The 69,985-nt window shown below is 52.9% G+C and overlaps 2 protein-coding genes across 8 annotated transcripts; both read right to left on the minus strand.

Annotated features, from left to right (window-relative positions):
• Positions 1-4,522: 4,522 nt before the first annotated feature.
• LOC100088936 (all-trans-retinol 13,14-reductase-like) lies at positions 4,523-15,520 on the minus strand. 3 transcript variants are annotated; one of them, XM_029076288.2, is made up of 11 exons: positions 15,189-15,520; positions 14,054-14,236; positions 12,652-12,881; positions 11,562-11,757; positions 11,241-11,438; positions 10,555-10,677; positions 9,715-9,853; positions 8,615-8,697; positions 8,142-8,308; positions 5,675-5,834; positions 4,523-4,869 (listed from the first exon to the last, which is right to left on the minus strand). In XM_029076288.2, exons 1-11 carry the CDS (start codon positions 15,508-15,510, stop codon positions 4,727-4,729), a joined length of 1,944 nt encoding a protein of 647 aa, XP_028932121.1. In that variant the 5' UTR covers positions 15,511-15,520; the 3' UTR covers positions 4,523-4,726. The 3 variants fall into 3 exon arrangements, with proteins under 3 accessions (XP_028932121.1, XP_028932120.1, XP_028932122.1); XM_029076287.2 differs by having other exon boundaries at positions 8,615-8,724; XM_029076289.2 differs by lacking the exon at positions 10,555-10,677 and having other exon boundaries at positions 8,615-8,724.
• A 2,502-nt stretch (positions 15,521-18,022) lies between these two features.
• On the minus strand, positions 18,023-44,033 carry MPP2 (membrane palmitoylated protein 2). 5 transcript variants are annotated; one of them, XM_029075836.1, is made up of 13 exons: positions 43,412-44,033; positions 38,188-38,254; positions 30,781-30,881; positions 30,285-30,344; positions 29,813-29,962; positions 27,631-27,858; positions 26,148-26,279; positions 25,856-25,961; positions 25,701-25,769; positions 24,759-24,920; positions 22,638-22,840; positions 21,518-21,646; positions 18,023-21,059 (listed from the first exon to the last, which is right to left on the minus strand). In XM_029075836.1, exons 2-13 carry the CDS (start codon positions 38,216-38,218, stop codon positions 20,883-20,885), a joined length of 1,548 nt encoding a protein of 515 aa, XP_028931669.1. In that variant the 5' UTR covers positions 38,219-38,254; positions 43,412-44,033; the 3' UTR covers positions 18,023-20,882. The 5 variants fall into 5 exon arrangements, with proteins under 5 accessions (XP_028931669.1, XP_028931667.1, XP_028931668.1 ...); XM_029075834.1 differs by having other exon boundaries at positions 30,192-30,344; XM_029075835.1 differs by having other exon boundaries at positions 30,763-30,881.
• Between the last annotated feature and the right edge of the window lie 25,952 nt (positions 44,034-69,985).

Raw genomic sequence — 69,985 nt, forward strand, 5'->3', positions numbered from 1 at the left:
ACGGACAGACAAGAACAATGGCACTAAACAGCGTCAAGGGGAAGAACATCTCGTAAAAACCGATGGCAACTAAATAGAATCAAGGCGATGTAGAATTCATTAACAAAATAAATAGGGTAACGAAAATATATACAGTTGAGCGGACGGGTACAGTGCTGTGGGGATGGGAAGGGAGAGGTGGAGGAGCAGAGGGAAAAGGGGAAAATGAGGCTTTAGCTGCGGAGAGGTAAAGGGGGGATGGCAGAGGGAGTAGAGGGGGAAGAGGAGCTCAGTCTGGGAAGGCCTCTTGGAGGAGGTGATTTTAAAGTAAGGTTTTGAAGAGGGAAAGAGAATCGGTTTGGCGGAGGTGAGGAGGGAGGGCGTTCCGGGACCGCGGGAGGACGTGACCCGGGGGTCGACGGCGGGATGGGCGAGACCGAGGGACGGCGAGGAGGTGGGCGGCAGAGGAGCGGAGCGTGCGGGGTGGGCGGTAGAAAGAGAGAAGGGAGGAGAGGTAGGAAGGGGCAAGGTGATGGAGAGCCTCGAAGCCTAGAGTGAGGAGTTTTTGTTTGGAGCGGAGGTCGATAGGCAACCACTGGAGTTGTTTAAGAAGGGGAGTGACATGCCCAGATCGTTTCTGCGGGAAGATGAGCCGGGCAGCGGAGTGAAGAATAGACCGGAGCGGGGCGAGAGAGGAGGAAGGGAGGTCAGAGAGAAGGCTGACACAGTAGTCTAGCCGGGATATAACGAGAGCCCGTAATAGTAAGGTAGCCGTTTGGGTGGAGAGGAAAGGGCGGATCTTGGCGATATCGTAGAGGTGAAACCGGCAGGTCTCGGTAACGGATAGGATGTGTGGGGTGAACGAGAGGGACGAGTCAAGGATGACACCGAGATTGCGGGCCTGCGGGACGGGAAGGATGGTCGTGCCATCCACGGTGATGGAGAAGTCTGGGAGCGGACCGGGCTTGGGGTCTATTTAACCGTACTCCTCTCCCATTACACCCCAGCTCACACTCTTCATTCCTCTCAAGCCAACCTACTCTCTGTATCGCATTCTCATCACTCCCACCCCATACCTCTTCTCTCATCCTTCCCTCCTGCCTGGAACTCCCTCCCTTTCACATCAGTGATCTCCCCATCATCTGATTGCACATCTCCTCCAGGAGGCCTTCCTTCCTTAATCTCTCCTCACCCTCCTCTCTAACTGCCACTTCAGCATTCCATGTCATCTGAACACTTTTCCCTACTGCGGTTGTACTTTCCAAACGCTTAGTACAATGCTCTGCACCCCGTAAGTGCTCAATAAATACGATTGAATGAAGTATAAATCTTTGCACTCTATCTTTTTATGAAATGTATTTCAGTGTCTGTCTCCCCCACTAGATTTATGCCCCCTGAGGGCAGGGATTGTCTCAACTAATTCTATTGAATGCCTTCCAGTGCTTAGTACAGTGTTCTGGACCCAGTAGGTGCTCAATAAATAGCACTGATTGATTGATGTTGTCAGGTGCTTTGAGATCATCAGAGGGCAGGGGAGATGAAGCAGTTATTGGAGGGAGGCTGGGACGGCTAGGACTCCCAGGTCTGAATTACTGTCCCAGGTTTGGGGTTGGGGCAAGCTAAATGCCTGAATCCAGGTAGAGACTCCGAGTAAGCAGGGGCCTCCCATCCCCCACACCACACACACAGCTTTGCTCCACCCACTCACCTTTTCATCTCAGCTTTAAGTCCTTCCTATCCCCCGCCTGACCTCTGAATCTTTTTATTCCAGGTTGCTGCTAATTACCCCTTCTGGAGGTATGGCACCTTGTGGGTTCTTGGGGAGGAGAGGGTATTGAGAGCTTGATGGGTCATCCTGGTCATTCCTCTGCCTCTGAGCTGGATGGCCCCTATCCCATCTCAGTCAATCCAGAAGCTTTGCTGCCTAGTGGATAGAGAACAGGCATAGGTGTCAAAAGGACCTGGTCTTAATCCCAGTTTCTCTACTTGACTGTTGTTTGTCCTTGGGAAAGTCACTTAACTTCTCTGTGCCTCAGTTACCTCATCTGTAAAATGGGGATTAAGGCTTTAAGCCTCATATGGGATATGGACTGTGTCCATCTTGATTACCTTGCATCTACCCCACCACTTAGAACAGTGCCCGGCACATAGTAAGCGCTTAACAAATACCGTAAAAAACAATCCATGAGTAGGATTTATTGAGTGCCTGCTAGACAGGATGCCTACCCTCAAGGAGTCTAGAAGAAGAGGCAAACACTGTAATAAATTGCAAAAAAGAGGAATTTCAATCACATTGACTCTACCACTGTAGGGAAGACCTAATCTCCCTCGGTCATCAGTAAAGAAGCAGTGTGGTTTAGTGGATAGAGCACGGGTCTGGGAGTCAGCAGGACCTGGGTTCTAATCCAGGCTCCACCACATGTCTGCTGTGTGACCTTAGGCAAGTCATTTAACTTCTCTGGGTCTCAGTTACTTCATCTGTAAAATGGGAATTAGGAGTGTGACTCCCCCTCCCATTTAGGACAGGACTATGTCCAACCTGATTAACTTGTATCTACCCCAGTGCTTAGAACAGTGCTTGACACATAGTAAGTGCTTAAATAGTACAATAATAAAAATTATTATTAAAGCCAGGGGATCTTTCCTGTGGTCTAGCCTCAATCCTTTCCATGTTGTACAATACAACTCGCAGCTCCTCCCCTTGCTCCTCATCACCGGCTGCCACCTGGGAGAATCAGTGGGCAACTCCTGTTCTTCCGAGGAGCCTAGGAAGAGGGGCAGGGCTCACTGTCCAAATCTCTCCCCAGAGCCTGCCCACCTGGATATGAAATCTGTGGCTACAACTGCTGTAAAGAAAAAGAATATAACCTCAACATGACAGTGTGAGCCGGGCACGTGGGTCTTGGGGGTGTGGGAAGGGGCCAGGTTGGGTGGGAGAGGCAGAGAAGGGTCTGTGGGTCAACCAGTGGGCTTAGCAACCCCTGAGAGCAGGGGAGGAAGAGAAGGAGGAGGAGGTGGAGGAGGAAGAAGAGGAGGTGGAGAAGGAGGAAGAGGAGGTGGGGGATGAGGAGGAGGAAGAGGAGATGGGGGAGGAGGAGGAGGGCTGTCACAGGGGTGCCAGGTTGACATTGAGGTTGGCAAGGATTCCCGGGGACAACCTTGACCACCACTTCCCTCCAGGATCTTCATCGCTGCCCTTGCAGGGGCCGTGCCCCTCCTGTGCATCTGCTTCAAGCTGCTGTGCGGCAAGTGTGAGAGGGATCAAGAGATCCAGGAGGAGCTGGAGGTGCCCATTCCCACCATGCCCTCCATGCCCACCACCGCCATGTACTCCATGCCTCCTGTATCCCCCCAGGCTGAGCAGCAACCACACTGGCCTGACCTCCCACCCCCCTACAGCGAAGTAAGTGTCTCTCCTGCTGCCCTCGGGACTAATCCTCCCTCCCCCCGCCAGCTAGTGTCAGTCCATCATTCGGCCCCTGGGCCTTCCGCAAGTGGTCTCACCATTTGTAGGAAGTTGGGATGGTCTCCCTCCCGAGAAAGCTGGGCGGGCGGCACAGCCAGGGAGGCTGGGCAGCACCCACAGCAGTGTTTCTTCCCTCCACAGGCGATCCAGAAGCCCAGTGTGTACACAATTCCCATGGAACAGCCACCTGCCTACACCCACGTGTGGGCAGAATCGACAGGCATCCAACATGGAATCGTGAACCCATCCTTCCATGCTGGAAGCCTCGGGCCCCCACCCCTCTCCCGTGTTCCCTAACGGTGGGCAGTGGCTACATTCCGGCACAGAGCTCTAAGGATGCCAACCCTGCAGGCATCCTGTCTATCCCCATCTCTGCTCCAAACTCCTCCAATTTCCAGCCCAAACCCCACCCCAACCTCCACCAATCTCCCTCCAATTTCTACCCCAGTCATCAACCCGACCTCTGCCAATCTCCACCTCGATCTCTTCCCACCTCCACTCCAATCTCTGTTCCAAACTCCACCAATTTCCACCCCCGTCACTTCTCTATTCTATGTCAATCTCTGCCCCCAATCTCTCCCCATCCCCTCTTCAACTTCTGCCTCGCTGTGCCCGATGCCAAAAGAGGTATGACCGGAAAGAGGGCAAAAGTATAGGGAGTTGGACGGATACAGGTTGGGGGAGAGAAGGAGGAAGGAAGACTGAGGAGAGGGGCAGCTAGAACAGGGTTGGGGGGGATGGTAAGAGGCCTTATCCCTAGCACGCTGGCATACTGTGGGCCGTGGCTGCCCTGCCAGGAACGAGTCCTGGGTCATTGACCCAGAGAGACTCCTGGCCCCACCCTCTCTGGGCTGGGCCGAGCAGGCCCGGCCTGGTACAGTGACCTGGACCTATGTTTTCTCTCTCCGGGTACAGTGACCCGGGTCCGCCCTCGTCCCCCTCTCCCAGTTCATTGACCTGTGTCAACCCGGGCCTTCCGCCACGTAGAACTCTGGGGAGGGGCATCGAGGGACTCCTCACAGGCCTGAGGAGTTAACCCTTTCGGGGAACCGTGAGGGGACAGTGAGGGACAACAGGTCCCGGTGGGCAGCCCTCTGCTTTATTACCCACCAGCTTGCTGGCCACGTTGCCCTGGGCTTTGGCAGAGGGGGCACGCTCAGACCGGGCTCAGGGAGGCATCTGCCCCTGGGGGGGCACTGGGGAAGGTGGGCAGAGCTGGGCGGAGAGCTGGGCCTGTCCTGGGGCCTCTCTCGGGGGCAGGGCAGCTGTGGAGGTCGGAGGTCACACCCTCGCCCTCTGCCCCCTCTTGATCTTCTTCTTGAGGAGCAGCAGGTCCAGGTGGAGCAGGCGTCGGAGCACTGTGGAGGAGCAGAGCAGCGCTCCCTGCAGGGCCCCTGCCAGCCCGCTGCTGAACACGTCCTGCCCTACCAACGGCAGCGTACATTCGGCCTCACCATAGGTGCCCTCCCCGCCCGGCCCCCCACCTTCCCACCTGACCCTCCCTCCCTCTCCCGATGTCACGCCCCCAACTCCTCTCCCCACCCTGGCCCACCCTCCCTAACCCAAATTCAGATAATAATAATAAGGTTGGTATTTGTTAAGCGCTTACTATGTGCAGAGCACTCTTCTAAGCGCTGGGGTAGATACAGGGTCATCAGCTTGTCCCACGTGAGGCTCACGGTCTTAATCCCCATTTTACAGATGAGGTAACTGAGGCACCGAGAAGTTAAGTGACTTGCCCACAGTCACACAGCTGACAAGTGGCAGAGCCGGGATTCGAACTCATGACCTCTGACTCCCAAGCCCGGGGTCTTTCCACTCAGCCACGCTGCTTCTCCGATGCCCCGGTCCTCCTTCCCTCATAATAATAACAATAATACTGGCATTAGTTAAGCGCTTGCTGTGTCCCAAGAACTGTTCTAAATGGGTAGAGACAAGGTAATCAGGTTGGATGCAATCCTTGTCTTACTTGGGGCTCACAGTCTTAATCCCCATTTGACAGATGAGGGAACTGAGGCCCAGAGAAGTGAAGGGATTTGCCCAAGGTCACGCAACAGACAAGTAGCGGGGTCGGGATTAGAACCCATGACCTTCTGACTCCCAGGCCCGTGCGCTATCCACTGCCCTGCCCCAAGCCCTCCCCGCCAAGGTCCCCGAGGTTGTCCGCCCCAACACCTGTTCCGAGAGGTAAAGAGAAGAGAGAGACACTGGCAGAGGTCCCCAACTTGCCGGTGAGGAAGAGTCCGGGCACGGGGGTCTCCGCCCTCAGGGCGGCCATGGCTGGGAGGTCGAAGCGGGCCAGGTTGTGCTCCGCCCCATACATCGCCCCGCGATAGGCGGCCAGGTAGTGCCGGTTGGTCAGCGGGGTGGCCGCCTCCACCATCTCCACCTGTCCAGCCGCAGAAGGGGGTCGGTCACGGGACCCTCCCGAATATTCCCTCCTTCCCCACCTCCCCCATAACCCCAGCCGGAAAAGCCCTCCTTTCTTCTTCTCCCACTCCCTTCTGCACCCTTTATTCACCCCCACCCTCAGCCCCTCACAGGTTTATGTACATATTTGGAATTTATTTATTTATATTAACGTCTGTCTACCCCTCTAGACTGTAAGCTCGCAATGGGCAGGGAATGTGTCTGTTTATTGTTATATTGTACTCTCCCGAGCGCTATTTGCAATACTCTGTACATAGTAAATGCTCATTAAATACTACTGATTGCTTCCAGTTGTTTAACTGTCGTTCCTCCCGCTGCAAATTAAGCCCATTTCCTTTTCTTGTCCTCAGGGGTGATAGGGCTCAGCGGGCCTCCCCCGCCCCTCACAACAATCTCTCCGACACCTAAGAGAAACAGCCTGATCTAAAAGATAGAGCACAGGTCCGGGAATCCGCAGGACCTGAATCCTAATCCCTACTCTTGTCTGCTGTATGACCTGGGACAACTCACGACTTTTCTGTGCCTCAGTTATCTCGTCTGAAAAATAGGGATTAAAACTAAGCCCTTTGTGAGACAGGGACTGTGTACAACCTGATTAACTTGTATCTACTCCAGCACTTAGTACAGTGCCTGGCTCTTAAACGAATACCACTAAAAACAAAGCAGCGTTCCCTAGTGGATAGAGCACGGGCCTGGGAGTCAGAAGGGCCTGGGTTCTAATCCCGGCTCCCCCACGTGTCTTCTGTATGACCTTGGACAAGACATTTAACTCCTCTGGCCCTCGGTTACCTCATCTGTAAAATGGGGATAAAGAGTGTCCCGTGTAGGACAGGGACTATGTCCAGCCTAATTAAGTTGTATCTACCTCAATACTTAGAACAGTGCTTGACACAGAGTAAGGACCCCTCGGGAGCATTTCGCCTGCGTGGCTGGAAGGGTTACAGCAGTGCAACCAGAATCCTCCAACTGCCGGGGACGTTCGGCCGGGGGTTGCTCGACCGACGGGAAGATCCTTCCTCCCTCCTACCTGGCCCTGGCTTCTTGACTGCAGCGGAGGGCTCCCATGGAGGGTGGGGAGGAGAAGTGGACAAGTACGCTTCCCTGCCCGCTGGTTGCGGGGGTCGGGGACGGGCACTAATAATAATAATGATAATAATGGTATTTGTTAAGCGCTTACTATGTGCCAAGCACTGTTCTAAGCGCAGGGGTAGATTCGAGGTAATCAGGTCGTCCCACGTGGGGCTCACAGTCTTAATCCCCATTTTAGAGATGGGGTAACTGAGGCATAAAGAAGTGAAGTGGCTTGCCCAAAGTCATACAGCTGATAAGTGGAGGAGTCGGAATTAGAATCCACGACCTCTGACTCCCAAGCCCTGGCTCTTTCCGCTAAGCCATAATTTGCAGCCCCTGATACTGAGGGTGATGGGGTGGAGTGATGTGCGTCCAGTTAGGACAACCTGAATGCCTTGTATCTACCTCTGCGTTTAGAACAGTGCTTGGCATTTAGTGAGAATTTAATAAGTACCATTATTATCATTATTATTAAGAGGCCAGAGGAAACGGCTGACGGAGGTCCAACCGGACCCGATTTAACGACTGTGTGTCAGAGCTTAATCAACACGTGCGGCGGCACAGAGGGATCTTGCAAACGGGAAGTTTACAACTGCTACATCTCTCTCCTCCTCTTCCCCTCCCCGGTTAAAAAACAAAAATAAAAACGGGTTTGATAATCCCGGGTTCTTCCCTTTCACGGCACTATCTGGGGAATTATAACCTTCCACTCTTGACAACTGGTTTGCACGTTAGCCCGAGTGTGGGTATTGCTTGTTAGACCTTGATTGCAACCTTCTTTCTGGAGAAATCTAGACTGTGCACTCGCTGTGTGCAAGGAATGTGTTTGATGTTATATTGTACACTCCCAAGCGCTTAGTGCAGTGCTTTACACACGGTAAGTGCTCGATAAATACGATTAATAATAACAGGAACCGTGATTATTATCATAAATTAATTGCCCCTGGCCTTCCCTTCGCTAGCCCAGTCATCCCTTGGTTCGGTCACCCAGCCCGAAGCCCTCCCTCTTTCCCCGATTCCCTATTCCCTTTAATGGGTGGTGGTCAGATCAGAGGTGTGAGCTCTCCCTCCCCTGGATTGGGTCCTAAATCCTCTAGCAGTGACCTGGGACAAGCATGGGCAGGGGAAAAGAGGGTCTCCTCTGATGCCTGGATCGTCTTCAAGTGGGTCTTCCCCACAGCCTCCTAAGCCTCACCTGGTCCCGGAGCTGGGGAAACTTCTCCAGGGCCAGGTCCAGCAGGCGCTGAGCGATGCCCATCTTGAGGCTCTGGTAGTCGGGGCCACGGTGCCCAGGGCGGGCTTCAGCCCAGTCCTCAAACCACTCGTAGCGGGCCATGGTCAGTAGTGTCATGCAGGAACGGCCTAGTTGGGGCGGAGGGCTGGCCATTGATACCCTGCCCTGGGCTCTGCCAGTCTCCCCAGGTGCCAGGCATGGAAGCACCAGCCGTCGTGTCAGCCACGGTGACCTGCCTCAGTCCCCTGGCCCTCTAGCCACCGGTGCCTTCCATGACCACGGGTGTGACTGGGCCTGCCAATCTCTTTCTTCCCTCCCTTCTTGTTCTCAGAGGGAGCCCAGAGCCACCCCCTCCCAACCCCCAACCTGGGGTCCTCACCCGCCATCCCCCACCCAGGAAAATCCACCCTTCCCTCACCTCCAGGGGTCCTCACCCGGGTGCGTAAGATGGTAGGTGGGGTCTTTGGCAGAAGGGAAGGTGATGAACATCATGGGGATATTGGCTGCCACTTTATCCCTGCTCAGAGAGGTGAAACGCTGCATCCTGAGAGGCCGAGAGCGGTTGGTCTGAGGAAGGTCTCGCCCTCCTCCCGGTCCTCCCTCCAGTCTTGTTCTGACAGATCCTTTCCTCTGTCACAAGTCAGTAGCCCCTTACCCAGTTCTCCAACTACACGAGAAGCAATAGGGCTTAGTGGATAGAGCTTGGGTCTGTGGGTCAGAAAGGCCTGGGTTCTAATTCCTAATCCATCACTTGTCTGCTACCTTGGGCAAGTCACTTTACTTCTTTGTGCCTCAGTTATCTCTTTTGTAAAGTAGGGATTGTGAGACGGTGAGCCCCACGTGGGACAGAGACTGTGTCCAACCCGATTTACCTGTACCCACCCCAGTGCTTAGTACAGTGGCTGAAACATAGTAAGCCCTTGACTAATACCATTATTATTATTATTACTATTACAGTGCCTAGCATATAGTAAGCACTCAAAAAATACCACAATTAAAATAACACAATTAGTCATCTACTCCAGATCCACCTTCAACACAGAAACAGGGTCTTCCCCCCTCGCCCATCTCTGCTCCTCCTAAGGGCCTGTCCACAGTGGGCTCAGTCCAACAGTCAAGCAGGTGTCAACCTCTTCTGGTACAACCCAGAGTTATAATAATAATAATGGTTTTTGATAAGCACTTACTGTGTGCCAAACACTGTACTAAGCCCTGAGGTTGAATACAAAGTATTCTGGCTCCCACAAGGGGCTTGTAGTCTAATTAGGAGGGAGAAAAAATACTGAACCCCCATTTTGCAGGTGAGGGAACTGAGGGACAGAGAAGTTCAGAGACTTGCCCAAGGTCACACAGCAGACAAATCACAGAGCAGAATTAGAATCCAGGTCCTCTGACTCTCAGGCCTGTACTCTTTTCACTAGGCCATGCTGCTTCTTCCCTCAACCCTCGCCGAGGTTCCACCCCATCCCCAGCTCCCCCCTCCTCCCTCCAGCTGGAGGAAGAGTGTGCCCAAGCCCCGGGCAGTGCTGCTCACGCTGAGTCCAGGTTGGCATCCAGGTAGATCCAGTGGTTGGTGGAAGGCAGTCCCAGCTGGGCACTGTCCCCTCGCAGGCCCACAAACACCAAGAAGGACCCCATCCCAGGACGGACCAGAGACAGCTGAGCCTGGATGCCTGAGAAAAGGGGAGAGTCAGTCACTCAGCAGTTTTTATTGAGTGCTTAATGTGTGCTGAGCACTGTACTAAGTGAAGTGTACATTCCAATGAATGAATGAATGAAAGTTCTTGTCAGCTGTGTGTCTGTGGGCAAGTCACTTCACTTCTCTGTGCCTCAGTTCCCTCATCTGTAAAATGGGGATGAAGACTGTGAGTCTCACGTGGGACAACCTCATTCCCCTGTATCTACCCCAGCGCTTAGAACAGTGCTCTGCACGTAGTAAGCGCTTAACAAATACCAACATTATTACAATATAAGAGACACATTCCAAGGATCAGGCCCTGAGTCAGCCTGGTCCAGAGAGCAGAGGGAGTGAGAATCAGAGGTCATCCTGTCCATCCCCTGCATCCAAGCTGGCTCCTTCAGATCCAGCCCAGCCCGATGGGTAACTTTCTTCTGCTACCGGGAGCCACTCAGTCCGTCCAGGGAGAAGTCCTCACTGAATCTGACCTAACTCCCTCCTGCTGCTCCTTCCTTCCTTCCTTCGTTCCCCAGTGACGGTGCCCTGCCCACTACGAGCTCACCCTTTGGGGATGACTGACTGAATGAAGGCCATTATGGGTTTAACTGGTGCTAGTGGGTGCTGAAGAGGGTGGAATATATTCATCGCCCCCTAAGTGCCACAGCCCACACTTCACCCGCCCTTCTGCCCCCTCACCTGGCTGACTCCGGGCCTGGGGAGGTAGCAGGTGCTGGTATGTGTTGAAGATGCCCGCATCCGAGATGACCACTGTGGCCTCGATCTCCACCTCATCCCGGCCCGCCCGCCTCACTGCCATACCTGGTTGGGGGGTACAGGGCGGGTACCAGTGAGGGCAGATCTTTTTTTTTAATGGTATATGTTAAGCGCTTACTACATGCCATGCATTGTTCTAAACGTTGAGGTAGACACCCAGTTGGACATAGCCCAAGTCCCACCTGGGGCTCACCGTCTTAATTCCCATTTTACAGATGAGGTACCTGAGGCACAGAGAAGTCAGGTGACCTGTCCGAGATCACACAGCAGACAAGTGGCAGAGAGGGGTTTAGAAACCAGGTCTAGACCTGGGTTAATAATGTTAATAATGTTGGTATTTGTTAAGCGCTTACTATGTGCCGAGCACTGTTCTAAGCGCTGGGGTAGATACAGGGTAATCAGGTTGTCCCACGTGAGGCTCACAGTTAATCCCCATTTTACAGATGAGGTAACTGAGGCACCGAGAAGTCAAGTGACTTGCCCACAGTCACACAGCTAAGTGGCAGAGCTGGGATTCGAACTCATGACCTCTGACTCCCAATTTCTATCCACTAGGCCACCCTTCCATGAATCATCCTGTCCTCGGACCACCCCCTTGGGGTACCCACCTCGGCTCCGGCCATTCTCTGAGAGCAAGATGCGCACCACGGGTGCCCTCACCAGCACAGCGCCCCCTGCTGCCCGGATGACGGGCACCATGTGGAAAGCAATCTCGCTAGCGCCGCCACGCGGATACCACGCGCCCCGCTTGTAGTGGTGGATCATCAAGGCATTGATGAGAAAGCTGGAATCGCAGGGGGGCACGCCTGGTGGTGCAATCAATCAATCAATCATCGGCAGCAGGACCCTTTCCAGACCCCAACCCCAGCTCAACCGGGGATCCCAAAAAGGCTCCCGGCACTCCCCCCCCACCCTCCCCCTCAGCTCACCGTAGAAGAGGTAGCTCAGCACAACGCGCAGATGCCGGTTGTCTGTTAGCCCATTCACTACAGCGCTGTGCCCCGACATTGCCAGGCGAAAGACAGGTGAGAGCCAGTGCAGGACACCCGAGCGGATCAAGGCGGATGCCAGCCACAAGGGCACCATCTTCAGCATGGCCAGGAGGGGCACCCGGGTCACCGACAGCTGTGGAGGAAATGAGCCAGATGGCTTTAGGCCAGTGTCCCCAACATGAATCGTGTTGGCATCTCCAGGGTCACTCTGGGGCTGTGCCAATTCAATACGACTACCCTCTCTGCTCTTTTTGACTGCAGTGGCTAGTTTCTCCTTTTGTTGTTTATGGTATCTTTAAGCACTTACAATGTGTCAGGGACTGGGGTAGATACAAGCTAACCAGTTTGGACATAGTCCATGTCCCACGTAATAATAATAATAATAATAATGGTACTTGTTAAGCGCTTACTATGTGACAAGCACTATTCTAAGCACTGGGGTAGATACAAGATTATCAGGTCAGGCAATCCCTGTCTCACATGGAGCTCATACTCTGAATTCCCATTTTACAGAGGAGAAAACTGAGGGCCAAAGAAGTTAAGTAACAGCAGACATGTGGTGGAGGTAGGATTAGAACCCAGGTGCTTAATAATAATAATAATAATTGTGGTATTTGTCAAGCACTTACTATGTGCCAGACATTGTACTAAGTGCTGGGGTGGATACAAGCAAATGGGGTTAGACACAGTCCCTGTCCTACGTGGAGCTCACAGTCTCAATCTCTGTTTTACAGATGAGGTAACTGAAGCACAGAGAAGTGAAGTGACTTGTCCAAGGTCACACGGCAGACAAGTGGCAAAGAGGGTATTAGAACCCAGGCCCAGGTTCTATCCACTAGGCCAAGCTCCTGTCCATGGGAAGTGGGGGAAGACATTGAAGGGGCACTCCGATGGACCCCATCTCTAGAGTGATATGTTGGCCCAGGGAAAGGGTAAGAGACTGGAGCATGGCACTAACTCTGGTCCTTCAGCGTCCTTCCTGGGGGGGTCCCCGGGTTGGGGGTCTAGGCCGTGTCCCCATCCCCACCTTCATGAGTCTCATGAATTCACTGATGGCCTCTTCTTCCCCTGGGAACTGGCGTTTCAGCGTCCGGGAGAACTCCCTCTTGCCCGCCCGCAGCTGGTACTCCGTGCCCTCCACCGTCACTACGTCGTAGGGGTCTGGCAGCCGAACCCACTCCACTTGGCCATCAGTCAGCTGGTCCAATGCCACCCGCAGCATACTGCCAGGGTGCAGCTGGCCCAGGTAGTGGATGCCTGGAGATGCCCATGGGAGAGGGCATAGGGCATCAGTCAGTCAGTCAGTTGTATTTATTGAGCATTTACTGTGTTCAGAGCATTGTACTAAGCGCTTGGGAGAGTACACTACAACAATAAAACAGACACATTCCCTACCACAAAGAGGTTACAGTAGGACTTTTCCGTTCTCACTACGACTTGCCCACTCAGCTACTGCTGAGGATATCCTCTGGAGAGAGGATGAGGAGAGACCCTCTGAGGTCTGCGTCCCTTTCGAGGTGGATTGGAGTGGACCGAGGGTCAGGAGCAGAGGGAACGAGCGACTCGAGGGAGGGAGATGAGGAAGGAGGGAAGGAGGGAGAAAGGGAGAGAGAAGAGAGGGGGAGGGGAGGGAGAGAGAAGGGGAGGAAGAAAGGGAAAGGGGAAGTGGGGGGAGAAAGGGAGAGGGAAAGGAGGGAGGGGGAGGGAGAGAAAAAAGGAGGAAGGAAGGGGAAGGGGAAGAAGGGAAAGGGGAGGTGGGGGAGAAAGGGAGAGGGAAAGAAGGGAGGGGGAGGGAGAGAGAGGAGGAGTGAGAAAGGGATGGAGGGAGGGGGAGGAAAAGAAGGGGAGGAAGTCAGGGGGGAGAGAGAAAGGGAGAGAGGAAAATGGAGGAATGGAGGGGGGGATAGAGAGGAGGGAGGGAAAGAGGGAGAAAGGGAGTGGGAGGGTAGGGGTGAGAGAGAAGAAGAGGAGAGGAAGAGACAGGGAGAGGGAAGGAGAGAAAGAGAGGAGGAGAGAGGGAGAGAGAGGGAAGGAGGGAGAAGGAGAAGGAAGGGAGAAGGGAGGGAGAAAGGAGGAAAGAGCGGAGGTAGAAGGGGAGGGGGAGGAAGAGAAAGAGGGAGACAAGGAAGGAGGGAGAAGGCGAGGGGAGAGAGAAAAGGAGGGAGAAAGGGGGAAAGAGCAAAGGAGGGAGAAAGGGAAGGGGGGGAAGAGAAAGGGGGTGAGTGAGGGAGGGAGAAGAGAGGAAAGGAAGAGGGGGAGAGAGGGAAGGAGGAAGAAAGGGAGGGGGAGGAGAGAAAGGGAGAGAGGGAAGGAAGGGGAAGAGAGGAAAGCAAGGAAAAAGGGAGGGAAAAAGAGGGGTGGAGGGAGGGAGGGAGGGAGCTGTGGGGGGGCCCTGCCCCAGCCCCGCGTCCCCGGCCCGCCCCTCTCACCGACGTCGAACTGGAAGGCCCGCTCCTGGAAGGTGTGCGTGCAGCCGCCCGCCCGCTCGTGCTGCTCCAGGACCAGCACCCTCCGTCCACTCTTGGCCAGGATGGCCGCCGCCGCCAGGCCCCCGATGCCACTGCCGATGACCACCGCGTCCAGCGCCGCGGGCACCTTCTCTGGGGTAAAGGCTGGAGGAGGGGACGGGGGAGTGGTCCCCGCTGGCCCGTGGGCCTAGACCAAACCTGCCCCGCCCCCTGCCTCTCCTCCCTGCGGACGGGACAAACCCCACTCCCCCGCTCATCAGACTGGTGTGGGGAGGGGGCTCGGAGCCAGCACTCCTGGGTCTCCTCGCCACGCCGCTCCACCCTCAGCCCACATCCCCAGTGCCCATGACACCTTGTACGGGTGAGGGGTTTGGAGATGCAGGGCTGAGGGAGGCCCCTTCCCCTTTTGCCCTGCCCCCCCCCCCATTTTTTTAATGGCATTTGTTAAATGCTTACTACGTGCCAGGCTGGGGTAGATACAAGTAGAAACAAGTAGATAGAAGCTAATTAGGTTGGGCACAGTTCATGTCCCACATGGGGCTCATAGACTTAATTCCCATTTTACAGATGAAATAACGGGCACTGAGACGTTAAGTAACTCGGTCAAGGTCAATCAGCAAACGATTGGCGGAGTCGGGGTTTTTTTTGGTGTGTGGCATTTGTTAAGCGCTTCTTAGGTGCCAGGCAAAATTGTAAACGCTGGGAGTAGATACAAGATAATCTGGTTAGACACAGCCCCTGTCTCACAACGGACTCCCAATCCCATTTCACAGATGAGGTCATTGAGGTCCAGAGAAGTTAAGCAACTTGCCCAAGGTCACACAGCAGACAAGTGGAGGAGCAGGGATTGGAACCCAGAATCCTCCTGACTTCGGGACACCCACTCTCCTCTAGAGCTCCGGGGTACTAATAGGCCACCCTGCTTCCCTTTGCTCCACCCCTTCTTCATGCCCCCTGTGCCACGCCAGGCGCTCATGCTAGGAGCGTTGAAGGGAATGCAATGGGGCAAAGTTCACACACACACACACACACACACACTCGGGTGCCCCGAGGACCCCCTTCTCCTCCCCTGATTCAGCCCGTCCCCCTCACTCACCGTCCTTCAGGACCCGGTTCCGCAGCACCTGGTCAGTGACCAGGGGGCGGGGAGGGGGCTTGGGGCCGGGGTCGGCGGAGAAGGGGCCTCCCCGCCTCCCCAGCAGGACGGCGGAGAGCAGCCCCACGGCCACGAGAAGGAGGAGGAGGCCGGACACCAGCCAGAGACACATGGCGAGTCCGGGTCGGGGGCACGGGAGGAGGGCACGGAAGGGGAACCGGTTAAGTGGCAAGGGCGGAGGGCATGGAAGGAGAAGCGGGAGGGGGGCACGGTTGGGGCGCACGGGCGAGGGCACAGCCTGGAGTGCCCGGCCACGGTACATTGGAACCCGGGCGACAGCCGGAATCGGTGGAGGCGGGAAGAGGCAGGGCCAGGGACGGGGCGGGGATGGGGGAAATTGCACCCAGTTAAAGAGAAAGAAACGTACACAGTCCCACACACTCTCTCTCTCTTTTTCTAGGAAGTAGCATAGTCTAGTCTAGAGGATAGACCCCGGGCCTGGGAGTCAGAACGTCCTGGGGTCTAATACCCGCTCCGCCACTTGGCAGCTGGGTGACTTTGGGCAAGTCATTTCACTTCTCTGGGCCTCAGTTCCCTCGTCTGGAAAATGGGGATGAAGACTGCGAGGCCCATGTGGGACAGGGACTGTGTCCAACTTGATTATCTTGGATGATGATGATGATGAGTTGGTATCTGTTAAGCACTTACTATGATCTACCCCAACACTTTAAATAGTACTCGACACATAGTTAAGTACTTAAGAAATAGCATCATCATCATCAATACACACACACACACACACACACACACAAATCCACACCTTCAGACACAAGCAAGCAGAGGCGCACACAGGGAGAGAGGAAAGTACATCAACACACTTAATAATAATAATAATAATAATGGCATTTTTTAAGCGCTTACTATGTGCAAAGCACTGTTCTAAGCGCTGGGGGTGGATACAAGGTGATTACGTTATCCCACGTGGGGCTCACAATCTTAATCCCCATTTTAAAGATGAGGTAACTGAGGCACAGAGAAGTTAAGTGACTTGCCCAAAGTCACACAGCTGACAAGTGACAGCCGGGATTAGAACCCATGACTTCTGACTCCCAAGCCCGGGCTCTTTCCAGTAAGCCACCCAATTTACCATAGTTGGGTACACACTCACACCCATATACACACACTCACCCATACTGAAATGTAACCAGATGCACACATATCTCTGTACACACACTCACATTGAGAGGCACTTCCAGATGGATTTTCCCTCCTTCCCCTCATATGAGGAATACACATATCCCTATGGGCACACACAGACACCAAGATAGGAGCACACCCAGAGGCATAAAAATATCCGGTAGCAAAGGTACACCTAGCTACATGTACTTGGATGACCCCAGGGCAAAGACATACATGTGGCGTATTGGGATAAGCCTGGGCCTGGGAGTGGGACACCTGGATTCTAGTCACCTTAAAAAAGTCCTCTGTGCCTCAGTGTTCTTACCTGTAAAATAGGGATTAAATGTCCGATTTCTCTCTCCCTTAGCTTGTGAGCCCTGTATGCTCAGAGAGTTTCTGATTTTCCAATACTATATCTACCCCAGGACTAGTTTAGTGCTTGGCACATTGAAATGCTTAACAAGTACCTCAATTGTCATTTATATTTATTACATGAAAACAGCATGAAGCTGTTATTACTGTTATTATTATTATTCTTTTATTGTTATTATTATCATGAGAAACAGTTTGGCCTAGAGAATAAAGCACCGGCTTGGGAGTCAGAAGGACCTGTTTCTAATCCCAGCTCTGTCACTTGCCTGCTGTGTGACTTTGGGCATCTCACTTAGCTTCTCCTTCTCTGGGCCTCAATTACCTCATTTGTAAAATGGTGATTAGGACTGTGTCCCATGTGGGACATAGACTATGTCCAACCTGGTTAGCTTGCATCAACCCCAGCACTTAAAACAGTAGTTGGCACAAAGTAAGCACTTAAAAAGTACCAGAAAAAAACAAACACACAAGGATACAAACAGGAACAACACTCCAGTGCACATGTGCGTGCGCACACACACACTCACACCTTACACATCCTCTAGTCACAACATCTAATGATTTCGTTTTAATTTTGTGTATCTATGTTGTGTTTTAATGTTTCACCATTCCTGATGTGTGTGCTTCCACTCCTTTCTTCCCACTTATACTCTTAGATTGTGATCTCTGCAAAGGACACAAACCATGTTTAATTCTCTGCTGTGTATTCTCTCCCAGTGCTTAGTACAGTGTTCTGCATGCAGTAAGTGCTAAATAAGTACTATTACTATTATTGCTGCTACATGCACGATCAGAAATGCACACAAGCAAACCCATACATAACTATCCTACAGACCCAGGATCCCAATCCTAAGGCTTTGCAGCTAGAGCACCGGGCTGGGAGTCAGAAGGACCTGACTTCTAATTCCAGCTCCACCACATGTCTACCATGTGACCTTAGACAAGTCACTTAACTTCTTTGGGCCTCAGTTACCTCATCTGTAAAATGGGGATTAAGACTGGGAGCCCCATGTGGGACAGGGACTGTGTGTAACCTGATTACCTTGTACCTACCCCAGTGCTTAGAATGGTGCTTGGCACATAGTAAGCGCTTAACAAGTACCATAATTATTATAGTCCTCTCCTCAATCTCGCATTCTGCTCCTCTAGCTTCTGTGTTCCGCATCTCGACTCCCTCCTAGGTCTCTCCCCCCTCCCAGCACCCACCCTCTTGGGCCCAAATCCCTTTGATTCCCTCCTCCCACTCCAACCCTAGTCCTCCAGGACACAGCACACACTCCACCTTTAGTCTGGAAATTTAATCAAAGAGCAGAAAGAGCCTGAACAGGTGTGTCCCTGCCGGTGGGAGTTGGGGAGGGTCTAGGCCAGGGGTGGGAGGGGCCCGGAGAAAGGAATCCTATGAATATCAAACAGTCGGTACAAAATTCTAAAACTGAAGGCAGCCGGGGCAGTCTCACACGGGACACATGTGATACAGATGCACACACACGCATGGAGCATGCAGGGGTGGTCCAGACCCATCTGGGGCCTCCCCTGGCCACCGGGCAAGTGAGACTGGATCCTTGGGCAGACCAGGAAGTTGGCTAGAGGCGAAGGGCTGGAGGCAGGGGGCAGAGGGAGGGGAGAAAGCTGGCACTCTGACCCAGGTATGGGGAGGTGGGGAGAGTGAGTGGTTCAGAAATGCCACCCACCTCAGCCATTTCCAGGCACCTACTGCCCTCTTTCCCTCTGGTATTGCCCATGGGGTCCACTTGAGCACTCACTGTCTCTCCCCATCTCGACCCCAAGTTTTTAGTTTCTTACTTGGGGGGTCTCCAGCTTTAACGGAAATTTGGGGATGGGGGAGATTCAGACACTGGAGCAAAGGTCATAGGTATGACTCTGGTAGCTGTAGAAAAGTGTGGGGAAGGGGAGGGGATCCTAGCCCCTAAGCTGACCCCCAACATCAGGGGTCCCCATAACTGATTTTAGTATTAGAGACTCACCTCAGAGGCCAGCCAGAAGACCCTCCAAGAATGTCCAGCCCAGCATGCCTCCTTCTATCAGTCAATCTCAGTAGTATTGACCAAGCCCCTATCCTGGGTGCAGCACTGTACTGAGCGTCTGGAAAGAGGTAACTTTCCAACTGGTCACTCACCTACTTTGTCCTGGGCAAGTGACCCCTGAGTGAGCAGAAGGGGGAGGAAAGGGCACTGATTTCCCCCCATGGTGGGGAAAGGGGTGGGGGAAGTCAAGAGGAAGCTTGTCAGGTGTTTGAAATCTCCTTCGTGATTGGACTTTCCAGATCAGAAACCAACTCAAGATTCACCACCACCCCAACCCTGGTCCCAATGTCCCACGATGGATCTACCTCGGGAATGGGCCAATGCACATGCCGTGGACCAGTCCATCAGAAAAATGAGGGAGTCAGCAATCTGGGAAAACTCGTCCTCTCCCACTCTCTCCAGGAAAGTTATGGTGAGGGAGGGGGCTGGAAGAAGGATTTGGAGGGGGTAGAGCTAGTTACAACAGACCTGGGAAACAATTTTTTGACACACCATCTAAAGGGAAATGAAAATTTCAGGCAGAACCATAGCATATACAGTGACAGAGGTGGTCAGAATGAGAGGCAGGTGAACTGGTCCAGGAGAGCAGAGAAAGCAATATGGGGCTCATCCCAGCCCATCTGCACCCACAATCCACCCCTATTCTGTACTCAGTGACAAGTTGATATTTACAATATAATAAATCTATTTAAACTACTTGTAACAATGGTTACATTTATTCTCTCTCTCCTGGAATGGACTGTCTTGGTCGCTCTATCCAGCCTCTAGCCTTCTGGGGCTCCCAGTCTTCCCTCTCTACCAAGAGCCCTGAGATAGCCCACCTAGGGCTTTCAGGGCACCTACTGCACCTCCTGAGAGATATGACCAATGCTTCAGCAAGAGGGAGTGCAGTTAGAGAGCAGGAAGGACCGTGAGAGTGGGAGGAGCTGTCCACAGGAGGAAGTTGACCACCTATAGCTTTGTCCTAGGAGAGACAGCCCCCCGCCACCCCATCTGTCTAGAGTGAGGGGTCCTGCAGCCTGAGGGGAATCGATGAAATGACCTCTGACATTTCAAAACCCAAAATGACTGTTCTTTTGAAACCGAGCTCTTCCCCAAGCTCACCCTTTGGGAATGGCTTGGGTTGGGCAGTGTGGGGTTAGGGGCTCAGCAGGCTGTCTCAGATTTCAGAATCAGAAACCCCTGAAAATTATCTTCCAGTCCCTTCTGAACCCACCTTCCAACCCCCAACCCTATCTCCTTGGAAGTGTCCGAGTCCTTGTGAACTCGCACTAGCACCTCTACGTGGCATCGGTGCCCAGAACCCTGCCAAGTGCCAGACAGGGTAAGGTGGTGAGCCTCCATGCCCCCTGGGTAAGCTGTGCCCCGGGGAGGTCGTCCCGAGGTCTCTCTCCTTTGCCCACGTCTCCTGACCTCACTGGGCTCATCAGTGTTGGGTGCTGCCATGCAGGGATCTGGGCAGAAACCTTTCCCTGCAGCCTGAACCCAGACCCTGGTCAAGATGGTTAATAGCTGTGCCCCACCGCCCCCACCTCCAACACCCCGGCTCTGCCATCTTCATTCACAGGACTTGGGGGGACAGAGCGGAGCCAAGGGAACAGGGCGGGGCCAGCCTGAGTTTCCCTTTGTACCCCACAGAGAGGCCTGGCAGTGAACAGCTGAGGATTGAGATGGGGACGGGGCTGGAGGGAAGGAACTCAGAAAGTCCACTACCCCTGGAATGCTCAGGGATTGACTTCTCAAGTTTCTGGTTCCCCCTGACTCAGGCACTGACTGGCTCCCCGAGTCAGCTTGGCTCAGGTCTGGGTAGAAGCCAGAACATCTGGTGGACAGGCCAGGCAGCCCCTGGGTGCAGCATGCTGGTGGTTGAGGGGTGGGGAGATGGAAAAGGAATGGACAGCACCTGGGCACAGAACCCCACAAATGCCCACCCCCCAACAGGGTTTGCCTCATCAGGGCTGGCACCCCCCAAAATTTCTGGTCACCAGGGAGGGAGCCCAGGACAGGACCTGGGATGGCGGGGGCCTAGAGACCGTGCCCGGCACCGGATCTGGAGGGTTTCGGGAATCGGCGGGCAGAGCCAGGCCTGCGGGGGGGCTCAGTAGACCCAAGAAACAGGCACCCACTGGGGTTCGGACCGCAGCTTCTCCATCGCTCCCTGCAGGTCACGGAAGGTCCGCTCCAGGTTGTCGTTGACCAGGCACAGGTCGAAGTAGTGCCCGTAACCCCTCTGGATGCGCGCACTCTCTTCCACCGTCCGCTTCAGATCCGCCTCCTGCCAGAGACCATGGGCCCAGTCATTAGTGACCTCCGGTCCTCCCTGCCTCCCTTACCCCAGGCCCCACTGGCCCATGTGGGGAAGCTTGTTGTGGGCAAGGAATGTGTCTGTTTATTGTTGTATTGTCCTCTTCCAAGAGCTTAGTAGTAATAACAACAATAATGGTATTTGTTAAGTGCTTACTACATGCCAAAGCACTGTTTTAAGTACTGGGGTAAATACCAGGTAATCAGGTTACCCACGTGGAGCTCACAGTGTTAATCCCCACTTTACAGATAAGGTAACTGAGGCACAGAGAAATTAAGTGACTTGCCTAAGGTTACACAGCAGACAAGTGACATACTCTACACATAGTAAGCGCTCAACAAATATGACTATCAGCAATGCCCCCTACCCGGCTGGGAACACCCCACCCTTGTCTGGCAAGATACAGGACCCCCCAGGCCCACCCTCACCGTGAGTTGTTTGGTTGTGATGCCACTGTCCAGAGCTGCCCGGTTCATGGCTCGCAGAGTCTCTGAGTCCGGAGCCCCGATGAACACCACATAGGGCACGAATTCCGCCGTCCTCAGTACCTTCACCGCCTGCATGGGGCCAGAGGTGGGAGGGTAGGGAAGGTCAGAGACCTGCTGGGGGCCACCTGAAGGATACGATCTGGGCCAACTCCCCCGAGGAACCAGCCCCACTGCCTCAGGGCCTATTGGATCCAACTGCCCCTTGGATCAGGAATGAAGAGGCGAGCTGACAGAGGAATGTGGCTTGCGGGGGGAACCATGGGCTGGGAAGTGGCAGTCTTTGGGGTGGGGGGCAAGGGGATTTCCGGGACTCTGGACGTGGGGAGAGGCTGGGATCGTGAACCCATCTCTAGATGGAGGGAAGTGGGAGACAGTATGGTGCATTCTTCCCTGGGGCCGGGAGCAGGTAGGGTTGGGGTGGGTAGGGTTGGGGTGAGGCACAGAGCAGGGGTAAGAGCATGAAGCAGAGTGGCTTAATGAAAAGAGCACGTGGTAGTCAGAGGATGTGGGCTCTAATTCCGGTTCCGCCACTCGTCTGCTATGTGGCCTGGGGCAAGCCACTTAATTTCTCTGTGACTCAGTTACCTCATCTATAAAATGGAGATTAAGACTGTGAGCTCCACATGGGACAATAACCTGATTACCTCATATCCCCCCCAGATCTTAGAACAGTGCTTGGCACACAATAACTGCTTAACAGATACCATCATTATTATATTAATGTCTGTCTCCTCCCCTCTAGAGATGAGTTTGAGTTGGGGCTGGGCCGGGAGGGTTGGAGAGTGGGGGCGAGGGCTGAAGCTACTAAAAGGATTGAGACTGGGCCTGGAGAGGGGTGGAGGGTGGCAAGGGCTGGGGTCAGGAGAGGGTGAGGGATGGGGAGCTAACCATGCAGGGGTGGGGGTGGGGAGGGGGCTGGGGTTGGGGCTAGCCAAGAAGGGGTTGGGGCTAGAGATGGGGCCAGGCAGGGCTGGGATTGGGCCTGGGGAGGGATTGAATTGGGAAGAGAGGGCAAGGGCTGGGGGCAAGAGAGTGTTGGGATGGGCACAACCGACCACACCTGGGGGTAGACATCGAGAATGCACATCTTGCCAGCTGCCACCACGCGGCGGATGGAGTCGATGCGGGTCCCGTACAAGTTGCCCTCGTACTCCCCATGCTCCAGGTAACGACCAGCCTTGATGTCCGCCTCCATCTCTGCCCGCGACACAAAGCTGTAGCCCTGGCCCTCCTTCTCCAAGTCCTTGGGCTTCCGTGAGGTGTCTGCAGGGGGCAGGGAATCAGGTCACGGACTGGGCCCTGGACACAGGCACGGGCACAGATGGAGGGCCTCAGGCACGGACCTTCTCGGGGACCCTCAGACCCACCCAGGGACCAGATAGGGCACTGGTGCCCAAGCAGAGACATGCTTGGGTTGGATAGGGTGGGGAGGAGGGCACATATAAGCTGGATGTAGAGAGGAAGGCATCCACGTGCAGGGTCGGGTAGAGAGGAGGGCACACGTGCAGGATGAGGTGGAAGGAAGGCACAGACAAGCAGGGTTGGGTGGAAGGAGGGTACGCATAGGTACAGTGAGGTGGCAGGAGGGCACAAACATGAGGTGTCGAGTGGGTATTTAGACCCCCATGTGCTCAGATCCAGAAAAACAATTTACAGCCAAGGTTACAGAAAATGCAGGAAAGTGCAGTAACCCACACCCGGATGGGCAGAAAAAGAAAAAGAGTAATGTGATCTAGTGGAAAGAGCACAGCCCTGGGAACCAGAGAACCTGGGTTCTAAACTCTGCGCTGCCACTTCTCTGCAGTATAACCAGAGGCAAGTCACTTCACATCTCTGTGACTCAGTTCCCTCATCCACAAAGTGGGGATTCCATCTCCGTTTGCCCTCTTACTTAGACTGGGAGCTCCATCTTCTCCAGCACTTACTCCAGTGCTTAGCATATAGGAAGCTCTTAACAAATTTTATCATTATTATTTTTTTTATTATCATTAGAGCCCTATGTGGGAGGTGATTATCTTGTATCTACTCCAGTGCTTAGTACAGTGCTTGGCAGATAGTAAGAACTTAAATACCATACTACTAATTATTATTATTTAGAAAATCATCCCAAAGCCCAGTCCCACCATCTCTCTCCATCTCTGTCTCTTCCTCTGTGTCTATCTCTCACCTAATTAAAGAGACAGGTCGTAGTCCTCACTTGTTCTGCCCCCACCCCCCGGACATCCTCTTCCTGCCTGCCCCCTTGCCCCCCGTCTGGGTATCCCCAGGAAAGCCACGTGGCCTGGTGGAAAGACCTCGGGTCTGGAAGTCAGCGACCTGAGTTCCGATATTGGCTCTGCTACTTGCCTGCTGTGTGACCTTGGGTAAGTCACTTCAGTTCTCTGTCCCTCCATTTCCTCATCTATAAAGGGAGGGTTATATACTTGTTCTCCTTCAAACTTCTTGGTGAGTCTCATGGAGGACAGGGACTGTGTCCGACATAATTAATGTGTATCTACCCCAGTGCTTGGTAACAGTAAGTGATTAACAAATAGTATGGTGTAGTGGATAGAGCACGGGCCTGGGAGTCAGAAAGTTCTAATCCCGTTGTTGGGTAGGGATTGTCTCTGTTACCGAATTGTGCTTTCCAAGCCCTTAGTACAGTGCTCTGCACACAGTAAGCGCTCAATAAATACGACTGAATGGATAATCCCGGCTCCGTCACTCGGTGTGACCTTGGGCAAGTCACTTCACTTCTCTGGGCCTTAGTTACCTCATCTGTAAAAAGGGGATTGAGACTGCGAGCCTCATATGGGACAAGGACTGTGTCTAACCTAATTTGCTTGTATCCACCCCAGCGCTTAATACTGTGCCTGGCACATAATAACTGCTTAACAAATACCATAATTATTATTATGGTTATGATTATGATCAGCTCTTTATGGTTATGATTATGATCAGCTCTCCCGGGAGCCTACCCTTAGTCAGGGCACAATAGTTCCTTGTTGCCACCAGGGGACGCCAGAAATACAGCACCAGCAAACAGGTGCATCTCACTTCCACAACGCGCTCTCTTTCTTTTTCTCTCTCTTTCTCTCTCTCTCTCTCTCTCTCACCCCTCTTTCCCCTCCCCCAGCAAGTCCCCGCTCCCTGGCACGCTGGTCGACCTCCCCCCACGCCCATCCCGAGATGCCCAGCTTACAGGGCACTGTGGTGCCATAGCGTGCCTGGTCCCACATGATCAGCTTGTTCTTGAGACTGCGCCGGCCCACGCCCTGGGCCCCGATCAGAACCAGGGTTTTCCGGCGGAACGGGGGCATCCGGGCCACCTCCTCGTAGATCAAAAGCTCGTGGCGATCAAACTCTGGGGGAACATGGCGAGCGTGCCCCTCAGCCTGGCTCGGGGCCAGGGGCACAGAAGAAGGGAACGGGGTAATGGGGAGGTGCCCACCGGGTCGTGACCTGGGAGTGGGAGGGACCGGGAGCGGGTGCAGTGTGGCCTAGCGGAAAGAGTGCAGGCCTAGGAGTCAGGGGTCCTGGGTTCGAATCCCAGATCTGCTATTTGCCCGATGCGTGACCTTGGGCAAGTCACCTAGAGAAGCGGCGTGGCTCAGTGGAAAGAGCACGGGCTTGGATTCTAATCTCGGCTCCGGCACTTGTCATCTGTGTGACTTTGGGCAAGTCACTTAACTTTTCTGGGCCTCAGTTACCTCATCTGTAAAATGGAGATGAAGACTGTGAGCCCCATGAGGGACAACCTGATCACCTTGTATCCCCCCAGCGCTTAGAACAGTGCTTTGCACATAGTAAGCGCTTAACAAATTCCAACATTATTTCTTAACTTCTGAATGCCTCAGTTCCTCATCTGTAAAATAGGGATTCGATATCTGTCTTCCTTCCCCACTACTCTGTGAGCCCCATGGGTAGGACAGGGACTGTGTCCCAGCCGATTATCTTGTATCTACAAAGGCATTCAGTACAGTGCTTGGCACATACTAAACGTTTAACAAATGCCACTTTTGTTGTTATCATCATTATTATATTAGGCGGGTCATGTCTGAGACAGAGGGAGGGGAGGTGGGCATAGTGGGAATTTAGAGTGTCAAGGGAAGGGGCGGGCAATACCCGGGCCCTGGGCACCTACCCGCGTTCTTAGTGGTGAGATACATCATCCTCTTCTTCTTCTTGCCCGAGATGCTGCCACACAAGGCCCCTGGCAAGGAGCAACGTGAGGAGTGAGGACAAGGTGCCCAAGGTGGTTGGCAGGGACACTGTTTATGGAGGACCCCAGCCTCTTACCTGACGTGGGCGTAACCTCCACATCCCGCTTGACAAAGGCTTTCCTCTTCTCTTCCAGCAGCTGGCTGGGTACCAGGCCCGCGCTGCCCCCCTGAACGTGGCAGGCCTGCAACAACCGCTGCCTCCGTGAGCTTGGCACCGCCTGCTGGGGACCCCCCTCCAACCTCCACCACCGTCTCCCTCCGTGCCCACCGAGCCCCTTCGTGCCCGCCTGGCACCAGAGCGAGTGAGGTGCCCGGGTGCGTGCCCAGCGGGCACGGAGGTTCCGTGCCCACGACGCAAGGGTGCCCACCTGCCACCAGTTGGGGTCGTCCTGATTGACGATCTGTAGCAGGTCTCCAGCGGTGAAGCCCAGCCCCGCCTCCTTGCAGGGGATCAGGGTATCCCGGGCGGGGTCGTAGTCAAAGTGGCATTTCACAAACACCTGCGGGGGTGGGGAGAGGGTAGGAGGACGTGGCCGTGGGGTGGGCAGAGAGAGGGGAGCTTCTCGGGGGGAGGGGCACCTCGAGAAGACCAGGGGAAGATGGTATACCAACACTTGTGGGGTTGGCGTCTCACTGTTGTAGTTTCCCAAGCTCTTAGTTCAGTGCTCTGCACACAGTAAGCGCTCGATAAATACGATTGTCTGCCTGCACACAACCTCGAATACACACACACTCACATACTCACAGAAACACCCCCCCACACACACACCTCCAGAGGCTGCTTGCCCCTTTAAAGCGGTTGGGGGTAGGGCTCCAGCCGTGCCACTCCTGCCACCCGCTGCCGTGCCAGGCGCCTTTCAGTGCCCAGACAAAGGACAGCCTGGTGGGGGGCAGGATCTGGGCTGTCTCCCTCCGCCCCGGGCTTCCTTTCGTTCGCTGGGAAGACTGCCCCACCAGCCCCACCAACCTCCCTAGGGGGCACTTTGTGGTCCGGGGGGGAGGGGCGGGGGTCCTCTTGGGTTACCATGCCTTCCCCCTCCCACTCTCCATTCCCTTTCCCAACTCTCTTTCCCTTTCCCTTTCCCCCCTTCCCTCTGACGTCAACCTCCCTGCTCTCTAATTGGCCTCTGAGTACCCGGAGGGAGGTGCAGAGCACATGCACACGCAACCCATTTCCACTTGCCTGGGTGCACACAGCCAGTGCACATGTGTGCATCATGCACGTAAACATGCTACTGTAAGCCCAGACCCACGTCCCCCATGTGTTCTCATAAAAGATGTTATTCATTCAGTTATATTTATTGAGCCCTTACTGAGTGCAGAGCACCGAACTAAGTGCTTGGGAGAACACGATACAACAATAAACAGACACATTCCCTGCCCACAACGAGCCTGCAGTCTAGAGCCGGGGGAGAGAGACAATAATATAATAATGATGGTATTAGCGCTTACCGTGTGCCAAGCGCTCTTCAAAGTGCTGGGCACAAAGTAATACAAGGTAGTCAGGTTGCCCTACTTGGGGCTCACAGTCTTAATCCCCATTTTACAGATGAGGAAACTGAGGCACAGAGAAGTTAAGTGACTTGGGTCACACAGCAGACAAGTGGCAGAAGCGGGGTTTGAACCCACATCCTCTGACTCCCAAGCCCATGCTCTTGCCACTAGGCCATGCTGCTTCTAATATAAATAAATAAATGATCATACACGTACCCCTACCCTTCCCGAATCCCCACAACTGTGGCCTGAGGAGGAGAAGCAGCCGGGGGCACCTCACCTGGCAGGATGCCAGTGCCCGGGGCCTCAGGTAGTGAGAGAGGGTGCCCCCTAGGGCCAGGGGAGCATGGCACCTACCTGGCGGGGCAGGTGGGGCTCCTGGTAGCTGGGCAGGATCTTGAGGACCACGCTGCCACTAGCACTGCGGAGCAGCTCCTGCAGCCCCCGGGGGTCACTGCCCACCTCCTGCCCGTTCACTTCCTTGATGACATCGCCCACGTGTAGCAGCCCCTGCTGGTCCACCATGCCCCCGTGCAGGATGCGAGCAATCACCAGCTCTCCGCCCTCCACGCGGAACGTCACGCCCTGTTGGAGGTCAGGGGTAATAATAATTATGATGTTCATTCAGTGCCGTTATGTTCTGACTGTTCTGAGTGCTGGCGTGGATACAAGCAAATAGGGTTGGACACGGTCCCTAATCCCACGTGGGATTACATTTTACAGATGAGGGAACTGAGGCACAGAGAAGTGAAGTGACCTACCCAAGGCCACACAGCAGGCAAGTGGCGGAGCCGGGTTTAGAACCCATGACCTTCTACCTCCCCGACCCATGCTCTATCCCCTATGCCATGCTGCTTCTCATATGTGCCAAGCTATGCTTGGGGTAGATGCAATGCAATCTAATAAAAATGATTATTGTATTATGTGTTAAGTGTTTACTATGTGCCAGGCACTGTTCTAAGAGCTGGGGTAGATACAACATAATCAAGTTGGACACAGTCCCCGTCCACATGGGTTTCACAGTCTTAATCCCCATTTTACAGATGAGGGAACTGAGGGACAGAGAAGTGAAGAGACTTACCCAAGGTCATACAGCAGATGAGTGGTGGAATCAGGATTAGAACCCAGGTCCTTCTGACTCCCAGGCCCAAGCTCTATCCACTAGGCCAAGATGCTTCCCTGAGGTTGGGGCACCGGTCTCCACGGTCCCCTGTCTGCACCCACTTTCAGGGGAGGGAGTCCCCCAACACCGCTCAGCAGCCCCCCTTTGCCTGGGGGTGGGAGAGGCAGGGCATGGGGGTTGGGCTGAGCAGGGATGATGCAGAGCAGGGGAGGGTAGCAGAGGGTGGTGGGCCACAGCGATTGGCTTGGATCCACCAGTTATTAGAGCGGCAATAACTGGGGGTGGGACCACGGGCGGATGAGCAGGGAGTGGGCTGATCTGAGCAGGGAGGGTTGTGGGATGAGCAGGGAGGGAGGCGGGATGAGCAGAGAGGAGAGCCTTCTCCCCATGCCACCCATTGTGCATACCAGTGAGCTGACTGCATCGCATCTACCCCAGAGCCTAGCACAGCGCTTGGCACATATGAGAAGCAGCATCGCCTAATGGATAGAGCCCGGGCCTGGGAGTCAGAAGGACCTGGGTTCTAATTCTGGCTCCACCACTTGCCTGCTGTGTGACCAAGGGGAAGTTTCTTCACTTCTCTGTTTCTCAGTTATCTTATCTGTAAAAGAGGGATTAAAACTGTGAGCTCCTTGTGGGACAGGGACCGAGCCCAAACTGATTATCTTGCATCTACCCCAGCGCTTAGAACAGTGCTTGACACTGTTTGTAAGGGTTTAACAAATACCATCATCATTATTAGTAGTAGTAAGCTCTTCACAAATACCACAAGCATTATTATTATTTTTAGTTTTAGTAGCAGTTGTAGTAAGTTAAGACTGCAGGCCCTAAGTGGGACAGGGACTGTGCCCAACCTGATAATCTTGCATCTACCCTAGTGCTTAATACAGTGCCTAGCACACAGTAAGAGCTCAACAAAAACCACAATTAGTAGTAGTAGTGGTAGGTCATGGGTTCTGCCACCTGTCTGCTTCCCTCCTTCTAGACTGTGAGCCCACTGTGGGCAGGGATTGTCTCTATTTGTTGCTGAATTGCACTTCCCAAGTGCTTAGTACAGTGCTCTGCCCAGAGTAAGTGCTCAAAAAATACAATTGAATGAATGAATGAAACTTGGGCAAGTCACTTCACTTCCCTGGGCCTCAGTTACCTCATCTGCAAAATGGGGATTGAAACAGTGAGCCCCATGTGGGACAGGGACTGTGTCCAACCGGATTTGCTTGTAGCCACACCAGCACTTAGTACAGTGCCTGGCACATAGTAACCACTTAACAAATACCACAATTTAATAGTAGTATTAGTAGAGTCCCACATGGAAGCTAGGCCTCTAGCTCTGTTTGTTCCCCTCCGGGCCCACCCTCGGCCCCCTCCCCAACCCTGACCCGACCTCCCCGCCGCCTCACCCCCCGGCATCCTCACCAGGTGCTCGCCCGCTGCCTTGCGGACTCCCACCATGCGCACGGCATCTGGGGGCACAGGCTGGGCATTCAGTGTGGCGTCCAAACCGGGGCTGGGGGGTGGCGTCTCATAGCTCTTCGAAGCAACTGAGTCGTGGGTCTCCAGGAGGGACTGTGGAGGGTCCGAGGGTGGTGGGCCGGGGGCCAGAGCCCGCCTGCTACCTGCCCACAACCCGGTCCTACCCACCACTTCCTACCTCCTCTCTCTTTCCATCCCACTTAAGGTTCCCTCCCCCAACTCCCTCCCGGACCCTGGCCCCTTCCGACCCACCTCCCTGAGCCCACAGTCTACATCCTGGACCCCGCAGCCCAGATCCCGGAGCCCGGAGCCCGCACCCCACCTGGAAGTGGGGCTCCTGCAGGAGGAGCACGAGCTCGGCAGCGGTGGGGCTATGGGGTGCCAGCTGGGCCAGGTCCCCCAGGATGTCCCTCACCAGCTCTATGTTGTCTCCCCGCACAGCTTCCAGCTTGGTCTCCTCCAGCCGCTCGTGGGCCTGAGGAGGGGTTGGGGGGTGAGGGGAGGGTAAGGGGGGATGGTAAGGGGGGAGGGTGGGGGCAGAGTACCCGACCACTCCCTAGGGAGTCTGGCCCAGCCACAAGGTTCAGCTCGGGACCAGCTTGGGATGCCCCTTCCCTCCCCAAAACACACACACACACAGACACACACACACACACACATAGAGTACCAGGGGCTCCAGAATGGCAAAGAGGCACAACATGGCACCCCAGAGGCTCCAGCAGATGCAAGATCCCAGGTTGGCCATAGGCAGGGATGGTGTAGGCACACATGCACACACATACATTCACACACACACACACACCCCCCACACCCCCCCCACACACACATCCCCCCCAGCTCCCCCCTTCCCCAGACCCAGCCCTGAGCCCATCCACCTCCCCAGACGACTGTACCTTCGCCAGGGATCTTACTATTGGACTTTCCATGATGCCCCTGAGGAAGATGAGGTCCAGCTCGGCGGCCCCAGCAGAGTGGGGCAGGCAACCCAAGTTGTCCAGCACCTGCTGCATCGCTGCGGGATAGGGAGGGAGAGAAGGAGGAGGAGGGAAGAAGGAGGCGGAAGCCAGGGGTTCCAGATGGGGTCAGGGGAGCCATACAGACACGGGGCAGGGTCGTTACAGACCGGAGATGGCAGGCGGGGGCAGGGGGATTACAGACAAGGGATGGAGATTATAGATGGGGGATAGAGGGGTTACAGTTGGGAACAGGGGGATTACAGAAGGGAAACAGGGAAGTTAGAGGCAGGGGGTGAGGGAGTAACAGATGGGAGATAGGATTTATAAGTGGGAAATGTGGGGTAACAGACAGGGGACAGAGGGGTTACAGATGGGGGATAGGTGACATTAGACCATCAGAAGCCATGGGCCTGGCCAGGACCAAGAGAGAGATGGGCCCAGAATTGACACAAGACCAGAGGTGGGGACCCTTGCCATTCTCTGGACCCCTAACCCTCATTGCCATGGGACCCCTCACCCCGGCGGGGTGGCGGGGAGTGGGCATGGCTGTGCCCTTGCCCCTCTGCAACCCACACGAGGTGGCCCAGTGCCATGAGAACATTTAGCCATGGCTCGGCTCAGAGGGAGGAGGATGGGGTTCCACTTTTCGCCACTGCCCCTGGGTGGTTTATGGGAGGCATAGGGGCACTAGTGGGGTCTGGGCACCCGAGTCTCCCCAGGAAGGGCCTGGAAGTTGGGGGACAGAGTGGTGATGCTGCCCTAACAACCCCGAATCCTCCCCTCCTCCACCCCCATCAGAACCACTCCCACTATTCATTTCCCAGCCTCCTATCTGTTTCTTCCCATGAGACCTGGGAGAGGTGTTCATTCATTCAATTCATTCGATTGTATTAATTAAGCACTTGGCAGAGTACGATAGAACACTGAGGGCATTTCCTGCCCACAACGAGTTTACAGTTTAGAGGTAAAGGATGGGGATCAGCTCCTGCCTAACTGGCACAGAGAACTGCCATCCTATCAGTGCCCTGTGGAGGAAGTTGGGCAAGACTTGTGGGAGAAGAGGATCCAGGAATTGGAAGGGGATGTCATTACCCACTCCGGCCCACTGGTGCCTGCTTAAGCTGGGGGGTGGGTGGAGGGTGACTTCGGGTGGGAGCAGAGTTGAGGTAACCCTTTTTCCCTCGCTGGTGCTGGGCTCATTCATTCAATCGTATTTATTAAGCGCTTACTGTGTGGAGAGCACTGTACTAAGCACTTGGGGGAATATAAGAGAATGATAATCAGACACATTCCCCACAACGAGTTTACAGTCTGAGGCCCAGAGTAGCCAGGAATAGGCGGGAGTCCTAGCTGCACCCCTTCCCCTCCTCCCTGGGTTCATCCTGCCCCCACCCTCCCCTTCTCCAGCCCCATCCACCCACCTTCCCAAATCCCCCATAGGGATGGGCAGGTACCCCAGCGCCCTTTCCCTTTTTCTATCTAATTCCAGAAGCCAGCCCCATGGCAGGACTGTAGTAGGGAAAGACGCCCAGCCTGGCTCTGGAAACAGTCAAAGCAATAGTTGGAGTAACGGTATTTATTAAGCATTTACTAAGTGCAGAGCACTGTACTAACCGCTGCAAAGAATACATAGGTACGACTTAGACACGTGGAAGACTGTTGGGTGCTGTGCCCATCCTCCCATGAATGAGGTAATGTCCCTCTGGCACACTCTTTCCCATCCCCAGAAGCAGCGTGGCTTAGTGGATAAAGCACGAGCTTGAGAGTCAGAGGACATGAGTTCAAATCCCGGTCTTGCCACTTAATGGCTGTGTGACTTTGGGAAAGTCACAACTTCTCTTTGCCTCAATTTCCTTATCTGTAAAATGGGGATTGAGACTGTGAGCCCCACATGGGACAACCCGATTACCTTGCATCTACCCCAGCGCTTAGAACAGTGCCTGGTACAAAGTAAGCGCTTAACAAATACCATCATTATTATCATCCCCTCCTTCCTGAACGGCAGCTTCTCTCGGCTTCCTAGGGTGGGGCATGGGGGAGGGGAGATAATCTGCCCCCTCGCCTCTCTCCTCCTGCCCCCAGCCTCCAGATCTCATCCATGCTCTTTCCTGACCTCCAACCGGTAGGACTAAACGGCCACACCCACTTCTAGACCCCAGCCGAGAAATCCTGGTGGCGTCCTCCACCAAACCAGGGAAATAGTAGAATTAGCTGAGTCCCCGCAACACAAACACACTCTTCCAACTGCACGTCTGCACCAGGTTGTCCTTGTCTTGTTTTCCTCCAAACCTACTGTTGGAGCCGGGGGAGGGAGCGTCAAAACAAAATCCCCGTCCTTTCCCGGAGCTCTCTTCCCCCCGCCCCCCACCCCCCATACACACACTGCTCTCTATCCGACCAAGGGGGGACTCAGGCGAGCTCAGTCTCCGAGGAAGTGCCGAGGGCTGGACTGAATCTGGGGCCGGGACTGGCTGGAGCTGGGGCTGGGATGGGCTAGGCTAGGGCTGGGGTAGGGCTGGATTGGGTTTGGGGCTGGGGTCGGGCCTGGGGCAGGAGTTGGGGATGGGCTAGGATAGGGCTAGAGCAGGTCTGGATTGGGTTTGGGGATGGGGTCGGACCAGGGGCCAGAGCTGGGCATGGGCTAGGCCAGGGACAGGGCTGGGGTTAGAACGGGTGACGTCCACCCAGTCCGCCCCCCACCCCCCCGTCTCCCTCTCTCCACCCCAACCCCAACCCGCTGACCCCAGACCCCTAGCAATGGGGTTGGGAGGTTGGGAGGGATCAGCAGTCAATCGATCAGTGGCATTCACTGAGCGCTTACTATGTGCAGAGCATGCACTAAGCGCTTGGGAGAGTCCACTACAACAGAATTAGCCGCCACGTTCCCTGCCCAGAGCGAACTGACAGCAGCCGAGCCCCTAGCAGAGCCCGAAGCCCCTTCCCCTTCCAGAGGGCACCAGGCTGCTCACGCTGACCCCTCCCCACTGTCCATCCCGCCCACCGCCCCTCTACCTTCCCTCCGAAGCTCGTCTTCCTCGGAGGAGCCGAGGGAGAGTCCCTCGAAGGACTGACCGCTCCCCGCGGCTCCCGCCATGTCTGCTGGGTCTGCCAGGAGCCGGGAAGGGGGGCGGCGGTGGAGGAACCGTCAAGACCCCCCTCCCTCCCCATTACCACCACCCCCATCCCAGTTCCTAGCCTCGAGCCAGCCAATGGGAGGGTTCGGTCGTCCAGGACGCTGCCCGGATTGGCAGGAGTCAAGATGGGCACGGACTGGCAGAGGGGTTGAGGGGAGGGTGATCGGGAAGGGGGGGGGAAGGGGGCTAGAGGCGAATGGGAGGGAGATTGGAGGTGGGGGGGGAAGAGGGAGGGGAGAGAGGAGGCGGGAGGTGGCTGGGAAGAGGATAGGAGAGGTGTATGGGGAAGGGAAGGAGGGTGTTGGGTGGAGGGGGAAATTTGAGTGGGGAGATGGGGAGGGTGGCTGGGGAGGGGAGGGGGAGGGGGCTTGATGAGGTGAAGGGGGGAGGGGGCTGAGGGGAAAAGGCAGGATGGTTAGGGAGGAGAAGGGGAGGTGATTGATTGGTTGATTGATTGACTGAGATGGGGGAAGGACCTGAAGATTGGAAGGAGAGGATAGTTAGGGGTGGTCGAAGAGGGAAGGGGGTGGTGGCTGAGGAAGGAAGGATTCTTTCACTCAGTCGTATTTATTGAACGCTTACTCTGTGCAGAGCACTTTTACTAAGCGCTTGGAAGAGTACAATACAATACACAGACACATTCCCTGCCCACAACGAGTTTACAGTTCTTTGGGGAAGGGGGTGGGGGGAGACATTAATATAAATAAATACATTGGAGGGGATGTGGGGATGTGGCTGAAGTAGTGGATGGAGCCCGGGCCTGAGAGTCAGAAGGACAGGGGTTCTAATTCCGCCTCCTCCGCTTGTCTTCTATGGGACCTTGGACAAGTCACTTCACTTCTCTGTGTCTCAGTGACTTTATCTGTAAAATGGGGTTCGAGACTGTAAGCCTCACGTGGGACAGGGACTGCATCCAACCCGATGTGATTGTATACACTCCAGCGCTCAAGCAATACCATTAATAAGTGCTTAACAAATACCATTATCATTATTATTATTATTAAAAGGGAGGAAGGTAGCTGCGGATGGGGAGGTGGCTAGGGAGGGAGGGCTGAAGGGGTCTGAGAAGCAAAGAAAAGTTCACCAGTCTGGGAGTCAGAGGATCTGGGTTTTAATTCCGCCTTCACTGTGTATCTGTTTAACTTAACTTCTCTTTGCTTCAGTTTCCTAATCTGCAGAAATGGGACTTAAGACTGTGAGCCCCAGGTGGACTGTGGACTATGTCCAAGTTCATCAGCTTGTATTTACCTCAGCACTTAGTACAGTGCCTGATACATAGTAAGCACTTTAAAAATATCATAAAAAAGAGGGGAGGAGTGAAGAACAGGTCCACAAGGGACACCACACACGGAGCAGATGCTCCTTGGGTTAACCCAAGGTGTGTGGAGGGGGGTGTGGGACTGGCCCCTCATACCCTTAGTTTGGCACTCAAACTGGGGCGATCAACCTGGCTATCAGGTCCCCAACTCAGGCCATGCTGCTTCTTCCCTCACGCCCAACCCCCAGCATCGCCTACCCACTTTTTGACGCCCCCCCACTCTGGGCCTTGCCTCCCAGCAGCATTAGCTAAGCAGGGAGCATGATGTCCGAGTAGATACAGCACGGTCCTGGGAGTCAGAAGGACCTGGGTTCTAATCTCCATTCCTCCACTGCTGTGAGCTTGGGCAAGTCACTTCACTTCTCCGTGCCTCAGTTACCTCATCTGTAAAATGAGGATTAAGACTGTGAGCCCCATAGGGAACAGGGACTGGGTCCAACTCGATTAGCTGGAATCTATCCCGAGGCTTAGAACAGTGTTCAGCACAGAGTGAACGCTTAACAAATATCATCATTGAGAAGCAGCATGGCGTAGTGGATAGAGCACAGGCCTGGGAGTCAGAAGGTCATGGGTTCTAATCCTAGCTCTGCCACTTGCCTGCTATGTGACCTTGGGCAAGTCACCCTAACTTCTCTGGGCCTCAGTGAACTCATCTGTAAAATGGGGTTCGAGACTCTGAGCTCCATGTTGGACAGGGACTGTGCCCAACTCAATTTGCTTGTATTCATCCCAGCGCTTAGTATAGTGCCTGGCATATAGTAAGCGTTCAACAAATACCATAATAATTATTATTATCAGTGGGCTGGGCGGGCAGGAGGGGGCTCGGGGACACCCGGGGAGAGGGGGTGCGGGTCCAGACAGGCGGGGCGGGCACCGAGACCAGGGCACCGACGCAATGCCCAGGCCGCCCCCAGGGCTGGGCTCCCGGAGGGAATCGCACGGTTGCCATGGCAGCAGGCGAGGGTACACACAGCCGCCTATTAAGGCAGGGACGGGAGACATTTAAAGAGACCTCGCTGGCAAGATCACCTCCTCTGCGACACCGCCCCCCTACCCACCCCCTACCCTCCCCCTCTTCCTGGAGGCTCTGGGCTGGGGAAAACCGGTTTAGGAACGGTGGTGGTGGGGCTGGGGTGGACAGGGAGGGCATCCGGATGGGGGTGAGTGGGGGTCGGGCAACTGCAGGGGCGAGAAGGGCTTGCAAGGAGGCGGGGCCCCCAGAGTCTGGGAAAGGGGGGCGGGGGGGAGAGGATGATCATCTCCCCCCGACTTTCCCTCATCTCCCACTCCCTTCTGCGTCGCCCTGACTCGCTCCCTTTGCTCTTCCCTCGTCTCCCCACCCCACAGCACTTATGTCTTTATCTGTCATTTTATTTATATTGATGTCTGTTTACTTGTATCGACGGCTGTCTCTCCACCCCCGCACTCCCCCACCCCCACTGTGAGCCCACACTCGTTGGGGGGAGGGATTGGCACTCTATTGCTGCACTGTACTTTCCCAAGCGCTTAGTACAGTGCTTTGCGCACCATAAACTCTCAATAAATTTGATTGAATGAATGAATCAATTCCGCGTCATCCTGACTCGCTCCCTTTGCTCTTCCCCCCTCCCAGCCCCACAGCGCTTATGTATATATGTATATATCTATAATTCTATTTATTTATATAGATACCTGTTTACTTGTACTGCTGTCTTCCCCCCTCCCCCCAGACTGTGAGCCCGTTGGGGGAAGGAACTGTCACTCTTTATTGCTGCATTGTACTTTCCCAAGCGCTTAGTACAGTGCTCTGCACACAGTAAGCACTCAATAAATACGATTGAATGAATGAATGAAGGCGGCTTGCCTATCCATCTCTGCCTGCCTGTGTCCATCTGCGTTTGCGAGACCAATGACCGCCCCCTCCCCCGTGGCTCCGAGCTAACCGAGAGCCGAACCGGGGGCAGGGACCCCCGCCCATCAACTCGGAGAGACGCCTGTAGACCCTCCTCTTCCTCCTCCAACACCGGACCCCCGATCTGGCAACCTCTAGCAGCCAGAGGCTGGATCTGGGTTCTAATCCCGATTCCGCCCCTTGTTTGCTGCGTGACCTTAGTCAAATCACTTCACTTCTCTGGGCCTCAGTTCCCTCATCTGGAAAATGGGGATGAAGACTGCGAGCCCCATGTGGGAAATGGACCGCGTCCAACCGGATTATTTCGTCACCGGATCAGAGGTCATGGGTTTAAATCCCAGCTCGCCCGCTTGTCAGCTGTGTGACTTTGGGCAAGTCACTTTACTTCTCTGTGCCTCAGTTCCCCTATCTGTAAAACGGGGATGAAGACTGTGAGCCCCACGTGGGACAACCTGATCACCTTGTATCCTCCCCAGCGCTTAGAACAGTGATTTGCACATAATAAGCGCTTAACAAATGCCATCATTATTATTATTATTTGTATCTACCCCAGTGCTTAGTACAGTGTCTGGCACATAGAGTATAATCAATTCTACTTAAAAAAAAATCGGGCTGGAGCGGTTTAGAGAAAGACCCTTGCTTGGGGGGGCAGGGGCTACCGTGGGGTGGGAACCCCTGGAGAGGCATCCGGCTGATTTGCGGGGAGGGGCCAGCTCGGGCATCTCCGCTCGATCTCTCTCATGTCTCTCCGCAGCAAGCGCTCGGTTTCCATGGCGACCGAGGGGCGCCGGTCCCGAGAAGGCGGCGGGAGGAAGCCGGACCTCGACGCCTGAGGCAGGGATGGGGGCATCTGCTTGGGGCCTTTCTCCCTACGGCGTCTCCCGGGCATCTCTCCCTGGCATCTCTCCCAGCCACAGATGCTGATCTGCTGATGCCCTCTCGCCTGGTCGGAGGCCGAGCTGGGAGATGCCCCGGAGTCCCTCGCCCCCGCCCCGGACCGTCATCGTCGCCGTGCTTACCAGACTCGGAGTTGGCGGCAGCCACGGGCATGGCGGCGGTGAGGCTGGAATTGGCTGATGGCCACTCCTGGAGAGAAGGAGGGAGTTCAGATGGATGGGGGCGGGGAGATGGGCAGGGGACGGGAGGGGCAGAAAGGAAGGCAAGTAAGACCTTGGGATGGGCCCCAACCCCTGTGAAAAGACCAGATGACCCTATGGCAGTAATAATAATAATAATCACGGTATTGTTTGTTAAGCGTTTACTATGTGCCAAACACTGTACTAAGCACTGTGGTAGATACAAGGTCATCAGGTTGTCCCACGAAGGGCTCACAATCTTAATCCCCATTTTACAGATGAGGTATGAGGTAACTGTATGAGCTAACTCTGAGGCACAGAGAAGTTAAATGACTTGCCTAAAGTTACAGAGTTGACAAGTGATGGAGCTGGTAGTGAATTCTAGCACTCTGATCTGTCTGTCGGTCACCCCACCGAAGACAGAAGGAGGGGGGAGAGGAGGCAGAAGCCGAGTTGGCATGGGGAGGGATCAAGTGGAGTCCCGGCAACATCCTAGGTCCCTCTGGCTTTGGCCGGGGTTTCTGGAAGCCTAAATCTCCCGATCCGGTTTCGGGGGACCCAGAGGGCAGCGGGCCGTGTTGGATCAGAGAGCCCAAAGCCCATGGAACCGAGGACTTGGAGCCCCCACCAGCGAGAGAGGAGAGTGAGAAGCCCCCAGCAGTGAGGGAAAAGGCCTTCAATCCTCCAGCAGCGAGGGGAGCCGGGATTGGAGTAGTATGGCCCACATCCGGGATATTCGGCCTGACCTGCCTCCTTCAGCCCCATGGCACTCAAGGGGTTAAGGCAATCTGCCCGGGGTGGAGGGTGCCCTAGGCAGGTGGGAGGTTGCCAGGATGCTGCCGTGGGGGAGTGGACAGGGCGGGGCACTGCCCCTGCCCCCAGCTCTTAGGACGGACAGGCTGGCAACATAAAACCCTAATTCCCAGTTGCCATGGGAACAGGGAGCCTGCGGATCATGGAGCGATTGGGGGTGGGGGGTGAGGGATGGGGATGGGGGGAAGCTGTAGAACAGCTGGCACTGGCAACCCCCCCCCCCCGCCCACACACACAAACACACACATCGCCTTCCTGCCAGTTGTGCCCTAATGATGGAGGTGGGGTAGGGCCAATCCCACCATCCCTCCTCTGCTCCAGCTCCTGGACTCCTTTCTACCCATCATCTCTGCCCACCACTGACCTTCTGGCCCCTCTTCTGCCCCAGCTCCTGGACTCCTCCCCACCCATCATCTACTGCCCCTCCAGTTCTTCGTGGCCCCAGGAGGGCCAAGTCTACTCGGGCAGCTGCAGGCCCCAACTGAGGTTGGGGAGAGCCAGGGTTAATTGGGATCCCGTCCCCAGGGGGCCTCTTCTTTCCCTCTCCCTGCCCAGGCCGGGACCTACTGAAATATGGGGGAGGGGTGCAGCCAGCTACCAGTCAGTGCCAAGGTTGGCACTGAGCCACCAGGACCAGGACCAGGAAAGAGGTGGCGTTCAGCCTCACGAAGAGCTAAAAACAGAACCCAGGTGTCCAGGTCCCTGTGCCCAGAACTTCCCTCCTCCCTCTCCCTGAGTCCTGCCACTGGCTGCAGCGGCACCCTTCTTGGCAAGGCTCAGTTTACCCTTGCCCCTGGAGGAGCCCAACGGCCACAAGCTGGCAGTGCCAAGAGACCCACAGAGGATGTATCAGGGAAAGCAGCATGGCCTAGTGGGTAGATCACGGGCCTGGGAGTCAGAGGGCCTGGGTTCAATCCCGGATCCGCCACTTATCTGCTGTGTGACCTTGGGCAAGTCACTTCACTTTTCTTGCCTTGGTTACCTCATCTGGAAAATGGGGGCTTTCCCCAATTTAATTGCTCATTTTCTTTTCTCCCACTCCCTTCTGTGTCGTCTTTGCACTTGGTTTGGCACCTTTTATTTACCCCTCCCTCAGCCCCACAGCACTTGTATACATATCCGTAATTAATTTATAATAATGTCCATATCCCTCTCTAGACTGTAAGCTCATTGTGGGCAGGGAATGAGTCTTCCAACTCTGTTATATTATACTCTCCCAAGCACTTAGTACAGTGCACTGCATATAATAATAATAATAATGTTGGTATTTGTTACGCGCTTACTATGTGCAGAGCACTGTTCTAAGCGCTGGGGTAGATACAGGGTAATCAGGTTGTCCCAAATGAGGCTCACAGTCTTGATCCCCATTTTACAGATGAGGTAACTGAGGCACAGAGAAGTGAAATGACTTGCCTACAGTCACACAGCTGACAAGTGGCGGAGCTGGAATTCGAACCCATGACTCTGACTCCCAAGTCCGTGCTCTTTCCACTGAGCCACGCTGCTTCTCTGCACGCTGCATTTGATAAGTGCTCAGTAAATACAGTTGCTTGGTGGATAGAAGACTGTGAGCCCCAAGTGTGATCAGTTGTAGTCATTCATTCATTCAGTCGTATTTACTGAGCACTTATTTGTGTGCAGAGCACTGTACTAAGCGCTTGGAAGAGTATACTATAACAGACACATTCCCTGCCCACAACGAGTTTACAATCTAGAGGAGTTGTAGCGACCCCAGGGGCAAGAACAGTACTTCTGGAACATAGTAAGCGCTTTATAGCACTTATGTACATATCTGCAATTTATTTCCATTAATGTCTGTCTCCCCTTCTAGACTGCAAGGACCGGAGCCTGCAACAGGTTTAATGATAGCGGTTCAACCAAGCACAGTACCAGGGCCCCAGGCTCCAGTGGCCAGAGAAACACCACCCTCATTCCTGACTGCCCTCCCTCCACCTCTGCCCTTTTCCCCAGGCACCACTGTCAGAGAGACTGGAAGCTCCTTGAGAGGAGGGATCGTGTCTAACAACCGGATTGAACGATCCCCAGCGCTTAGTACATAGCTCTGCACACAGCAAGTGCTGAGCAAATACCTTCGATGTATTCATATAAATGTCTGCCTCCCCCTCTAGACTGTAAGCTCCTTATGGTCAGGGAACATGACTAATAATTCTGTTGTAGTCTCCCAAGCGCTTAGTGCAGTGCTCTGTTCTCAGTTCTCCTGTTCTCCCTCCTACTTAGACTGTGAGCCCCTTGCGGGATAGGGACTGTGTCCAACCTAATTCACTTGTATCTATCCCAGCTCTTAGAACAGTATTGAGCACAGAGTAAGCATTTAAAAAAAAACATTAAAAAAAAAAGTGGTAAGAAGATATGGGGCCACCTTCTCCTCGTTGGCCCCCTCAACTCTAGACTATGAGCTTGCTTTGGAATGTGTCTATTATATTGTTATATCGTACTCTCCCAAGTGCTCTGCAAACAGTTAGCGCTCAATAAATACGAATGAATGAACTCTACTCTCTCTGGCAGCTCGAAGATGGGGATTTAACGTAGAAGTCTCCAGTGGGGATGGCAGGAAGGGAGAAATGCTCCATCACTTCCATCCTGGGGGTCTGGAGAGTGAGCCTAGGTCCACGGAGCCGTTGTCCACTACAATCAATCATATATTGAGCTCTTACTGTGTGCAGAGCACTGTATTAAGTGCTTGGGAGAGTACAATATAACAGAGTTGGTAGATACATTCCCTGCCCACAATAAGCTTACAGTCTAGAGGGGGAGACAGATGTTAATAGAAATAAATTATGGATCAGTACATAAGTGCTGTGGTGCTGAGGGTTGGGTGAATAGCGGGAGCAAATCCAAGTGCAAGGGTGACTCAGAAGGGAGTGGGAGAAGAGGAAATGAGGGTTTAGTTAAGAAGGCCTTTTGGAGGAGATGGGCCTTTCATAAGGCATATTACAACCCCTTCCCTCCCCAGGACTGGTGGGAACAAGGTCCTCAGAAAGATGAGGTCCATGTGTCATAGGGGGGCCAGAGTGGGCAGAGGAAGGGTGAGGTGGATAGCCTGAAAGCACACCTCTGGGAGGCAGAAGGAAATGGGTTCTAATCCTGGCTCGGCCACTTGTCTGCTGTGTGACTTTGCACCAATCACTTCACATCTCTGTGCCTCTGTTACCTCATCTGTAAAATGGGAATCAAGACTGTGAGCCCCATGTGGGACAGGGACTGAATCCAACCTAATTTGCTTGTATCTACCCTAGGGCTTAATACAGTGTCTGGCACTTAGTAAATGCTTGACAAATGCCACAGTTATTATTGTGGACATTAGAGGAATGGAGGGGACAGATGGTGTGTGTGCTGGGGGTGGGGGGGATGGGCAGGCACTGGAGATATAGAGTGGGTGGATACACAACAGGGAGATGAATGGGGGCGGGGGTGGAGCAGACCCCTGCAGGGTGGCCAAGGGTCGAGCGAATGAGGTTCATTCATTTTGGACAGAGCACGGGCCTGGGGGTCAGAAGGTCGAGGGTTCTAATCCCAACTCCACCACTCATCTGCTGTGTAACCTTGGGCAAATCAATTTACTTGTCCGCGCCTCATTTACCTCATCTGTAAAATGGGGATTGAGACTGTGAGCCCTCACATGGGACAGGGACTGTGTCCAACCCGATTTGCTCCATGGCTCAGTACAGTGTCTGGCACATAGTAAGCGCTTAACAAATACCATCATTATTCTTATTCATTCCATCGTATTTATTGAGCACTTTTACTGTGTGCAGAGTCGTGAACTAAGGGCTTGGGAGAGGACAACAGAATAATAGATACCTTCCCTACCCGCGGCGAGTTTATAGTCTAGAGGGCCGGGAGCGTTGTCCAACCCGACGACAGTGTGTGCGTGTGCATTTGTGTGTGTTGTGGGAGATAAAAAGAAACCTCTAAAGCCTGTGAAAAAGCGACCCAATGAGGTCATCCAGAGAACCAGGGAGCCTGCCCCCGCTTCTGGCCCCAAATCCAAACCCCAAACCTTGCACCAGCCCCAACTCGGGGCATCCCGGGGACCCTCCCTGCCCGGGGGTCCGGAGGCCCGGGTCCGAGTGGGAGCCCACCCCTCACCAGGGAATCCGGGGGGCTGGGGATGGGGGAGCCTGGCTGTGCCATCCCTAGCCCCCCCGGCTCGGCCGGTCCTTACATAACTACATGTTGCTCTGCCATCTCGGGAGCGGGGGAAGGATGGAGGCCTCGGGTGCGGGCCCGGCTTCCACCCTCGCCGGGGTCCCGCACTGCCCATCCCGCGGACCCTGGGGCCTCACCCCCCGCCCCCGCGGGAGGGACAGGCCGAGGCTGCGGGGCGTCCTACCTGTGCCCGGAGGGGTCCGAGGCTGGGGTGGCGCTGCCGGGGTCCTGGCCGGAGGAGGTGCGGGAGGAGGTGCGGGTCCTCGAGCCCCGCAATCGCCGCCCCGGGCTCCGGCGGAATCTTAAAAGGGCAACGCCGGCTGGGTGCGGGGGAGCGGGCCCACCGGCGGGAGAGGCGGGATGACGGTTGCGGGAGGAACCTCGTTGCGGCTGCGGGGCCCGGCGGGGAGCTGGGGACTCCTGGGTCCTCGGAGCTTTGCACGGACGGGGCTCTTAAAGGGGCGAGGGGGCCAGCCGGGGAGGCCAGCGGTGCGGGGGCGGTGGGAGATGCGGCCGGAGTCCGCTCTGTCCACCCCCGACACGCACAGATCCGCACACACACGGACCCACACACGCACCCCTCTCCCCGACCTCTTCGAGTCTGCAGGAAGAGCGAGCACGGTGGAGCGGAGCCCCTCCCGCTGATACCTGCCTCAGTTTCCTCGCGTGTGGCTATGTGCGTGTGCGTGCGTCTGTGTGTGCGTGCGCGTGTGTGTACAGCGGATGGGGAAGATTTGCAGAGACAGGAGTCCGTCTCTAGCACCGTTGTCCTCCTCCTCCTCCTCTTTCTTTCTCCTCCTCTTCCTCTCCTCCTCTTCCTCCTCTTTCTCCTCCTCCTCTTCCTCCTCTTCTTCTCTTCCTCCTCCTCTCCCTCCTCCTCTTCTTCCTCCTCTCCTCCCTCCTTTTCGTCTCTTCCTCCTCTTCTTCTCTTCCTCCTCTTCTTCTTCTCTTCCTCCTCCTCCTCTTCCTTCTCCTTAGGGGGCCAGCCAGATCTCTCCCTATCTTCCGCTCATTTGTATATATTTTTATTACCCTATTTATTTTGTTAATGAGATGTACATCCCCTTGATTCTATTTATTGCTATTGTTTCTGTCTCCCCGATTAGACTGTAAACCCGTCAATGGGCAGGGATTGTCTCTCTCTGTTGCCGAATTGTACATTCGAAGCGCTTAGTACAGTGCTCTGCACATAGTAAGCGCTCAATAAATACTGTTGAATGAATGAATGAATGAATGAATGAATGAATGAATGAATGAATGAATGAATGTAAGAAGCAGAAGAATGGGGCAGGGCGAGTCTTGGAGAAGCAAAAATAAGATACACACATACACACACACACACACTATCTACACACCATACACAAACACGAGCCTTACAGGCACATCACATACATCTCATACACTCATAGGGACATTCGTACCCTCTCTCACATACCCAACATACATACCCCAAATACACAAATCACAGCCCCCACACGCACATCACATACAGCCCACACAGTCATGCATTTTCACATTCACAGTACTTACACATACATCACTCATTACTCAGTCAGTGAATCGTATTTATTGAACAATCACTTTTTTTTAGGTGTTAACCTCTTCTAGACTGGAAGCTCATTATGGGCAGAGAATATGTCTACCAACTCTGCTATTTGTACAGTGCTCTGCACATAGCAAGTGCTCAATAAATACGATCGATTAACTAATTGATAATCTGTATCTACCCCAGTGTTTACAGCTGTGCTTGGCACATAGTGAGCTCTTAACAAACACCTCATTTATCATTATTACCATTACTATTTAAGGGGCACTGCTACTGAGAAAGGAGCTGCTACTGTTGACCAAAAGCTCTGTAAAGAACAAGAGACAAGGTGAAAACTAAGCCAAAAATATCAAGCTTAGCAACACAACAAGGAAAAAACCTTTGTTTTTACACAGTGACTGGGACTGTGAGTCCTGCATTGGCCCCTTTAGCCACACATGCACCAGTCAGAATGTTCTAATCGGAGAGGAAGGGGTTAGTCATGGAGGGCCTCCTGGAAGAGGTGAGGCGGAAACAACCAGATTTAGTGAAAAGACCATTGGCCTACAAGTCAGGAGACCTGGATTTTTAACTCCAGCACTGCCACTTGCCTGCTGTGGTACCTTGGTCAGATCACTTCACTTCTCTGTGTCTCAGGTTTCTCATCTGTAAAGTAGGGATTAAATAATAATAATAATAATAGTTAAGCATTTGTTAAGCTTTAGTATGTGCCAAGAACTGTACTAAGCAGTGGGGTGGATACACACAAATCTGGCTGGACACAATCCCTGTCCCACAAGGGACTCCCAGTTTCAGTCCCCATTTTACAGATGGGGTAACTGAGGTATAGAGAAGTGAAGTGACTTGCCTGAAGTGACTTGCCCAAGGTCATGCAACAAACAAGTGGCTCTCCCCCTTAGATTGTGAGCCCAGTGTGGGACAGTGGTTGTAGCCAACCTGATTATTTTTTGTCTGCCTCAGCGCTTAGTACGGTACTTGGCACAGTAAACTCTTAACAAATACATCTACTATTGTTGTAGGGGACCTAGGTTGAACTAGACCAGGAATCCAGCTGACCCTCCCAATGTGACCTCCCCCAAACACACTTTGAGTCCTGGACCCCTGTGTCCTGGACCCCTGCCCCACCCTCTAGGGTCCCTCTTTCCCTGCCATATGAGGGCCATTAACAATAATAATAACAATAATAAGTGTAGTATTTGTTAAGCGCTTATTCTGTGCCAGATACTGTTCTAAGCACTGGGGTGGATACAAGCATAATAATAATGATGGTATTTGTTAGGCACTTACTATATGCAAAGTGGGGGCTACAAGGTGATCATATACGGGCTTTGGAGTCAGAGATCATGGGTTCGAATCCCGGCTCTGCCACTTAGCTGTGTGACTTTGGGCAAGCCACTTAACTTCTCTGTGCCTCAGTTCCCTCATCTGTAAAATGGAGATTAAGACTGTGAGCCCGACATGGGACAAGCTGATTCCCTTGTGTCTGCTCTGCACCTAGTAAGCGCTTAACAAATACCCACATTATTATTATTATTATTACTCGCCCAAGAGTTTAGTACAGTGCCCTGCACCATAGTAAACGCTCAACAAATGCCATTGATTAATTGAATGATTGATTGATTATGATGGGGCCCTGGTTTTCGATGGTAGAAGATGTCAACAGCCTGAATGTAACCGTGGATCAGTTCCACCTGGTGGAGAGACCTTGCAGCCGTGAACAGGACTAGCGTCACCTGCTGGCAGGCCGGGCCCCTGCAAACCTGAACCGGGTCACTGAATAATAATAATAATAATGAAGAATGTTGGTATTTGTTAAGCGCTTACTATATGCCGACCACTGTTCTAAGCGCTGAAGTAGATACAGGGTAATCAGGTTGTCCCACGTGAGGCTCACAGTCTTAATCCCCATTTCACAGATGAGGTAACTGAGTCACTGAGACGTGAAGCGACTTGCCCAAAGTCACACAGCTGACAGGCGGCGGAGCCTAGATTAGAACCCATGACCTCTGACTCCTAAACCCGTGCTCTATCCCCTGAGCCACGCTGCTTCTCGTGGTATTTGACAAGGTGGTGTATTGTTTATTACCCTATTTATTTTGTTAATGAGGTGTACATCCCCTTGATTCTATTTATCTTGATAATGTTGTCTTGTTTTTGTTTTGTTCTGTTTTGGTCTGCTGTCTGTCTCCCCCGATTAGAACTGTGAGCCCATCATTGGACAGGGATTGTCTCTGAATTGTACATTCCAAGCACTTAGTACAGTTCTCTACACATAGTAAGCGCTCAGTAAATACGATTGAATGAGTACCAGGAACTGTGCTAAGCTCTGGGATGGATACAAGCAAATCGGGTTGGACACAGTCCCTGTCCCCCATGGGGCTCACAGTATTAATCCCAATTTTGCAGATGAGGGAACTGAGGCAAAGGGACAGCCCAAAGTCACACAGCAGACACGTGGCAAAGCAGGGATTAGAACCAAGGTCCTGCTGACTCCTAGGCCTGTGCTCTATCCTCTAGGCCATGCTGCTTCCTGAAGCTTAAAGGGAATTTAGCCTTGTTTCCTGACCAGTGGTCCTCCGAGAAGAGAGGTCATCATCATCATCATCATTATCAGTGGCATTTATTGAGCACTTCCTATATGCAGAGCAATGTACTAAGCTCTTTGGAGAGTATGATACAAGTGAGCAGGATGTTCCTGCCCATAACAAGTTTAAGTCGAGCATCTATTCACGATAATACTAATAAAGATTGTGGTATTTTTAAGTGCTTACTATGTGCCAAACACCGAAGTAGGTGCAAGATAATTAGATTGGGCACAGTCCCTCTTCCTCATTGGGCTCACAGACTAAGAGGGAGGGAGAACAGATATTTTATCCCTATTTTAAAGATGAGGAAACAGAGGCCCAGAACCTGACTTTGGGAGATGCTTAGTTAATAAAGTTAATAATAATAATAATGATGATGATGGTATTTGTTAAGCACTTACTATGTATCAAGCACTGTTCTAAGCACTGGGGTAGATACAAAGCTAATCAGCTTGGAAACAGTCCCTGTCCCATATCTTTTCCATTAGGCCAAGCTGCTTCTACCCCATCCCGGCCAGTGGGGCTCTCCCTCCTGGCTGGAAGACCTTCAGGAAGGTCAGGAAGTTCTTCTCAATGTCTGACCCTCGAGTCACAGATCCACCCTGAATCAGCAATATGGCTGTGTAGGAGTCCCTGAAGACTCAGGTCTGGGTCCCCTTCTATAATAATAATAATAAAAATTGTGGCATTTTGTTAAGCCGCTTACTATGTGCCAGGCGCTGTACTAAGCGCTGGGATGGATACAAGATAATAAGGTTGAACACAGTCCCTGTCCCACATGATGCTCTCAACCTTAATCCTCATTTTACAGAGGAGATAACCGAGGCACCGAGAAGTGAAGTGACTTACCCAAGGTCATACAGGAGCCAAGTGGTGGAGCTGGAATTAAATGCCTCAGCTCGATCTCCTACTACAGCCCAACCTGCACACTTCACTCCTCTAATGACAACCACCTCATTGAACCTCCATCTTTTCTATCTCTCCATTGACCCCTCGCCCACATCCTGACTCTGGCCTGAAATGCTAAATAGTAAGTGCTACGTCCCATAACCAATAAACAGTGACTCTCCCCGCCTCAAAGCCTTATTGAAGGCACACCTCCTCCAAAAGGCCTTCCCTGACTAAGCCCTCGTTTCTTCTTCTCTTCTTCCCTTCTATACTGTCCTTGCACTTGAATTTGGCCAGCACTTATGTACAGATCTGTAATTTATTTATTTATAATAATGTCTGTCTCTCCCTCTAGGCTGTAGGCCTGGTTGTGGGCAGGGAACGTGTCTACCAACTCTGTTATATTGTACTCTCCCTTGCCCTTCGAACAATGCTATATACACAGTAATCACTCAACAAATACTATTGATTGATTGATTGATTGATTGAAAGTTCTCGGCCAAGGTTTGCACATCCAGTAGAGCTGATGAACAGGCCCTCCCCTCCCCTCAACTCCAGAGGTGGGGCCTTTCCAGCCAACACTCCCTGGCCCCAACTGTGACCTCTTCAGCCCTGTGACCACGATGTTTAGCTGCAAGATCTGAGGCTGAGGCAGGCAGAGGGTTTAGAATAAAATCACCTGACATGATACTAATAATAATGGTATTGGTTAAGTGCTTACTAGTTGCCAAGCACTGTTCTAAGCAGTGAGGTAGATACAAGGTATTCAGGTTGTCCTACGTGGGGCTCATGGTCTTATCCCCATTTTACAGATGAGGTAACTGAGGCACAGAGAAGTTAAGTAGCTTGCCCAAGGTCACACAGCAGACAAGTGGGATTAAAACCCACATCTTCTGACTCTCAAGCCTGTGCTCTTTTCACTAAGCCATGCTGCTTCTCAAGGTGACAGGTGCCAAATCTAGACGGGATGTGAAAAGTGGAATCGTCCTGCCTAGAGCTGGAGGGATGGTCACCGCCATTAGCCCCAGGCATGAAGGGGAGTGGCAGGCTGGAGAGAACCAGACAGGCAGGCCCCAGCTGAACCTGACCCAGGAAGCAGTGTGGTCAAAGTGGAAAGAGCACAGGCCTGGGAGTCCAAGGATGTGGGTTCTAATCCTGGCTCCACCACGTGTCTGCTGTGTGACCTTGGGCAAGTCCCTTCACTGCTCTGGGCCTCAGTTCCCTCATCTGGAAAATGGGAATGAAGACTGTGAGCCCCGTGTGGGACAGGGACTGCGTCTAACCCGATTATCTTGTATCTACCCCAGGACTTTGAACAGTGCTTGGCACAAAGTAAGTGCTTAACAAATACTACAATTATTAGAAGAGGTGGAGAAGGGGTTTAAGCAGAACTGGATGAGAGGCCCCAGGTTGAGAGACACCCTTCCCCCCCCCCCCCGCAAACCCAGGGGGGCCTGGGTCACAGTATGGAGCTCAAGTTCGAGGGACAAACCAACAGTGAGAATGAGTCACTCTCCCAAAATATCCATAGGGAACTATGTTGGAGAAGAGGCAGGGTGAGGCAAAGCTGAGTTCTGATGGAATGAGGCAGAGAATCTGGCATGGGAATCACCCTGCTCTGACCCTGATCCCCAGTACGATAAGACCCTCCCTCTCCAGGTGTCTCATCTCTTTCTTTTATAATAATAACTGTATGTGTAAAGTGCTTACTCTGTGCCAAGCACTGTACTAAGCGCTGGGGTGGATACAAGAAATTGGGATGGACACAGTCCCTGTCCCATTTGGGGCTCACAGTCTTAGTCACCCTTTTACAGATGAGGTAACTGAGGCTCAGGGAAGTGAAGTGACTTGCCCAAGATCACACAGCAGCCAAGTGGTGGGTCCGAGATTAGAACCCATGACCTTCCGACTCCCAGACCCATGCTATATCCACTGTGCTATGCTGCTTCTTTATGGTATTTGTTTAGTGCTTACTATGTGCCAGGCACTGTACTGAGCACTGGGTTACAACAAGATAATCAGGTTGGACACAGTCCCTGTCCCACATGGGGCTCAAGGTCTTAATCCCCATTTTACAGACAAGGGAACTGAGGTTCAGAGAAGTGAAGTGACATCCCCAAGGACACATAGCAGATGGGAGAAGGATTAGAACCCAGTACCTCTAACTCTTAGGCCTGGGCTCTATCCACTAGAACTTACTGCTTCTGCTGGATCCCCCACCTTCCCCCAATCCTTGTGGTCCCAGCCCCCACACATCCCCCCAAAGCCCACTAAAACGCTGAGTTCCTGTGGCTTGAGAAGTAGTTTATTTTCCTGGGTGGGGTGGAGGGTGGGAGGGTTAGGGGTTGCTTCCATGACTCCCTCTCTTCTTTGGGAGGTCCTGAGAGAGGCTGAGAGTGGTGGAGGGAGGGGTCTGGCATGAACCCCACCCAAGCCCCCCACTGCCTTGGGGTGCAGGACAAGAAGACAGAGGAAGAGTCAGAGAGGAACCCAGCCGGCGGGGACGGGGAAGAGGCTCGGGTCCCCCGGATCTGGCAGCTTCTCATCTGTTCACCGGAGACTTGATCCTGTGGAAGGAGACCCAGCTGGGTGACCCCTTTAGGTCCTCACAGCTGCTGGAACACACAGGCACACCTCCACACACACGCAAACTCATGCACACACATGTGTCATGCACTCATGGCGGTGCTTCCCAGGCCCATGAAGCACACATGCACCATTGAGGGACAAACAGGACACACAGATGCATACGCATGCACTGTTCCTTGGGGTTGTGGCACACTACCTCCTGTCCCCATGAAACCCAGTGTGCCAGCCACCAATCCCAGCCTGGCATCACCCTCCTCCCAACTTTTCCCCTCAGGCACTCACCCTTACAGTGCCCTGATGGGCCTGAAATCCATAACTGCCTGTAAGCTCGTTCTGGGCAGGGAATGTGACCGTTTATTGTTCTATTGTACTCTCCCAAATGTTTAGTACAGTGCTCTGCACACAGTAAGCACCCAATAAATATGACTGAATGAATGAATGAACAAACACACACAAGCACCTGGAGACCTTCAGACACTACCCCCGATCAATCACCTCTCCCAAATCCCTGGCCCTCCAGGGACCCCGCCCCATCCCTCTGGCTCCCCCACCCCTCCAAGACCCCCCGCAGACCCCCGCGTTTAGCCACCAGTACCAGCCCAAGCCTTACGTGGGGATGGGGATCTTCTTGGCTTGGAGATAGGCCTCCAAATTCTTGGCATACTTTTTCAAATCAACAGTCGAAGCCTGCTTGGCCGGGTCCAGGGGTATGTCGGCATTGGCCCCCTGGACCCAGGCATTCTGCTGCAGCCAGCCTAGGGTCAAGCAAAGCAGGGCCAGGACCACTGGCCAGTGGCAGTGGCGGGCACAGGCGGGCATCTGGGGGCAGAGAGGGAGCGGAGAAAAAGACTGTGGTGTGAGCAGAGAGGAGTTTCAGAGGTCTTCTGAGCCAGCTGGACCTGGAAGATTGGATCCCCAGTCACACCCCCCCATCCCCCCGGCTCCCTCCCCTCCCACAGAAAGAATCTGGTCTCTGCGTTGGGGACCCTCCCTCATTTGCACAGATGGGACGAACACTCACACGTAGACGTGCAAACACAAATGTCTATAATAATAATACTTATGGTATTTGTTAAGCACTTACTATGTGCAAGGCACTGTACTAAGAGCTGGGGTGGACACAAGCAAATCGGTTTGAACACAGTCCGTGTCCCATGTGAGGCTCACAGTCTTAATCCCCATTTTAGAGATGAGGTAACTGAGGCACAGAGAAGTTGGGACTTGTCCAAGGTCATACAACAGATGGGGGTCAGAGCCAGAATTAGAATCCATGACCTTCTGACTCCTGGTCCTGTGTTCTATCCACTATGCCATGCTCTTTCTCATGCACACACACACACACACACACACACAGGTACTCACGATCACAGAAAGATAAACACACAGAACTGCACACCCATGGGCCTCAGACAAATACACGAAGAGACAACCCCCCAAGCTCTCATACTCACTGACACCTATTAGAGACACACATACATGTACCCACTCATGTGTATGCCCCAAAAGCTGGCACACACACAGTTGGGCTGGAAAACTCCCAGACATGCCCCCAGGGCGGTCTCTGCCTGTACAGTTCATACAGAGTCCCGAGTGCAGTCCTCCCTTCATCCCCACTAACCCTTGACCCTCTCAGGTGGAATGGTGAGGGTGGCGCGCCTCTGTCCACCTGAAAGGAAACCTTACCTTGTCCCAGTTCTGGTATCTGTGCTCTCTGGGGTCTGGGGCCTGGGGACAGGAGACTAGGGACTGCCTCAGTGAGTCCCTACTCCCTCCCTGTACCAGCTGGGCCCTTTTCAAGCCCTCTGTCTCCTGGGCTCCACCCCTTGCCCTGCCTTCGGCCCACTGAGGTCCCTTCCCCCGCCCCTTGCCAGGCCAGATTTAGGAGGACCTGCCTCCTCAGATCCAGACCCACCTCTCCTCTGTCACTCCCCTCTACCTGTCACCCCCAATTCAAGTCAAAAGCCGTCACTCACCTCTACCTGTCACCCCCAATTCAAGTCAAAAGCCTGTCCCAAATGTCTCCTCCAGGGAGCCTTCCCAGATGAAGCAGAACACCGACCAAGCTCAGCCTTCACCCAGGGGTCCTGGACTTGCTTTTTTGGCTCCCCCACGTCCTGCCCCCTGTAGGGCCTGTCTGGGGGCTCTGTTGATGGGGAAGAAAGTGGGGAACCCTGCCAGTAGGGTGAAGGTAATAATAATAATAATATTTAAGTGCCTTCTTTGTGCCAGGCATGTACGAAGCACTGGGTGGGGATACAAGCAGATTAGGTTGGAAACAGCCCCTGTCCCATATGAGGTTTACAGCCTTAATCCCCATTTTTCAGATGAGGGAACTGAGGCACAGAGAAGTAAAGTGACTTTCCCAAAGCCACACAGTAGACAAGTGGCAGAGCCGGGATTAGAACCCAGGTCCTAAGTGAAGCCACTTGCCCAGGATGAAACAACAGGCAAGTGGTGAAGCTGCATGTAGAACATAGGTCACCTGACTCTCAAGCCCATATTTCCACTAATAATAATAACAATATTAATAACAGGACTAATATAATTATAATTGTGGTATTTAGTATTAAGCACTTACTAGGTGCCAGACACCATACTAAACACTGGGTTCGAACAAGATAATTGGGTTGGACACAGTCCCTGTCTCACATGAGTCTCACAATCTTAATCCCCATTTTATAGATGAGGGAACAGGCCCAGAGAAGTGAAGTGACTTGTCCAAGGTCCCACAGCAGACGTGACAGCCAGATTAGAACCCAGATCCCTATGACTCCCAGGCCTGTGCTCTATCCACTGGGCCATGCTGCTTCTCTAACACCCAGGGTAACAGGTAGAGATCTCACTCCCCAGACCACCACCACCCAGAGTTTAGCCTGAGATAAGGCATATCTCCTCCAAGTGCCTTCCCTGACTAACCCCTCCTTTCCTCTTCTCCCATTCCCTTCTGGGTCACCCTTTATTCATCCCCCTTTATTCATCCCCCTTTATTCATCTCCCCTTTATTCATCCCCCTTTATTCATCTCTCCTTTATTCATCCCCCACTCCCAGCCCCATAGCACTTATGTCCGTATCTGTGATTTATTTATATTCATGACCGTGTCCCCCTCTAGACTGCAAGGTTGTTGTGGGCAGAGAACTTGCCTGTTACACTGTTATATTCTACTCTCCCAAACACTTAGTGCAGTGCTTCGCACACAGTAAGTGTTCAATAAATAATATTATTTCAATAAATAATATTGAATGATTAAATGAATGAACCCCAGGGTGAGCTCCAGAGACAAGAAAGGGTGAGGCCTGGGGGTGCAAGGGGTTGGAAACAAGGAGGTTGGAAACAAGGACAGAATGCAGGGGGGCTGACTTCCACTGGACAGGGCTGGGGACGCCAGGACCAGGGCTCAGGGGGATGAGATTGGGTAGGGGGAGGGCATCACTGGCATTTCCCTCCCCCTTCCCCATGACCCCTTCCTGCCCTTGCCTTTTCAGATGGTCAGCCCCAAAGCTGTGTGGGACAGGAGAATTTTGTTGTGCATGTGGGTGTGTGTTGTGGAGCGGAAGGAGTCTGCCTAATTTCGTACAGGTGCAGATACGGGCAGAGGCCTCTGAAGCCCCTGCAGGGGTGAGGCAGGTGGACAAGGCCCCAGGGCAGGAACAGGTGGTTTCCTCCTGTGGGTAAAGAAGACCTATTAAGCCCTGGGCCAGAGGGTCAAGGGAGGGAGGGGAGGGAGTCTGGAGCAGTAGCCTGGGACGGAAGTTGCAATGGAGGTCAGGGTGGGGGTGGACTTAAGGTCTCTGATGAAAGGCTGGGGGCAGATTGGGCAATGGGGAGGAGAGCTGGATGGGAAGACCGAGTCCTCTCCCAAACCCCAGCTTACCAAGTCACCAGGGACTAGCCCAGCCTGAGGTCGGCAAAGAGGAGCCTCTAAAAGTTCTCTGAAAGCCTTATTGAAGGCACATCTCCTCCAAGAGGCCTTCCCAGACTAAACCCCACCTTTCCTCATCTTCCACTCCCTTTGGCATCACCCTGACTTGCTCCCTTTGCTCTTTTCCCTCCCAGCCCCACAGCACTTATGTCCATATCTGCCATTTCATTTCTTTGTATTGACGTCTCTCTCCCCCTCTCTAGACTGTAAGCTCATTATGAGCAGGGAATATGTCTGTTTATTATCATATTGTACTCTCCCAAGTGCTTAGTACAGTGCTCTGCATGCAGTAAGCATTCAATAAATACAATTGAGTGAAGAAAAGAGGCCTTTTCTCCTTTGTTGCCTGCTCACTTTTCTCCACTGGCTGGGTTTCCAGGCTAGGCAAGTCACCTTCCCACTTCTAAGTTAGTACAGCGTTCTACACATAGAATGTGTACATATGTGCTGTAGGATTAGGGGTGGGGTTAATATGAAACATCTAAATGTCACAGATCCAAGTGCAGGAGTAGTCTTGCCTAGCGGATAGAGCACCAGCCAGGGAGTCAGAAGGACTTGAGTTCTAATCCTGGCTCTGCCAATTTATCTGCTGTGTGACCTCGGGCAGGTCACTTCATTCATTTATTAATTCACTTCATTCATTCTTCATAATTCACTTCTCTGGGCCTCAGTATCTTCATCTGGAAAATGGGGATTAAGATTATGAGCCCCATATGGGACAGGGACTATTTCCAACTTGATTATCTTGTATCTACCCCAGAGCTTAGAACACTGCCTGGCACATAGAAAGCGCTAAACAAATATCATTATCAACAATAAATACCATTTTGTAAAAGTGCATAGATGACACAGAAGAGAGAGCAAACTGGGGGAAAGAGGGCTTAATCAAGGAAGGCCTCTTAGAGGACTGAACTCCCTGCCAGGTCAGGGGAGGGAAGAGCATGTCTTCTGCAAAAACCACCTAGAGATTTTCGAGTGGGGGGAGGAGAATACAGCTTGGTGGGACCAGCCCACAGAACAGCTAACAGCAACATGGCCTAATAATAATAATAATAACTGTGGTATTTGTTAAGTGTTTTCTATGTGCAGACATTGTACTAAGCACTGGGGTCAGTACAAGCTAACTGGGTTCAACACACACCCTGTCCCACATAGGGCTCACAATCCCCATTTTACAGGATGAGGTAACGGAGGCCCAGAGAAGTTAAGTGTCTTGCCCAAGATCACACAGCAGACAAGGGGATCTGGGATTAGAACCCAGGTCCTTCTGACTCCCAGACCCATGCTCTATCCACTATGCCATACTGCTTCCCTAGTGGGAAGATTCTGGACCTGGGAGTCAAAAGACCTGGCTTCTCACCCTAGCTCTGCCACTTCAGTCAGTCAATCACATTTATTGAGCTTGTGCTGTGTGCAAAGCACTGCACTAATCGCTTGGGAGACTACAATGTAACAATATAACAGACACATTTCCTGCCCACAACAAGCTTACAGTCTAGAGAGGAGACACAGACATTAATATAAATAAATAAATAAATAAATTACCAATATGCCTGCTGAGTGACTTCAATCGCTTCACTTCTCTGGACCTCAGCTTCCTCATCTGTAAAAATGGGAATTCCATACATCCTCTCCCACTTAGACTGTGAGTCTGATGAGGGACAGTGGCTGTGTGCAACCTGATTGTCTTTCATCTACCCCAGCACTCAGTTCCGCGCAATAAACACTTAGCAAATCACCACGGTTATCATTATTAAAGCCAGGAAGTAAGTTGGTTAAACGGGAAGCTGGAGCCAGAGGAAATAAAAGGAACCAATCAGGATGAGGCCCTTTCTTCTCCCCTACACTGTAAGCTTGTTGTGGATGGGAATGTGTATTTTTATTGTTGTATTCTCCTTAGTGCTTAGTACAATGCTCTCCGCACACAGTAAAGGCTCAGTAAATACAAATGACTGACTCTATTCCCTGCTCACTTTGCTTCCCTTTCTGGATTTCCAGTCAAGCCAAGTCACCTTCCCACTTCCTGTCCCATGTCTGAGCCATTCCTCCTGCCCAGAATGCCTTCCCCAATCCTCTTCATAAAACTACTAAAGTTTCTGCCACCACCAGGAAGCCTTCCCTGATTAGCCACTCTCAGCTCCAGGCCCTACAAAATCTCTCAACTCTTTCCCCCATTAGAGTAGCAGCCCTCCTAAGGGCAGGGACCAGAACTACCCCTCCCTCTAACCCCTCCCTCTAGCCCTTCCCCAGCACCCAGCACTCTGTGTGTCTCTGTGTGTGTTTGTGTGTCCAGTTTTCCCCCATTCACTGGATTCATTCATTCAATAGTATTTATTGGGCGCTTACTATGTGCAGAGCACTGTACTAAAGTGCTTGGAATGTACAATTAAGCAACAGATAGAGACAATCCCTGCCCAGTAACGAGTTCACAGTCTAAACATAACGGGCTTATGGACAGGGCCCCCAAACAGTTCTGTCTCTAATGGTAGCTTGGAAGTTGATCTACCCTGTCCACCTGCCGCTCGCCAGTTCTCATCCAGAGCTGGTCAGTAAGGGGGAGCAGGGGCTGATGAGAAGGCTCCTGGGAAGGGACTAAGAAGGGGTGGGGTATACAGGATGCAAAGGGGGCAGGAACGGCTGAGGGGGGGCAGTAAAACCTTGTTCAGAGACACAGGGAGAACATGCCAGAGAGGCAGAAATGCTGGGGAGAAACCACTGTCAGAGACATGGGAAGAACAGGACAGAGAGACAGGAAATGGTGGAGAGATCCCATGGTGAGAGACACAGCAAGAACAGGCCGGAAAGGGCAGGAGTGGGTGGAGTGCACAAAGAAGTGGTCAGAGACACAGGGAAGGCAGGCCAGAGGGAGCAGGAGTGGGGCCATGCTCAGAGATGCGGAGAGAACAGGACAGAAGGGTCAGGAATGGGCAAAGTGCGTGAAGCTGTGGTCAGAGACACAGGGAAGGCCGGCCAGAGAGGGCAGGAATGGGATCATGGTCAAAGGTGCGGAGAGAACAAGACAGAGGGGGCAAGAGTGGGCTGAGTACACGAAGCTCTGGTCAGAGACACAGGGAAGATAGGCCAGAGGGGTCAAGAATGGGTCCATGGTCAGAGATGCAGGGAGAACAGTGTGGCCTGGTGGAAAGAGCATGGGCCTGGTAGTTAAGAGGATGTGGGCTCTAATTCCGGCTTTGCTTCATGTCCGCTGTGTGACCTTGGGCAAATCAACTTTACTTCTCCGAGCCTCATTTACCTCATCTGTAAAATGGGGATCAAGACTCTGACCCCCATGTGGGACAGGGACTGTGCCCAACCTGATTACACTGTATCCACCCTCGCGCTTAATACAGTGTCTGGCAAATAGCAAGCGCTAAGCAAATACCACCATTTTCCTCTAGACTGTAAACTCACTATGGGCAGGTAATGTGACTGCTTATTGTTATATTGTACTCTCCCAGTGCTTAGTACAGTGCTCTGCACACAATAAGCACTCAATAAATATGATTGAATGTATTGAATGAATGGGGATGAGAGCCCATCTGAAATTCTGAAAATGGCAGGGGGGGTGCGATGTCGCAGTGATATAGGGGGCAGGGTGAAAGGGTGCAGATTCAGATAACCATACACACTCTAACAAAGAAATAAAGAATTCATGATTTCCGCCCATCTCCTTCCAGGGGCTCCCCAAACATCAGCAAACATTCTCCCTTTAAGTCATCAAAACTGGGTGGGAATCACTTTCAGGATAGGCAAGCCCCAGGGGATAAAGCCCAGGCCTGGAAATAGGAAGAACCTGGGTTCTAATCCCATCTCCACTACTTGTCTTCTGGGTGAATTTGGGCAAGTCACTTTACTTCTCTGTGACTCAAGTTAACTCACCTGAAAATGGGGATTAAGATTGTGAGTTCTATGTGGGACAGGGATTGTGTTCAACCTGATTGTTCTGATCTACCTCAGAGTTTAGAACAGTGCCTGGCACATAGTAAGCCCTTAACAAATACCATTAATAACAACCTCACTTGCAAAATGGGGATTAAGACTGTACGTGCCATGTTGGACATAGATTGTGTCCACATCAGATTGTCATATATCTACCCCAGTGTTTAGTACGGTGCCTGGCACAGAGGCAGCACTTAACAAATACCATTTTAAAAAAAAGCGTTCCTGGAGGAGATGAGTTTTCCACAACATTTGTACTCCTCCAAGCTCTTAGTACAGTGCTTTTCATGCAGTAAGTGCTCAATAAATACGATTGAATGAATAAATGAACATTTGGAAGGAGGAGGAGAAGAGGAGCAACAGGAGCTGACTGGAGCCTCCCTGACCAGGCCCAGGTCCTCCTGGAGGAGTAGGGACTCCTAGGAGCTAACCAGCTGACCACCTGGCTCCATCTCTTAGCATGAGCCCGGAACTCCCTGCTTTCCTCCATGTCACCAACCTGCCCCGTGGCTGGCGAGGCAGGGGAGAGGGATGGAGGGCCAGGAGGGCAGCATGAGTTGGAGTCATGGAAAGACCAGATGCTATGTCTGACCTGGCTAGCCCAGCTTTAGGGGGGTCCTAATCAGCTGGGGATTCCCTGCCTTCAATCTCGGTCCCAGCTCAGGGACCCCTGGGTCTCCAAGATGGGGTGAGGGAGTGTGCAGTGATCCCACACACTCCAAGGGTTAGAGAAGCAGCATGGCCTATTTGTTCATTCATTCATTCAATCGTATTTATTGAGCACTGTACTAAGCGGTTGGGAAAGTACAGTGCAAAAATAAATGGACACATTCCCTGCCCAGGACGAGCTTACATTCTAGAGGGGGAGACAGATTTGAATAGAAAGAAATAAATGACAGCTATGGACGTAAGTGCTGTGAGGCTGCGAGAGGAGAAGAACAAAGGGAGCAAGTCTGTGTGAAGCTGAAGGAAGTGGGAGAAGAGGAAAGGGGGGCTTAGTCTGGAAAGGCTTCTTGGAGGAGATGTGACTTCAATAAGGCTTTGAAGGTAGGGGAGAGTCATTGTCTCAGTTATGAGGAGGGAGGGCATTCCAGGCCAGAGACGGGGGTGGGCAAAAGGAGGGCAGTGAGATAGACGAGATGGAGGTACAGTGAGAAGGTTGGCATTATAGGAGTGAAGTGTGCAGGCTGGGTTGGAGTAGGTGAGTAACGAGGTGAGGTGTAGGGGGGGACAAGGCCTGACTGGACTTCCATGGCCACTGCCCACAGTTAATAATGATGGTATTTGTTAAGCGCTTACTATGTGCAGAGCACTGTTCTAAGCACAGTTCTGCCCCAGGATCAGAGGGGTTTGATGGTAGCCGAGGAGTCATGGGCCTGGGGGCCAGAGAGGGAGCAGACATCTGGGGGCATCTGTGGTGGGGGTGCCAGGGGGAGGGGGCCTGGGACCTGGCCTCACCGGTTCCTCTCCATCCCACCTCCTCATTTGCATATTTATCCCTGGTCCAGGAGGACCTACCTTGAACGATAAAAAATGCATCTGGTTAAAAGCTGTTTGAGGCTCCTCCTTTATTATTTAGACTTAATTATATAGGGGTGCATTTCACCCCCACCCCGAACCCCACCATCCATCCGAGCCGGGATTCTGCTCCTGTACCTCCATCCCATTTATCTCACAGCTGACCCCTCACCTAAGTCCCGTCTCTGGCCTAGAATGTCCTTCCTCCTCATATCCAAAAGACAATTTCTCTCCCCCGCTTCAAAGCCTATTGAAGGCACATATTCTCCAAGAGGCCTCCCTGATTAAGCCCCCCTTTCCACTTCTCCCACTCCCTTCTGAGTCACCCTGACTTGCTACCTTTATTTATCCTCCCTTCCAGCCCCACAGCACTTATGTCCATATGTGTAATCTAGTTCATTCATCCATTCAATCGTATTTATTGAGCGCTTACTGTTTGCAGAGCACCATACTAAGCATTTGGGTGAGTACAATACAACAATAAACAGACACGTTCCCTGCCCACAGCTATTCATGTTTGTCTGCCCCCCTAAGACTGTGAACTCACTGTGGGCAGGGGATGTGACTGGTTATGGTTTTATGGCACTCTCCCAAGAGCTTGGTACAGTGCTTTGCACACAGTAAGTGCTTAATAAATATGACTGAATGAATGAGTGAATGGATGAATGACTAGGGGGCTTGGGGCAACCCTGGGGCAACCTCTTGGGGCAGAGGCAAGGGATTGAAAGAAATGACCTCTAATGAAGGGACCCTCTCCCCACGCTCTCCTGTCCCCTGCAGTAGGGAATGATTCAGGGCATTGCTGCCCCCCCCACCACCCAGAATGCCCCCCTCCTCATTCATTCAGTTGTATTTATTGAGCACTTACTGTGTGCAGAGCACTGTATTAAGCCCTGGGGAGAGTCCAATACAACAATAAATAGACACACTCTCTGCCCACAGTGTGTTTATAATCTAGAGGAAGCAGGATTGGGGGACTCCTCCTGCTTTGGGAGCAGAATTAAGGGGGGCTTTGACCTACAGACTCACAAGCCCCCACCCCTGTCCAATTCCCTTAGGGGAACTTCCAACCTGTCTTAGTAAGCACTTCACATTCCTCCCTGGACCATAAGCTCCTTGTGGACAGGGAACATGTCGGCCCTATGCTGTTGCATTTTACTCTTCCAAGCACTTACTCCAGTAATCCACACATATTAAGCACTCAATCAATACCATTGATTAATGGACTGTGACTGTTCCACAAAAATCGGAGCAGATTTTGCTTCCACAGGAGACAGTGTTGCCCTGTGAGAGGGGAGAGAAGGACACAGCTTGGGGCAAAGGAGGGCTTCACCCATGGGGAGTTCCGTATGGGATGGGATTCTGTCGATCTGCTTATATTGGAAATTCTCCACCACTTAGCACAGTGCTTGGCCCTCAGTAAGCATTAGAGAAGCAGGGTGACCTAGTGAATGAAGCACAGGCCTGGGAGTCAGGAGGACCTAGGTTCTAATCCCATCTCTGCCACTTGGCTGCTGTGTGACTGTCCCAAGGTAACCCTGGGGTACCGACCATCTCAAGGTCAAATGCTATCTCGTGACCTGCTGAGCCAGCAGGCGGAACTCGGAAGTGAGGGTGAAACTGCCAGATTGACAGCCCAAGCTGGGAATACAGAAGATGCCCCTCGTCCCCGTGCCAATCAAATTAGGAACGGAGGGGAGGGGAGGGCAGAGATTGGATAAACTGAGGCCGGAAGCTGGAATGGCCTAAGGGCACAGGTGATAAATACCTGCCGCCTCTAACCCTCTGTGCAGAGGAACGGGACTTGCAGCAGCCGGCTGCAGATCGCCTCTGTCCAGAGAGTGAGAAGGACGCTCTGCCTGCAGCAAGTGAGGAGCCGTGGGATGGGAGAGTGTCCCGTCCTGCTGAGAGCTCGTGGTGTTGGAAGCCAGATGCTTCACCATGGGTATGTAACGTTTAAAAATGGATTTGATGTCTAAGTGGGTGTCTCCCCAGGGGGACGTGAACAGGGTGGGAGCTAGCTGCCTCACCAAGTGTGAGTAGCACATAAGTGGATTTGATGTCTAAGTGGGTGCCACCCTAGTGGGACGTGAACAGGGTGGGAGCTAGCCGCCTCACCAAGTGCCAGTAACCATAAGTGGGTAATGCATAACTGGGTTTAACGCATAAGTGTATGTAACTCATTAGTGTTTAACGCATAAGTGTATTTTTATTCCCCTATGTCTACCCCAGCGCTTAGAACAGTGCTCGGCACATAGTAAGCGCTTAACAAATACCAACATTATTATTTAACGCAAGGGTGGATTCCTCCTGGGTAGGGGGAGCACATGGTGGGAGCCAGCCGCTTCACCACGTTGTGGGTAAATCATAAGTGGGCTCGGGTGTCCGCCCACACGCGAGTAACATATCAGTGTATTCCTCCCGTTAGGGAAGCTCTAACCCCATATTCCTCCCAGAGGGGAAGCTTTAACACCATGTTTCCCCCAGAAGGGAAGGCCGATTGTCGCGTCTAAATAATTAATTCAATTTGCCCCGCGGAATAAATTCTATACAAAACTCAGGTTTTACATCCCCGGCCTCTCTCACTCTCTCTCGCGGCGCCGATTCCGAAAGAACCTGTCCCCGGGGACGGGTGACAGTGACCTTGAGCAAGTCACTTCATTTCTCTTTGCCTCAGTTCCTTCATCCGCAAAATGGGATTTAAGAATGTGAGCCCCATATGGAACAACCTGATTAGCTCGTATCTACCCTAGCTCTTAGAACAGTGCCTGTCACATAGTTAGCGCTTAACCAATATCATAAAAAATCTTAACAAATACCACCATTATTATTGTTCACCTTAAGTGTCACAAGGCTGCATTCTCTGCTCTTATTCAAACTGTCATCCTCAAACAAATTCATTCATTCAATAGTATTTATTGAGCACTTACTATGTGCAGAGCATTGTACTAAGCGCTTATCCACTCCTCCACCCAGAGAATAGTGATAATAATAATAAGGGATGAGATATTGGAAGCCTGCTGTTCCTGAGAACTCTATTCCTCATGGTCTCCTCTTTCCCAAATCTCCCCTCCAGCCCAACAAGAAAGAACTAAGCTGCTGCATTTCTGTCCCCATTTTATTCTCAAAGTACTTGGCAACTCTCGGGGCTGCTCCAGGGGCAAGAATGTGGGGAAGATTCGAGGGCCTTTACGGTCTGTTCCTTGGTGGGCTGCCAGCTCCCTGAGAAAAGCAGAAAGAAAATTCAGAGAGTCAGAGTCAGTCAGTCAGTCCTATTTACTGAGCGCTATTTACTGAGCACATACTGTGTGCAGAGCTCTGCACTAAGCGCTTGGGAAAGGACACTAGTACAATGTAACAGACACATTCCCTGCCCACACGGAGCTTACAGTCTAGAGGGAGAGACAGACATTAATAGAAATGAAAAAATGACACATACGGATATAAGTGCTGTGGGGCTGGGAGGGGGGATGAACCAAGGGAGCAAGTCAGGGCGACCAAGAAGAGAGAAGGAGAAAAGGAAAGGAGGGTTTAGTCAGCCTGGAGCCCAGCTGGCCTTTCCTCTCTGCCCCTCCTTCCCTCTAGAGGACCCCCAGCGCCTGACCCCCCGGCGCTCTGCTGCTGCTTTGGCTTGGGAGGGGGACCCCAACTGTGAAGCAGGGGAGACTGTACCCCTACCTTGAAGAGGGTGTGGGCCTCTAGTTCTCCAGAAATCCCTAGGCCGGGTGTCCGCTTTTATGAGGGGCACTAGAGGAAGAAAAACCAAGTCTGACCCTTCCCCACCTTCCTCCCTGTGCTCCCATCAAAACTGTGGGCCACCACCCACCCTGGCCCTCCTGCACTGCCTCCCACCCCTCCCCCCAGCACCATCCCCCTCCTCCCCCACATACAGAGCCAGGTCCAAGAGCTTGAAGAAATGTTTCAGCTTGGAGAGGTAGATGGCAAGCTCGGGCAGCGAGGCTACATCCCCTGGGTATGTGGGTCTCAGGATGGTGGAACTGCCCACGGGATCCTCCAGCCCCAGGAGCAGCCAGGCCTGGAAGACCAGCAGCATCCAGTGAAGGGCGGCCATCTGGGGGGAGACCCGGCTGGATGAGGGACATCTGACAGGACACCAGGGAGCGCATCTCCCCCCCAAGCCCCTCCTGGTCATGCCTACATATGCCAGAACATATCTGGACACAACCAAACTTTTCAATCAGTTCAATCTTATTTCTGTCTAGCTTTCTGTCTAGAGGGGAGCTCACAGTCTAGGCCTGCTCACACAAAGCCCTCATCATTCTCCTTACTACCTACCTGGTACACTTACCTAGGAGTCTCCACTCATTCACAGTCATGTCACACATGTTCACACACACTCAGCCTCCTGACCCCTTTCCCTGGGTGGGGTCCCCACTTACTGGGAGTTCTGGTTGGGGTAAAGTCTTCGAGGGTCATCTCTCCTGATTTCCTCAGCTTCAACCCTCACTTTTCCGGCCCACATTCCTACTAGTCCCCCCTACCCCACATCTACCAAGTCTCCCTCCACCCCGGCCATGTCCTCTACAGTTGCCAAAGCACTTGGGGAAGTGGGGGTGGGCCCCACCTCAATATTTCCCCCTGAACCCTCCCCTTCCCTTACTCAGATTGCCGGGTAGGAGAGAGAGGAGGACAGCAGAGTCAAGGGAAGCTGCAGTCAGCCGGGTAGATCCTCCTAATCTGCCTGCCAAGAAGGACCCCAATATATCCCCAGCTCCACCCCCCTCCCCTGGGCCCACCCTCTGCTCACCCAGTCTGCCAGGCCAAAATGTGGAGACCAGCCAGCCCGAAGGGTGAGCTGCCAGCAGAGAGGGGCCCAGGGAGGCCATCCAATGGGGAAAGGATTTAGTTTACCTCTCCCTCAGAGGGGGCAATGGATGCCTTGTTGGGAGACAGGAAGGTAGTAGTCTCCTCACAGGTGGGGTACTGAGGCCTGGGCATTTATCAGGTAGATGCCCGGTCTTGAACTCGAAACCACTTGCCCTCACCTCCGCCCCCATCTCGCAAGCAGAGCAGAACAGCCAGGTTCCTCTTGCTAGGGCCCAGGGCAATAGTGACTTGAGCAGGACAAGCCCTGAACATCGGGTTCAGAACGTCCTGAGAGATCCATCCCCCCTTGTTCCCCTTGAGAGGACAGATCAGCCTCAGAGATCAAGGGGACCCAGGCCCCCTGACACCAGCGCTGCTCACTCAGGACCAGGGAGCCTGGGGGCAAAACTAAATTGGGCCTCTCAGCTTGCCTGGGTGGACTTGGGCATTGCCACCCTGCCCCATGACTGGCTAACTCAGTAAGCAGAGGCCTCTCCTGGTTGTCCACACCTCCTCTCTTGGCCCCTATGACCACTAAGTGCTTACTTACCAACCCTCAGAGAGCCCATAGGGTCTTCCAGAGGTCATCTAGTCCAGCCCCCAGCCTCCAGGTACTATCTGAAACCCTAGCAAGGTTTGCCTTTCCGATTCTGAGGTTCCATAGCCACCCTCAGGTTCTAGGTTTGACATTCCATGCTACTGGGAAGTTTTTTCTGGTATCTAACCAACTTGATCATATTATAATCAACCTATCAATGGTATCTATTGAGTGTTTACTATTTGCAGAGCACTGTACTCAGTGCTTAGTACAATGCTCTGCCCACAGCAGAATGTAAGCTCCTTGAGGGCAGTGACTGTGCTGCTAACTCACAGAGTTATAATAATAATAATGACAATACTGGTATTTGTTAAGCACTTACTATATGCCAAGCACTGTTCTAAGCTCTGAGGTAGATACAAGGTAATCAGGTTGTCCCACATGGGGCTCACAAACTTCATCCCCATTTTACAGATGAGGGAACTGAGGCACAGAGAAGTGAAGTGACTTGCCCGTCACATAGGTGATTAGTGGTGGAGTCGGGATTAGAACCCACAACTTCTGACTCCCAAACCCGGGCTCTTTCCACTAAGCCAAGCTGCTTCTCTGTACAAGGAAGCAGCATGGTGTAGTGGATAGAACACCTTCTCTGTGCCTCAGTTATCTCATCTGTAAAATGGGGATTGAGACTGTGAGCCCCATATGGAACAGGGACTGTATTCAACCCAATTTGCTTGTATCCACCCCAGCCCTTTGTACAGTGCCTGGCAAACCGTAAGCACTTAACAAATACTATAATTATTATTATCATTATTACAGTGATTTGCCTGTCCAGAGTAGGCACTGAATCAATGCTATTTTTTATGGTATTTGTTAAGCACTTTTTAGGTGCCAGGCACTGTACTAGGGTAGCACTAGGGTAGATACAAGTTAATCAGGTTGGACATAGCCCCTGTCCCTCATAGCGCTCACAATCTTAGTTCCAATTTTACAGATGAGGGAACTGAGGCACAGAGAAGTTAAGTGACTTGTCCTAGGTTACACTGCAGACAAGTAGGGGAGCTAGGATTAGAACCCAGGTCCTCTGACTTCCGGGCCCATACTCTAATCACTGGGTCATGCTGCTACTGATTGACTGACTGTTGACCTAGACTGGGCTGTTTGCTGACAATGGAGTTTGATGGCCCTCTGGACTGTAAGCTCCATGTGGGCAAAGAATGTGTCTTTTTATTGTTGCATTGTACTCTCCCAAGCACTTAGTACAGTGCTTTGCACAAAGTAAGCCCTCAATTGGATGAATGAATTATCTTGAATCTATCTCAGTGTTCAGCCCATAATAACCATTTAATAGATCCCACAGTTGGTATTATTACTTTTGGTTTTGCTCCTTAAGGCTCCTCTAGACAGTCACTTGGATCTGCCCCTTGTCTGCTGCTTGACCTCGGGCAAGTCACTTCTCTGTGCCTCAGTTCCCTCATCTACAAAAAAATCACTCAATACCTGATCTCTTTCCTTCTTACACTGTGATCCTCATGTGGGACCTGATTATCTTGTATCTACCCCAGAGCCCAGTAAAATGCCTGATGCATAGTAAGTGCTTAACAAATACCACAGTTATTATTATTACTAGGGTGGGCTGGGGGAGAGTCAATTGGTGGAGACTGGGGAGGAGAGAGGGGAAGGGGTACTTTTGCTAGTCATTCAATCATATTTACTGAGTGCTTAAGGTGTGCAGAGCACTGTACTAAATTCAGGGGAGAGGGCAATATAGCAATATAACAGACACATTCCCTGGTCACAAGGAGCTTACACTCTAGAGCTGGAAGTCTGGGACATGGGCAAGGGATAGGGAATTGAGATGACACAGATCGGGACCGCTGCCCCAGCAGGGCTGATAGGGAAAACAAGGACTCTGGGAAAAAGACTAAGGACCTTCCTCTAGTCTGATAAGGCCTGTTCTTATTATTGATTGACTGATTGATTTCCCTAGGCCAGGCTTGTGTCCATACACCCCCCCCCCAGCTCCCAGGCTGATGCCAGCCTCCCCCAACCTATTCTCCGCAAGAAGTCGGACCCTTATGACTTTGATTCCACTTTATTATCTTGGGGGGGTGGGGGGAGAAGGACGGGGGTCGGCTCTGCTTGGAGTCATCCGGGAAGCGGTGGTGAAGGGGAACTCTGCCGCGGCCCACGGGACCCTCAGGACGAAGGACAAGGAAGCAGAGAAGAGGAGTCAGTCAGGAGCCCAGAGGGCCAGAAGGCCAGCATGTATGACCTTCCCTCGCCCCACACTCTGGGATCAGGGACCCCCAGCGTCCCCCGCATCCCCAAAACAACCCACCACATCTTGACTCCACCCCCACCCCGGCCTGTCCCCTCCCTCTCATCCCCCCCTCAGTCCTGGTGCCCCTCCCCCCTCCCTCAGAATACTCCCGCTTCCACAAGCCTCAGGCCCTCCCGCTCCACCTGGGACCTCCAAGGCTCAGATCTCCCCCTCCAGTTGGGACCCCCAAAGGTGGGGCAGGGTCTTGGGCCCCTGGGAGCCGCTAGCAGTCCTTCTGCAGAAGTGGGCGGGGAGGGACGAGGGATGAGGGATGATGGATGACAGTCAGGAGGGAGGGAGGAGGGGCAGGAATGAGGGACAGTGGGTGGGGATGAAGGACGAAGGACGCGGGGCGGAGGGCGGGAATGAGGGCCAGGAGCTGCGAGTGAGGGACGAGGGACAGCTAGCGAGAATGAGGGACGAAGGACGCGGGGAGGGAGTGAGGGAGAAGAGTCGGGAGTGAAGGAAGGTAACCTCTTCACGGTCCCTCGTCCGCACCTGACCCACCGACGACCCCTGGCCCCCTGTCCTACTGCTGACCTGGAATGCCCTCCCTCCTCACCTCTGCCAAACTCTCTTCTCTTCAAAGCCCTACTGAGAGCTCACCTCCTCCAGGAGGCCTTCCCAGGGTGAGTCCTCACTTTCCCTCTGCTCCTCCTCCCCTCCCCTCAGCACTTGTGCATATTTGTATATATTATTTATTACCCTATTCATTTTGTTAATGATGTGTATATTTCTATGATTCTATTTATCTATTTTGATGATATTGATGCCTGTCTACGAGAAGCAGCGTGCCGCAGTGGAAAGAGCACGGGCTTTGGAGTCAGAGGTCACGGGTTCAAATCCCAGCTCGGCCACTTGTCAGCTGTGTGACTTTGGGCAACTCACTTCACTTCTCGGTGCCTCAGTTCCCTCATCTGTAAAATGGGGATTAAGACTGTGAGCCCCACGTGGGACAACCAGATTCCCCTGTGTCTACCCCAGCGCTTAGAACAGTGCTCGGCACATAGTAAGCGCTTAACAAATACCAACATTATTATTATTATTACTTCTTTTGTTTTGCTGTCTGTCTCCCCCTTTTAGACTGTGAGCCTGTTGTTGGGCAGGGATTGTCTCTATCTGTTGCCGAATTGTACATTCCTAGCGCTTAGTACAGTGCTCTGCACGGAAGGAAGGAAGGAAGGAAGGAAGGAAGGAAGGAAGGAAGGAAGGAAGGAAGGAAGGAAGGAAGGAAGGAAGGAAGGAAGGAAGGAAGGAAGGAAGGAAGGAAGGAAGGAAGGAAGGAAGGAAGGAAGGAAGGAAGGAAGGAAGGAAGGAAGGGGGACGGAGGGCGAGAGTGAGGGACGAAAGTCGGGGGTCGGGAGTGAAGGAAGGGGTAAAATGAGCGGGAGTGAGGGCCAGGGGGTGGGAGTGGGGAACGAGGGGCGCGGGGTGGGCGGTGGTGAGGGACGAGGGCCGGGGGTTGTTCATTCATTCATTCAATCTTATTTATCGAGCACTTACAGTGTTCAGAGCACAGTACTAAGCGCTTGGAAAGTACAATTCAGCAACAAATAGAGACAATCGTGGCTTAGTGGAAAGAACCCGGGCTTGGGAGTTAGAAGATGTGAGTTCTAATCCCGGCTCCACCACTTGTCAGCTTTGTGACCTTGGGCAAGGCACTTAACTTCTCTGTGCCTCAATTCCCTCATCTATAAAATGGGGATTAAAAGTGTGAATCCCATCTGGGACAACCTGATTACCTTGTATCTACCCCAGAGCTTAGAACAGTCCTTGGCACGTAGCAAGCGCTTAATAATAATAATAATAATAACGCTATTTGTTAAGCGCTTACTATGTGCCAAGCACTGTTCTAAGCGCTGGGGTAGATACAAGGTAATCAGGTTGCCCCAAGTGGGGCTCACAGTCTTAATCCCCATTTTACAGATGAGGTAACTGAGGCACAAAGAAGTGAAGTGATTTGCCCAAGGTCACACAGCAGATGAGTGGTGGAGCCGGGATTAGAACTCACTCTGACTCCCAAGCCCGGGCTCTTTCCACTAAGCCACGCTGCTTAACAAATACCATAATAATAATAATAATTA

Source organism: Ornithorhynchus anatinus, chromosome 11, assembly GCF_004115215.2.
Source record: "Ornithorhynchus anatinus isolate Pmale09 chromosome 11, mOrnAna1.pri.v4, whole genome shotgun sequence".
In the NCBI taxonomy this organism is placed as follows: domain Eukaryota; kingdom Metazoa; phylum Chordata; class Mammalia; order Monotremata; family Ornithorhynchidae; genus Ornithorhynchus; species Ornithorhynchus anatinus.

What these genes read in the sequence shown, in the direction of transcription:
- LOC100088936 (XM_029076287.2), bottom strand. Translation starts at nt 15,510, where the DNA reads ATGTACCGTGGCCGGGCACTCCAGGCTGTGCCCTCGCCCGTGCGCCCC. An exon ending in CCAGGCCCGGAGTCAGCCAG is followed by an intron (nt 9,854 to 10,554) that starts GTGAGGGGGCAG and finishes CCCTTTTCTCAG; the next exon opens with GCATCCAGGCTCAGCTGTCT. An exon ending in CTACCATCTTACGCACCCGG is followed by an intron (nt 8,309 to 8,614) that starts GTGAGGACCCCT and finishes CGCCCCAACTAG; the next exon opens with GCCGTTCCTGCATGACACTA.
- MPP2 (XM_029075833.1), bottom strand. Translation starts at nt 33,919, where the DNA reads ATGGCGGGAGCCGCGGGGAGCGGTCAGTCCTTCGAGGGACTCTCCCTC. An exon ending in TAGTAAGATCCCTGGCGAAG is followed by an intron (nt 30,345 to 30,762) that starts GTACAGTCGTCT and finishes ACCCCTCCTCAG; the next exon opens with GCCCACGAGCGGCTGGAGGA. An exon ending in ACGACCCCAACTGGTGGCAG is followed by an intron (nt 25,962 to 26,147) that starts GTGGGCACCCTT and finishes CGGTTGTTGCAG; the next exon opens with GCCTGCCACGTTCAGGGGGG.